Here is a 61,583-nt window from a genome sequence, read left to right on the forward strand (position 1 = left end):
AGAGTTCATAAGATTTCAAAAAAAAAGTCTCTGTTTACAGATCATCATTAAAGGTAATAATGACCAATATGAAATCACCACTTTTCAGACTGTGGATAATCAGCTCTTCCATAGATCAGAAACTGCCAGGAAACATGCCCTTCCTTGTCATTTATTATTTATTCTGAGATCTATGGAGTAAAAGCAAATATAATCTTAATTTATAGAAGTGAATTGCTGGTTTTATTTTCCATCAGAGATTTGAATGTCAAAGAGCCAAATACAAGTTATTACCTCTGTCCTCCCATCATACCAGCCTAAACTGACTACCTAATGCAATTCTTATACTTTCTTCCCACTCCATCTCTACAAATGAGGTAGCTCAGGGTAAAATAAAACCAATCAACCAGAAATAAAGTCACTACACATTACTCAAACTCCTCTTTTAGGACCCAGTTTCCCTGTGATGTCAAGATGTGATGCCATTACTAGGCACCTGGCATCCTCTGACTGTTGCTTATGACACTAAAAATGATAGTTTCACTCTTGTGTTGTTTTTTTTCCTGGTAAGCTCTACTTTTACTTTCCCTAGTTGTTGTATCATATGTTCCTAGCCTGGAAACACTTCAGACTGAAGTACACCTAATACATGTACATAACCCACAGGTTTCCTGTCTTAGGCCCCAAAATACTATGGTAACAAGAACGAATAACTAATAAAGATGGGATAGAACCAGCCACTAAAATCATTTGATTTGAATTCTAATCAAGAAATAATGAGACACAGTAACAGCACAGTTGTTTCCACAGGGGTGTATGCACTTCAGTGAATGGACAACATAAAATATCTATGAGGCTGGTATTTGGCGTGATGTGTGATGAACAACACTAAAGTTCTGGAAGTTACAACCAAGGATCTCTTCCAAACTAAAACTACCTACAGCCCTAGCAAAGAAACATTTGAAAGAGAAGGCACCTAGGAATATGGGATGAACCTAAAACACACATTTGTACTTCACAGCTTAAAAAAGAAAAAAGTCCAAAAAACTTGTACTCAGCAAGAAAATGATGTTCCTGGTCAGAAACTTCTTACTAATGTACAGAATGAGATGAAATGTGTGTCTCTGTATACAACATCACTGAAGTGCTGAAGATTTCCCAGAGCAAAGAAAAGGAGACCCTTGTTAGAAGGAATGCTGTAAGAAATATTTTGGTAGCTGCATCAGACCCACTACTCAATCACCTGTGGAAAGCTACCCTAGAAATCAAGCACATACACCTCAGCACTGAAATGACTATTTTTAAAATGCAGAAACAAAGCTCATGTAGGTCATTTCAGAAGCTGTACTCATCTCTGACAAATGGCAAAGCTGCTTAAGTGCTGCACGGGGCAGAAAACAGAAGCAAATGCACATTCTGACTGCGGCACGTGATATTCCGCTACTGTGTTCAACAGAGGGAGCAGCGGAACAGGCACAAACGTGCTTCCACGCTGCTCTGCAAAACTTTGTGAAAGTAGGGCCGAGGAAGCAATAAACTTAAGTTCCTCCTAAAAGTCTTAAAGCCTTTAGTTAAACAACCTCCCAAAAGGAAAATCCACAAACACAGGGAACACCTGCCCCCTTCCCCCCCTTCCCTCCCCCCAGATATGGAAATAGAAACACATTAAAAAATTGGTTAAAACCCCTTGCTGACCAGCAAGATACAATACCATCGGCTGTATCACCCACTGTACTTTAATCTACCACCGGCCATATCACCCACCATTTTAGTCTTATAATAATAAACTTAACAGAATAAAGTAGGAAGGCATCTTAAAGATACTGTCACTATATAATCAACTGAAGGTTTATGAAGTCTTAAATTTAATCTCTGTGATGGCTTGAGTATATTTTGGTTCTCTCTTGCATACATATTCTGTGCACATTGGTTGTTTGCAAATAAGTAGGTGTTTTAACACATATCTATTCCACCATTATTGTTTAATGTCCAGTTTTAGCCAAGCTATTGTCTTAAATGAGTTATAATTATGGAAGCAAAACAACTGTACTACAGCAACAGGATTAGGACCAAACCTTCATTTACAAATCTTGGTTTCCTTGTTCCATGCTGAAAAAGTGAAGCTGCAAGGAGGATTCTTATCATAAAAGGCATAAGCCTCCTTATTCCCCACAGAGGTGGAAAGACATTTTAAGAATATTTCCAAAATGTATGGAAAAAAGGATTAGAAAGTGATGAGGATCCTTTTCCAAGAACGGTTCCAAAAACACCCAAAGAAGCCAAAACATTAATATTTGCTTAAAACCATTTATAAAAGTAACAGGCTACACTTGAATTCTGAGATACAGTATTAGATTTGGTTCCATATATCCAATAGGACTCCAGCTCCCATATTCATCCCACAGGGATCAATTAAGCTTTAAATAAAAATTAACATTCAAGGTAGAAAGCTGATCCAAGTTAGGAGGTTTCCTATCATTTTCTATTTAATGAAACACTCCAGATAGCAATCACTTGATCACATCAATTACTTGATTAATGCCTCACGTTCAACAGAATGAGGTATCCAGTTTCATGACGATTGAACTTACATCTCTGTGCAGTATTTTCCATACAAAGTCTTAAGATAACAACATGCTAGGAAGAGGAAAGCAGCTACCCCATTTCCTAGGGATACAGAAAAATACTTCATCATAAAAGCATGCTAAACCAGAACAGGTCTTTCCACACTAATGACAAAAAATTCACCTTGAAAATATTCATTTTGTTAGAAAACTAGTACAAAAAGAATATTTTCACTGAGGTTCCCTGCCCCATACTGATATCAACCTACTGCAATAACAATTTGAGGGGAAAAAATACTTATAAAAAGTTACACTTGGACTTCTGAAAAGGAGCTAAAGGAAATAAACCTACTTGATGGCAAAACAGAGCATTGTGCAGTCCATAGGAAGCAATACTATTAGAAAAAGCCCACAGCCATTGTCATCTTGGTTTTGACATAAATGCTTTTTTCTCTCTACTTGTTCCACACAATTCCTGTGAAACCAGTAGAAATGTATCAAAATTTATCTTTTTTAGTACTGGTTGCTATGTCTGTGCTTCTCCCGCAATTTTACAGGAAAAACAGACATATGGATAGCATATTTTTAAGGCTGGCAAACTTTTTCTGTTTCCTAAATCAGCACATCAATGCCACCAGTTAGTGAATATATACGTATTTCCAGACTGGAAAATTTTCCTTTTCTCAGCAACAATTTTGTTTGCTGCTGTTACTATCGGTTATAAAATCTGTCATTGTCTGTCTTTGTGAGCCCTGTAATTACTTTAACATATTTTACTCCATCCTTTCGTCATTGTATCTTAGACTGCTCAGTGATTTCATGCTCTCATGTTATCTTTTCCTCATTTTCTCAGCAAAAAATGTGCACCTTATTCAGCTATTTCAGAATCAATACATTTATTATAATATTTTTATAGCAAGATTTTTACCATCTTTCTCAAGAACATACTACCATAGAGATAGGTCAACCAATTTAATCCTAAGACATTTCTCACTGAAAAATGAGAATACCAGTAACCAGTAGAAGAAACAAGGATTTTTGAGCCTTCTGACTGGCTAATACCTTCTCAGTAATCTAGTGAACTACAGTGAAGCACTCCTTTTGAGATCTGGAGCACCAGCAGATCCTGCAACAGGGAAGGAGGAAAAACAAACCAGGGAAGGAGAGAAATCAAGCCAGGATGGGGCAGATGGATATAGGGAAAGGTCATGATGTAGCTTAAATATGCACATGGTCTCTGGCCCTCATGACACCAACGGCAGCAGCTTTTAAGTATGCTTGAGGTAAAATACCTGACAACTATTTGCCTTGAGGGCCCTCTGCCCATCAGAGAATGCCCCACCATGTGCTGAAGTCGATGGCTTTGGTTTACAGCAGGCTCCTCTTGTCTGTTATCTCAGGTCCAGCATGAGCTCACAACAGGAAAAGTGTATTAGTGATGGGCTGACACTCAAAGAGACTACCTCACTTCACCTCACATGCTAGATTCAAAGAGGAGAACTGTGTCCAAGGAGTGCTTTAGAAAATCCCTGTGGCTCCTACCAAGTTTCTCTGACAGCTTAGTAAAAGGGAGTATCTAGGTAGGAGACCCTGATCTGGATCCTTGACTCCTTCTCATCTGTCCTACCTTGTTTCTTTGCCATTTGCGGTTAGTGACAGATGCCCTCAGAGCAAAATACTTCTAACAGGATAGCTGCCTAGCGCTTTCATCAAGTTAGATAATTCACCAATTATCTAAAAGGCAGAGAGAGGAAAGGGATTTCCTTTCAACTTCTCAACCTTCCTATGCAAAAGAGGTGGCAGAATAATAGGGCTTTAGAGATATCTTGCTTACTGGGAACTGGTTAAAACATTTATAGTTCACTTTGTTAAAGCAACTGGCCAACTTAGCAGGAAGCTTGCCAGGCTGAATGAAAACAGTGCAGCCTGGAAAGGTAATCTCCCATTCCAAACAAACAAACTGACTTTAAATTAAATTTAATTTCTATTTGAACAGAGCTACAGAAGGTGATGTCTTTGCAGAGCAGATGTTGCTTTCTAGGACTTTTTTAATGACATCTTTTAAAGTGGAAAGCGTTACACTTCAGAACAGCTGATCAAATTTTGTTTCAGATTTTTTAAAAGGGTAAGGGAGACTATGCATATTAGATAGTTTTAATCTCCACAGTCCCTGTGACACAGCCTCTGGCTGAGCTTGCCTTGAGTCTGTTTCTACAGTACAATTAAAATTAACCATCTGCTTGTGTTTTTCCTTTTTTTTTTTTCAAAAAAAAATCTGGATCTGGATCACAAACAAACTAGGGTTACAGAAATGGAAAGCAAAAAGAATTAATAATGCTGAAAGTCTACTTTTAACAAAATAAATGCCAGAAATATCAGATTTCTTTTTAAGGTTAGTATCTTACCTACACACCAGAATACCCTGTCTACATAGACGGTCTACCCAGAATAAGCTGCTAGTGTAGCATCATTAATGCTAGCTCTGGAGCACTCAGTGGGATAGGCAGCAAAAAATCTGCCATTAACCATGTTTCATAGATCGTGATGCCCTTTCTACATAATAATGTACTGTATATGCTTGAGAAAGGGGCACGCTTGACCAATGGCAACATGCTGGTTTTAGCCCTCAAACACAGAATTAAATTCAAGTACAGTCCTTCCCCAAACACGCTGGTTTTTAACATTAGGTTACAGACATCTGATTGCTCATGCTCTCTGGGCTGAACAGATGCAAACAAGCATTCAACTGCACTGTCTTCACAACAGGACTTCCCTAATAGGCTGAGCACAGCACTCAAATCAGTCATTTGCACCCAACTGGTCAGTATACTAGCAAAATGAGCACAGATCTGCATAAAAAGAGTGAACAGCCATGCTGTACCTTGCAATAAAGCAGACTACCCTAATATACTAAAGTAAAGGCCACATCCCTTATTTAGAGTGCCAAAGCTGGGAAAAGAGTGAAACTCTCATTCAAGCCAATAAGATATAATTGTACAGGCACAGACACTTGCATTCTTTGTACAGAAAACTGTGAGCTTAGGCACACCTTAATTGTGTGACTTCCTCCTTCAAGACTGGGGCCTGTTCCTGCTCCAGAGTTAGGATTTTTTACAACTTTAAACAAGAATAATGTTTTACATGTCTATAGTGCCTTCCACACAAAGATCTCAAAGGACTTTATACATATCACAAATGTCCTAAACTGCCCCCCTGTGAGGTAGGTATTATCCCTATTATTTACAGATGGGGAAATTCAGGCACAGAGGTTACATTATTTGCCCAAGGTCACACAGTGAGTCAGTGGCAAAATAAAAGAGAATCTAGTTGTTCTGATTCCTATTTGCACAATCCAGCTACCAAATAACAGTTTCCATCTCAAAAATCAGTGTGCATTAGAACAGTCTTGGGTGTCAAGACCCAGGGCCACTCATAAAAAGCATGAGAAAGGAAGAAAAATACGAAAGAAAGAAAGAAAAAAAAAGAGTGAGGGACACATAAGAACTTGCTTTTGCAAGCCAGCACAGCTTTAGAGGAGGAGTGCCTGCCAGTTCCCTTCCCAGAGCTGAGGCAGCTTGACCATGAGCCTAGGATACAGGAAAAGAAGAAGGCTGGTGGATCCAAAGCTCAAAATAAAAAACCTAGTTAAGAGTAAACAGCCATACCATCCCCCTTCATCATTTTGAAAGCATAGGGTCATAGAAAAATAGGGCTGAGAGGGACCTCAAGAGATCATCGAAGTCCATCTACCCTGCCTCTAAGCAGGATCAACGACACCTATTCATTCCTGACAGTCTAATTTGTTCTCAAAGCCCTCTATCAACAGAGACTCCTCACCCTCCCTTGGCAACCTGTTCCACCTTGCATCTGTCATGCAAGCAGACGAGGGCAAGGGAGTATAACGTAGCTACTTCTGCACCTTCAGTGGGGGCACCATGATTCCCAGGCCTACCTAGTGATCTGAATACAATTCAGAGAAGCTAGTCTCCAGATATTTACTTGTTTCCAGCCTGGAAGCCTTGGGAAAACACTGAACACTAGTGTCTGCTGTAGTGTAATACTTGAGTTTTGAAAATACTGATTAATACCAGGATAGTTACCAATATACTGCAAGAGCCAAATCCTACCAGTAATAGAGACTTTGATATGGTAATTTTAGCTTACTGCAGATTCAAACTGCAGTAAGGACAGGGAAGACTACAGAAAAACCCCACAGCAAAAGTCAGCATCTTTGAGTTGCCAAGTTACTTCCAGCTGCGGACAAAAAAATCAGGCAGTCGGAAAACACATCTTCAGCAGAGGCAGCACCATGATATGATCTCTGTAGCATCCCTCCATTTCATCTGTCTTCAAAGTGCATTCTCAGTGCAAGAAGTAGGATTGAATTCAAAGGGGCTTACTGTCCCCAGTGGATTTCGTACTAAGACCAGAACTCTTGCTTGAGTTCATACGCTGCAGCTTTGTGTGTGTTAAGTTCACTTCTGCATAGCGGAATGGTGCTGTCCTGGCTCTGCCCCTCAGCATCTATGTCCAACAGCGTCCGCTCCTCTACAGGAAGACCCACCTGGAAAGGAAGCAGTGCAGGAAGTCCAGGTCTCTCTTCTACAGTGCTGCTGCTACTAGCAAAACAAGAGTCAAGATTGCTTGGAGTGTCAGTACTTGAACTGTTGGCAGAAGATTCACCCTTAGCATTGCTGGGTGACACAAACCACCAAGGGTCAAGCCGCTGCCGGCTGGCTGCAGGACGCGGCCGGGGCAGGAACTCCAACGTCTTGGGTCTTTCCAGTGCAGAGTCCTGCTGTGCATTCCATCGTCTTGGGGTTGGAGGAAAAACAAGGTTGGGGTCTGGCAGGCGAGGAACCTCATTTGGATCTCGGCTTGGACTAGGTGTTTTTAATATACCTATCCGAAACAGAAAATATTAAAGAAGATGGAAATGTGTTAGACATCACTGCTAAAAAGTTTCAACAAATCTTAGCTTATTATACACACACTATGAAAACATTTTCAAAGCAGAAAGTCTCTATTCAGAATCCACAACCCCTGTATCTTTAACTGTAACATTAAACCAATTTGAAGTGAATTACTGTTTGTTTTTTTTTTTTTTGTTTTATTTTGTTTCTTGTGTTCTGAACACATTAAGAAACACCTGTTTCATTTGGCAAGCACAGGCAGAGTATTCTGTGCATTGCCTCATTTGTTTTCTTCATTCTCAGACTAAAGAGTGTGTGGACACTTCTGCAAAGTTTTATTCTTTCTTCTCCAAAACACATCGCTTTTAAGTTTTCATTGATTCTATTTTAATGAATATTCTCAGCTTCATTAACCCAAATTCTACTGCAGATTCATCCAACAGATACAATTACATTCTGTTCTGCCATTGGGAAAAGTCTACTTAAATCAGATTTTAATTTCATATCCTACTCCTTTTTGTTTCTCCTGAGTTACTAGAGTGGGAAAACAGGAAAGCATTTAAGTTAATTTCATATCCTACTCCTTTTTGTTTCTCCTGAGTTACTAGAGTGGGAAAACAGGAAAGCATTTAAGTTATCAGACCACAGGCCCTCTTAAAGACTATAATAGTGGAAACACAGTACACCCAGGAAGATGCCTCTCACTGGCAAAGGACTACTATTAACAGTGGCACAGCCCCAAACTGCTTCAGAGATCCAGACTTAACTGCCTTAAAAATAAGAATTTGCTCTGAAATTGTAACAGCAAAATTGTAACACAAAAAAATGCATAAAGGCAATAGATGCAGAATCCTGAGCAACTGCTAAAAACACACATTTGTACCTTGATAACAACTTTGCCTAAGGAATAATAATATGCTGTGCCTCACAATACAGACATGCTGAAAGAGAGCTCTGTAGTATAGAGATGCTAGGACATACACCATTATTGTATTTTCCTGTTCATTATTTGTGTAAAGATAGTGTCAGTGAGTCCTTGTGGGCTGGGCATCACAACAGATGCTATATACACAATACGTTTACTTCCTAGTAAGTAATTATATTTTGGAAACTTTATTCTGAAAAGGAAAAGGAAGATGCCTGAAAACCTACCTGCTCCCAGTGTTCCAGTTAAACAGCTACTGGAAGGGCACCCACTGGTTGGGCACCCATTGACAATGAGTCCAGTCCCTTTGATGGCCCCATCAGAAGGTGTGCGTCTGTGCCCACCTTGCTGGGTGTGGGAAGAGACTGTCACATGCGTGGGAGTCAAAGATTGGTTGGGGTCTTGTTTGAACCTCTCAATCTGGACATTGACTAGTGGGTTATTAATGGCTGGCAAGGGAGCCTTGACTGTCACAGGGCTGACAGGCATTTCATATACCACAATCTCATCACTGTCTGAGCGCAGTAGGGACCGGGTGGAATTACATTCAGAAATGGAAGACAGGGAAAGAAGGGTCAGGGATGTGGATGGCTCGCCTAGAAACAACATTGGCTCCTCTTTCTTGAAGATCTTCCTAGAGGGTGGGCTAGTGCTCCTACGTGGACGTCCAGCTCGTTGGAAAATGCTGTCACGCTTCTTCTTCTCTTCCTTGGGTGGTTCTGGCTCCTCCTCAATCAGTAGTTGACACTTCCCTGCTTCTAACAGGTCAAAGCCCAGTCCTGCAGCAGCCAGCACTGCCCCACAGCCAAGCAAAGCGATCTCACACCTTTTATGATGGGAGCCACTACGTTTGAGGCTGTTTGTGGGTGTCAGCTGTGGGGTGCTAGTTGCAGAGTTCACAGGGGTGGACTCCTCATTGGCATCACTAGAAGGACCATCCCAGTCTTCATTCTTCTGAAATGGGATGCAGAGGTATGACTGGTTGGGGCCAGGTGAAGGGTGCACTTTGCCCTCTCCATTAAAACATTCACTGTCTTCATCATCTAGAAAGCAAATGAAAGCACACTTTGCAACGATGCAACATTTTCACTGATAAATTTCATGGTATCTTAAAAATATACGAAAATTAGATTTCTCTTCAGAAGATGCAACCATTGTCATCTCAAGCACCATTTACTAATTGCCAAATACTAACAGGCTATTCTCTCCAAAGCATTCTCTCCAAAACAGGTAGGCTAAGACAAGTAACGACAAACACTGTCTAAGTGGAAGACTTACTAATGACAGATTGATATATTTGGGATCAATTAACATAGATCATTTCAGAAATCTACCTTTGTTACTTCCAGAGTATATTTATATATTTGGGAATGAGAAGCAAAAAGGCAGGAAAATGAGAAGGACTTCTCCATGTATGAGACTGTGTAAGCAGTCCCTATGTTGAACATTTAATTGAGAGGTAGCATGGAGCTAGAGGGAAATTAAGAGAAGCTTGTTAGCTTGACAGATAATGGCAGCAAGAGAGATGAACACACTGAAAAATCCAAAAGTAGACATGAGAAAGTAGCTACTTTGCAAAGAATAAAAGAAGGATGAGATGCAACCAAAATAAAACCATTGCTGTAAGGTACCAGGTAAAGGTCAGGAAACAAGAAGTTCATTTAAACGTGAATGGAAGTGAGGATGAGGATATGAAGTCCAGGGAATTTCTTTACCCATCTCCGCTAAGCTGGTAAATCCTGGAAAAGCAGGCACAGTTCTCTGGATCTTTCCTAGGTTTGGAGCACTGGATGACCACTGTTTGTATCCTTCTACCAGAGCTTTCAGACTGAAATAGAAAGATAGGAGAAAACGTATAGTGCGCACAACAAACTTAATTCCTGCCACCTATATTCTCTATTGCTCTGTTTAGGGCATTCATGTATCTACTTTAACTTTATATTAAAGCTTTAATGCCCTGCTGTGGCAAGACATTTTACAGTATCTTTACAGTATCTTAAAATACAGCCCCCTCTTTTTTTTTTTCTTTTTTTTTTAAACAACATGCAGTCAAAGGATCTCAGTTCATCATTATGATGAATGCAAAATGGAACAAAGGACCATTTTAGTAGATTATTTAGACGCTGTAGAAATTAGATGAAACATTTTTTTTTTTAAATCAAGGCAGACTTATCATGGCAGGTAAAAAATAAATATTCAGCAGGAGGAGGGAAAGAAAAATCTCCAAAAAAAATCTCCAAAAATATTTCCATGTGAAATACAAATGAACAATGAAAGTCAAAGATCACTCACCAGGAATAAGATATGCTAGACATTACAAGAAACAGAGTCATGCCTCTACATTACAAGCCTCAATATCTTTCCCTCTGAAGAAAACACTCCACAAAGAAGAGATAATTAAAAGAGATAATTAAATAAACTATGGGAAAATAGCTAATTTAACACTACATATTACATCACTGTTGCTTTTACAGACCAAAAAAAAAACCCTACTTTGAAGTCAACTGAGTTCAAAGGCATTTCACCTGGCACCTGAGCTCATTAGCAGTCTCCACTCATAGGAATTCATTACCAACATCCCATTTACTTCCTGCACTACTTCTGCGACATGAGAAACAGCAGCAGTAAGTGGCACATCTTTCTGACAATTTTTCTTCAACTATCAATATTGCTGGAACAGGAAAAATTGTGGTGGCTTCTCCAAACTCCGATATGAAACACACCACACTTGCTGAAAAGGCAGTATGCACTTAAGACGGTCAGAAATTGAATGAAAGGAGCAACATCATCTGATGTATAACATGTATTTTCTCATATCCTTCTCTCTCTGTACGGGAAGGACTCTAATGAATTCTCATGATTCTCACTTTTTACCAGAATCACTCTGCATTTCTATGATGGCTTCCATCCCAAGATTTCAAGGTTTTATTATGTTAGTCTTCCTCGCTTTGGTATGCAGTTTACCTCTATTCTCTAGCTAACCAGCAAGCCCAGCTTGTCACCAAAGAACTGTATTACTGTGGCAAGATCAAAAAGTTTAAACTTGGTTCAGCAGATGTTCAGCTGTTTGATGACTATTTTTTAGACATTACCTTTCAGATGCTCTTACTATTCCCAACATTCAGGAATAGTTTCAGATTACACTAAAAGCATCCTGTACAGTTCTCATCTGTCTTGAAAGTTCAGCATTTTCTCCTCATTAACCGTTCTGGCACGTGCAGCATACTGCTGTGAACTTGAATCCTGCCAGCACAACGCTGAATCCTACTTGTCAACACAGCCAGCCATGCGACTTCACAACAGAAATGCAATTGAGCGTAAGTCTCTGTCCTGATCCTTTCACTCCACAGGACACTCAGCTATGTGATGACACCTGGCAGACTACACATCTTGTATCTGACTTATCCAAACGTAAAGCTTGCGTAGTTAGGACAAATACCATAAAAAGAGGGCAGAACATTAAGGATAAGCTGGTGAGTGAAAATGAACCCTGTTAGCAGTTTGATCATCTCTAAAAGTAAACGTCAAAGCTGTGACAGCGTAGGTAAGACATTACTGAAGAAGCGAGTATTTTCCTGGAGGCAGGAATGTGCTCTGTTGTCTGCATGCACAGATGGCAAACAGCAGAGTTGTGAGTGACAGGCAGCAGTCATCTTCAGTTTAGCCTTCACTTTACAGTCATAGCATCTGCAGTGTCTTGGGAACTGTCCTTTATTGCAGAGCAGGACACATCACCTTTGTCTACTTCCCTATGACTTCTCATAGTATTCCCTTGTTAAAAAGGGAAAGAAAGATGACCATGAAGGTCTCCTGTCACTGACAAAGCATAACTCACTCTGAATAGAAAGACAGAAAGTTACTGGAATAATTCGAAGGCTTTCTAAATCTGTCTTAGGGTGATTTTCTTTTTTTTTTTTCTTTTTTTCTTTTCTTTTCTTTTTTTTTTTTCTTTCTCTTTTTTTTTTTTTTTTTTTTTTGCCTGTCCCTTCTCTCTCTTTTTCTCTTCTCTTCCCCTTCTACCCAGTTACAAGCAACACTGCCAGGGAACTCCAAAGACCCGTGCCAAGGATAGCTGCACATCCTCTTCGCAGACAGTAGGGTGCGTCTGGAAACAATTCAACACATGCACTCCCAGAGCACATCGCTGCTATGGCTGTATCACCTGTTAACCCTTCAGCGAAATGCTACGAAAGCAGAGGCAGCAAAACTATTTTAGTCACCAACAGGACCACTCAAGCACCTATGGATTTCTTACCTGTAATCTATTCATATTAAGTAGTGGAAAGGGTATTGCGTCATTTGTTGCACTACACTTGACTGTCACCTCACACCTCACAGAATTTGAAGAGATAATAGTTAAAGGACTGTGGCTACCACAAATCTGGTGTCACCTTCAGCAAAATCAGTAACACGACTAAAGTGAAAACTTAAGTAGAAAAAAAAAATCACTTGTGCCACTCATAGCAACAGGCTGAGGCTAATCAATGCAGAACTCAAATTAAAGCACAATAAAGACAAAAGACAAATTTAAGACAATAAACATTTCATCATATAACCTTAAACACGTAACATATACTGTAACTAAACTGTCATAGCACTAGTCCAACCTAAAGCTTCTGCAGTCTCAGCAGTTCATCGTATCGGCCTTCTGCTGCTGTGCATATTATCTATGTTCAAAGATAGACACAGAACGCTGAATAATCATTCCGTCATTTTTCATGACTGGCTTTACTTAACTTTAATTATAAGTCAGTTTACTCAAGGAAGAGAATTTCACCGTAATCCCCATAATGTAATCCTTGCACAAATTCAGGATTATCTCCTGTGAAGAACACATGGAAAGTGATGAAAAAGATAAAAGATTTAAGTTGCCTTGGCCACAGAGTTGTGTAAACAGCTAGAACAGCAGGAAAGCTGCTACCAGAACTATGTAATGGAGATAGGATATTTTAAGCTAAGTGTAGCTCTTCACTTAACTCCAATTTTAATCCCCCTGCTCCTACCAAATTAGAATAATAATAACAGCAGGCACTAACATTTGAGTCCTTAATGTTTACTGCAACACAAATCTCCTCCTTTTAAACAGCCTGCAATCTAGGATGATCTCAATGAGAAGTGGTTCATTATACATTAACTACACTGCCATCATGTTTCCGATGCTCTGCAAAAAGCCATGGTCTTATTGAGTCTCCCTGGAGAAAGCTATGAACACTAGAGAGCCCCTCAGTTTTGGAGAGAACGGGGTAATGTTAATAACAACCATGGTTAGCAAGCCAGCAATTCCTAGCAAGCAACTCCTTTCCAGTTGCCTGTGCCCAAAAGCAATTCAGTGCTTCAAATTGTTTGGTAAGAAATGAAAAACTGAACAGGTTTATTCCCAGAATTCTAAAAACACTTAAGAAGTAGAAATATTTTTATACCAACTTCAATGATTTCCTGCCCTTTTTTTATAATCTTTGATTCTAAAATGTTATGATTTCGTTTTAATTCTGAAGAATGAGTTAAAGTATAGAACAGATAAATGCTACGTAGGCAGCAGCCAGAGAAACTTCCTCCACATTGCCCTGCATCAAGAGCACTTTTAAGGCAAAATATAGTCCTTAGACTACTGAGATCTAAGTCCTCTTGCAGAGGACTTCAACAGTAGTGCATTATGTAAACATCTATTTCCCTTGAGTTTCACATCTGAGCTCATAATATTAAAGATAAATTATAACCAATTATCTTATTCTCCTGTTAAAATATGGCAAATGCCAAGCTATTAATGTAGCAGTGAAAAAGCTTCAAATTTCAGTAAAATTTGAAGGCATTCAAATTTCTCAAGTTCTCTTAGAACATCACTCAAATGTTCCTATGTTTTAAGTACCATTTCACTCAAGGTACAAGTATCCTTTTTAAAAGGCCAAAGAGAGGATATTTGCCTGACTCTACTGCATGCTTTTTAATAACAGCATGCAGGAGAAGAAAAAGCATAGCCAAGAAGTAGAGAAAAAACATGTTCAGATACGAGATGAAACTGTAGAAAGCTGAGCCTGAAAGTGAAGAAAAATTACCGGAGAAATAGCTTAGTACAGCTAAGGAGAAAGAGTCTACTTAAGTCTCTTAAAGTCTTAACTACTTTAAGAGTCTATTGCTTAAAAATAGACATAACATAATAGCAGACATAGTGAAAACAGAATGACTGTGCAGGGATCTTGCAAGGGATTGAATACAATCCGTTTTTGTATTCTGTTTTGAAACTCTAACATCTCTGGTACAGTAAATAAATTATGTCAGCAAAGAAGTGCTTGCAAGAGATCACACAAACATCTTGTGAACCAACGCTGATAACCAGTTTAAGAACCTGGAAACCAGTCTGATCCCAGGCCCTCTCTTCTTACCCATCTTCTCCTGCACCTAGCTCCTTGTGACAGAGAGAACTTGGTCCCCAAGTGCGTCCTTTCTTCTTCTGGCCTCTTTTCTCTTCTTCCTCTCCTTCCTCCTTTGGAAGGACCGAGTTTCGTCCCCATGTTTTACTGCTTTCAGCAGGAGTCACTTTAAAAGTGGGAAAAGCAGAGGAAAATTGGGGAAAACAGATGAACAGATTAAAGAACTGGTCCCACAGAAAAGTAAATAATAAAACACAGGCCAGAAGAGGAATGGTAATAAAAATTCTTTTCTGATAACCCTCACCAATCAACATTGATCCAACGACTAGGTCCCATCAAAACGAGTAAAGTCAGGCTTCACAGCTTTATTTCATCACTGGTTTCTCTAAGTCTCATGTTATCCAATACAAGCACTAAACATCAGTTAGCATTCTATTTATGCTTCTCATACATGCTGGTCTCCATATTCTGCATCATTAAGGGAACTTCATTCTTATATGTCAAGTGCCTTTTTTTTTCCTTCTATCAGTACCTTAATTCATTTCAACAATGTTTCAGAGATCTATTTTGTAAATTTAGGTTTTAAAAATTAGTCTGTGCACTCTAGAAATAAATTTTCTACATAATCAAGCAGAAATATTTCAAAAACCTGGTAAGTAAAGCTCAAATTCCAATGAAGAAGATACTTAGCTCCTCCCTCCCTCTATCTTTCTCCCTCTAAATGCATACATGAAGGGCACAATGGAAATATTAGGAACATTCTTACAGTCCCATACTAAATAGGGATCTTGGCATCTTACCACACCGACAGACCGTACATTTCCCATATTCAATATTACATTGAGTTCCTTACACTGTATAGCCCTGAGTCTGGGAATAATGGTAGGACTTGCAGGAGGACTGGAGCAGCTACTGATCAAACTTTTCCTTTTATCCATCGTTGGAGAAGCCTGCACAGTAAACTTATGCTGGAAATCTGTTTACCAGAAGACAAAATTTCAAACCAAAACAAGAAAAATACAGTTAAAATTTATTCTTTTAATGGAAGAAAAAAAAATCCTTTATGGTAACTTGTGAAGAGTGTAATTTATAGGATCTATGTAGAAATTAAGTTTGGCAGCTAACCATTATCTCCCCTTTGTATACGCAATTACTTCAGGCCAAAGATTTGAACTTACACTCATTAAGAAGTATGGGCATATATGCCCATGTGTTGACTCACACTTATGCCAAATATATCCCTGTATTATTTTCCCTTTCATTTGTATCTCTCCAAGTTTCTTGAGCTAAGCAAAAATACCAGCAAAAGGTGAAAGAAAAAGAAAAGCATAGCTTATTTATCATCATTGCTCTTCTGAACACCCACTCCCCCCTAGAAGACAAGGAACACAGCATAAGTCATCATCCTTAAGATGGCAGTGAACCTTGGGTGATTTACAAAACTCATTCTCTTTTGTTCTTTTATGTAGTTGAGTCTCCATACAAAACCCTTAGCAGAAATGCCAAGGACACACTATTTTTGAAAACTACCATCTTCATTCTTGAGAGTGATTTTCCTAACACTTGACCAATATTTATTATTTCTTCCAAAAAGGTGATGGTAGATGTCACTTGTGTGATAATTTGGGTTTACCTATCAACTAGCAGCATAATGCTGCAATCCCACAGTTGTCAACATGTTTTCAATAATCTTTTAACCAGATTTCTCCACCAAAAAATCCAGTAGATTGTGGTTTCTTTTGCAGCATTACGCAAGATATTCCCACAGCAGGAATCCCCATAAATTTGGGGTACTTAGTTTATTGAACTGACTATCTGGATTATTACTGCGCTAAACCACAACACTAATATCTTTACCGTGAACTACCTATTAATTTATTAACCTCAAATTCATTTCTGGCCTTCATACTTTGGGGAACATCAGACTCAAGAGCATCAAATTTAGTTTCCTGATGGTCAAAGAGCTATGTTTTTCCTAAGCATATCCAGCATTTTCTAACACTTACATATCAGCGCAAATAAACCACCAAAGCTAGAGTTCACCTGTTTCTGCCATTTCATCTGACACTGCCTAAGATGTTACCAACCTGAGGGGAGGCTAATATGATTGCCATCTTTCAACTTGAGCCGGTTCTTCTTGAATTTCCCCATGCGTTTCTTCACCCGAGGCTTCTCCTGGCATAGCTGGTGGATGATGATGTTGAGTTCCCTTTCCAGGATGTCAATCTCACGTTCTGCCAGCTCCTGTTCCCGCCGTCGTAGCAATTCTTCATGATTTTTCTGTTCGACGGCTGCACGAGTCAGTTCTTCTTCCCATGTGCGTAGCTCCTGCAGGCAGATCAGAAAGAAGAAGGAAGAAATTCACAGGTCACAAGGTAGGTTTAAAACTAGTTTTTCCCATTCTGAAGGTTCAGTAGCAATGATTTGGGCTCACAGTGTTACTAGCGCCCTTGCGCCACTGTTCAAAGACTCATTTGAAAGCCAAAGATGTAAAACAGTTCTGAAGGATTTCTGTGCTTGCCATTCAAAGCCGTCTTCAAATCAGCTGCTTTTGTAAAGCCCACAAGAAAAGAGCCTGATTGAGTCCATCAATTATCAGATCTGTAGCTAAACAGAGAAATTCAGTTTCTAGAGGGGTTAATAAGGTACCTTTCAAAAGGCTAAAATCTTATTTAAATGACTGAAATTCTAACTTTGATAGTCAGTGTTGCTTTGAACTAACCAGTGAATATTCTTACCATTAGGAATTAAAATTTGGATACTAAATTAGAATGTTTGTTTAAAGAAAAAAAGTACTGAACTCTAAATTCAGTGCCATCAGAAAATATGTTGGATATTTGTATACTCAGACATCAGTATTTTCCAAATGTAGGCGATGTTATTAACATAGGCATAGGCAGAGAACAAGTCTCCACAATTCATATTTTGTGAAAAGCATTATCACTAACCCAATAATGAATATCAAATTCCAAGCGAGTTAAATCTAGAAGAGTTGCACTTGTTTTCAAGAGCACAAAAACCCAGCTCTAACATAAAATAAACCAATAAAACATCATCAGAAGGTCATTTCCATTAGGTTGCTCCTTAAAAATAAAGCAGCATAAGGCAAAATTTTCAACTTTTCCTTTGTTGACAAAATGAATAATCTGGAATTAACTGTCCCCGGGAACTCCAAATCCTTTGCTCTTCTCACTGCACTCCTCTCCTTCCTCTACAAGGGCTAGAATTCAGCATTCAGAATAATTTTCTACAGTTGGCCAATTCTATTGCAAAAGGTAAAAGTTGAAGAGTTCATGTTGTATTACTTGTAGTTTGGAAATATCTTATCTGATAGATTTATTATTTTTGTAATATATCATATCATTGCTACCTATGTTATTACTCAAGAGTTTTGAAAAGTTTAACTCCTGAGGTGAACAGGATATCAAATTCTCTTTCCTGATTGCTACAGAGGAATACAGGTACCTGGAACCAAACAGCAGTCCAGCTGTTTCAGCTTCTGTTTGTCTGTTGAACAAGCACTCAACTACATGTTTCAAGTTGCACCAGTACAACATACAGCATAGCAGGAAAATGCCTACTACTTTCCAAAAGCTGTAATACATAGAAATGTTTTAAGGCTTGTTGTGGGACTTCTCTCCTCTCTTCTCCAATTCTCCTTTTTTTCTCCTCTCTGCCACCTATATCCAGCTTTTGAGTCCAAATCAAGTTGGCCACTTGTTAAGTATATATTTTTAGGGAAAAACATTCTTACTTCAATGATGCCAGTGCAGTATTTTATACCAATGACTGTGAAGAGATTCTCTCAAAGAACCTTCACAGAGACATAGCAAGCTGTGCTTTCTGACAGTGCATTTGAATTAAACTTCATCCTTTTCATTTAGCTTCTACTTGTTGGGGTTGATAGCCATGTTTCCTTTCACTCCTGTTAGCGTCTTCATTGCCTGCTATTTCCCAAGGTCGATTTTAATTATAACTGTTGTTGTACCCATTGACTTTGTAGCTCTCTATCCTCCTTGGCTGCGTCCAAAACTTGGGAAATACAAACCTGACAGAACCAAGTCTGCAATATTTGCTGAAGCATACAGGCTAAAATTACCCTTCTTATTATTATTGTTAACAAATTAGCATTGGGTATCTCAGTTAAGATAGCTAGTATTGAAATAGTTACCAGATACATTAAACAATGAAGACAAACCATCATAGTCGTTCGCACAATGTATACTGAAAACTCACTACAGTGTCAGAAAGAACAGCAGCTAGGAAGTAGAAACCTATTTTGCTCATGGTTCAGCCCTTGCGTGCACTATCACTTCTCATCGGTTCTAGGACTTACTACAAACTCCAATAACGCACAGAAAAAAAAAAAAAAAAATCAACTCTGGGACACACTAAAAGATTATCCCTTTTTAGATTACAAAATGGGAGAATCATAAAAGAATAAACATGGAATATTTTTCTCTACTTACCTTCTCTTTGGCTCTGAGTTGATCAAACATCTCTTGAATCTCTTGTTTCCAGTCTTCCTGCAGGGAGTGGAAGGAATCTTTGGGCATTTCAAAGAAACCAGATTCTTCTATGGCGGTGAGATGGTCTAGGATACTAGCAAACGATGGCCGAGAGTGTGGATCTGGATTCCAGCAATCTAGAACAGAACAAAGACTGTTAAGAATCTCTATTAGTAAGGAGGTTTCAGGCTATGTAGTACTCTACCGATCCCCTGTGGCTAAGAATGGCGTGCACCCTGCCTTCCCCATTTCTCACTTTTATTGGCCATTGTCCAGTTTTAGGACGAGTATGGAATCACTGCTTTCATGTGTATACAACAGCCAGTGTGACTGAAGATCTCAAACTACCTGGTCTCTAGGTTCCACTGCAATAACACGTCAAATGAAGTAGAGGCTTACCGATTTTACAGAAAGATACTCATTCATGAATCCTTTAAAAATCAAATAATTTTCTTTAAAATTTTGGTTTAAATTGTGAGTTCTCATAAAGTGGACACTACTTTTGGTGGATGTCCCATATGCTGACTCATAAAGAAAACAGATGCTACATAAAACTCTTTTGTACCCAGTTCTTTTATTGTACTTAATTGCAGAGTTAACTTGAATGACTATCACAGCCTTAGAGCAAAAGGGTATCTATTAGTGTTCCTAATGCTAAACCCTATAAATTAAGCTATTATTAATCTCTCCCACTGAGCTGAAAATCTTTCCTGCAAAAGCATAACTTGAGTGAAAAAGGAAATGGAAGTCAATAATGACAGCAAATAGTGTACTTGGGGTTTTCTTGAACTTTTTTTAAAAAATTAGTTTACTTGAGTGAAATTTGATTGAGTTTGATCAGGCTTTTCTTTTGTAAGAGAAAAATTGATAAACAAGCCTTTCCTTTTATAATCTAATGCAAAGATGTAACCAGTTAGAGAGTTCTAGTTACAGATTTTAAGGTACTGATCTTACTAAAACAAGCAGCTCAACTTGCAATAATGCAAAAGGCATTCCTGAACTGATGGGAAATGAATATTGAAGGCAGACATGGAAATAGAAAATGGCATGGAGTAACATCTCAAGCTTTGAAATCATCAAGATCCTGTTTTTAAAAAGCCACTAAGTTAAAATGTTTAACTTAGCAACGCTTTTCAAGAGAAATTCTTACTCATTCAATCCTCCCCCCTACCTTCACCCATATGTCTACTTCTGCAGAAGACATCAGTTTCTAGTTCTATATTATCTCGTACTGGCATTTACACAAGTTCTTGCTCAACATGTATCCTTACTCCTTTTAGTACTGCAGGACTTGTGCATGCCAAAACTTGACAAGAATCAAACAGAAAAAAACTAACATTCAAGTATATTCCTAACAGCTAGGAAATAGAGCTTTTGTGCATGAGTTAAACTAACATGTAGATCTCTCTCCATACGCACGGAACAGTCATCCCTTTATATGGCCACTGGTTTCAACATACATGTTGCCACAGGAAGAGGCAAGGAAACAGTTATAAAAAAATGTTATAAAAACTTCTCAGTCTTTATATTTAGAAAACAGGAAGCAATCTTAAAAGAATGTTTTTGCAGGACATGACCAAAAAAATTTTTTAATAATGTTAAAGCAGAGTGTCACAGGTCCAACTAGATGCTGAATGCATCCACTCATTCTTCACTTTTGTGGATTGAAATATTCATTCCAAGAAGCAGCTGCAACTAAAAAAGAAAAAAAAAAAAAAAAAAAAAGACAAAGACAAAATCTGTATGACTGCTGAGGCTTGGTTTTGTTTTGGAGAACTTCAGTGTTGCAACTGTGTATCAAGATACCCATATTTAAGCATCTGATCAGGTTCCAGGAGGCATAAACTAGAACCCATTTGTGTTTATGCCTTTCAAATTGCTTCTCTTATTGCGGTAGAAAACCGAGGATGTCAAAGAGTGCTCTGAAGCTCCCCTGCTGCTGACCAATTAGCAGCAATGGGTGATACAGCTGGACTGTCAGTGGCATAATCCCTGCCCCTCTACCCCAGGTTTTAAGCATGGCAAAGCAAACATGACCCAAAGTAAAACAAAATGCTGGAGCCAGCCAAATACATGAATGAGTGAACAGGATAACTATGCAGGTGGCCCGTGGCTTTTATTTTCCCAGGCCTAGATCTGCCATTATTTGCACTAATGAGGACAGTTGTAACATACAAATCTTTTCTGTGACGAGGGAAAGTTCAGCTTTGTTGTCTCTGTGCAGACCACCGGGGCAGTAATTCAGAAGTAAAAGCAGCAGTAAGGGGAAGAGTTCACGGGGAAAGGAAACGGCCTCTCTGAAAAACAGATTCGGTGAAGGGGCAGGGAGTAATTATTTGCCTGTTCTCCTCTGCTCCCTGCCCCTGCTGAAGCCAAGCATTTCAAAGCCACACAGACTTACCCTACGATGCTGGGTTCAAACTGAGGCCACATGCCTCTACCTGACTTTCCCAATAGAGGGCATTATTTTTAACCCCATCAACAGGCATATCATATTAAAAAAAAAAAAGAAAATCCAGAGCCCCCCCCCCTTTTTAAGGGGGTCCTGTCAAATTAAAATACCCTGGCACAGAGCTGTCAGTCCCACACACTCTTTCGATGCAGTTTTTTACTTTACATTGCTTCCCAGTTACTGTACCTGCAACTCTGCTGCTGTTTACTATCCTGTAGGTTGTTTCTTTTTTTTAGCAAAACAGCACGCGGAATTATAGGTTTCAGTTAAGATCAAAAACCTACAATAAAAGACTAGGGAATTGCAAAAACATTATAAAACAGAGAAACCTATCTGGCACATTTTCTTGCATAAAGAAAATCCTGTCTTGGGGCTAAAAGCACCACTGGGAGCGACAGACTGTCCGTTCTGTGTTGAGTCTCACTACTTCATCACTGAGGCTGTAAATATATGTTTGACTTCTCTTTACTTAAATACATTTTCTGCCAGATGACGATAATGTTTAGTATGTAAAAACACTTGGAAAACCTCAGGAAAAGAAGCAGTAAAAAAGTATTCCTTCCTCCCAGTGGAACATCTAAAAGGGGGACTGACGTGCAAATAGTTGCGATAGCCAGCAGTCCAGCTCAATTAAGTGCATCCCAAAAGCTACCACACTGGATCCTTTTAGAAACTACAGCAGTTTTGCTGACGGCCTCTGGTATTTCATTCATAAACAGCCCACTTTGGGCAGGAACTATCGCCACACACAAAGCAGAAAAAACATACCATGCTGACTGAACATTTGGGTCATTTTCAGATGTCAAAGCCACATCTAAACCCTCTCTCTGAAACGTCAGCTGGATGAAGTCTCAGTCCAAAACGACCGGACAATGGTTAGAAGGTGCTCAAGCTACAAGTTTCAAAACAAGTGAAGACTTCAAGCTATATTAAAATAGTGAAGTGAAATCTTGCTGCCAGTGTATCTTCACTACTGGAATATAAACAGCCTAAGGATGACAGCAGTAGCTCCCATTTTCACCATAAAGCCTGCTGACAAAAACAAGCAAACAAGAAAAGGGAAGGGAATTTCTTTTACAATCAGTCTATTACAAGACTAATGTGTCACAGCACAACGCCATGGAGAGGTCCCAAAATAACTTGCACCACTTAAAAAAAAAAAAAAATCTGAGAAATCTGTACTCTTACATATCAAAACCAACACCAGCAGGCAATGCTCCATAGCACTCGAGAAAAAGCACAGACGGTATTCGCGCTACAGCTGGCTTACCTTCCATGAGTTTGGCAAAAGGCTCTGGACATGTAGAAGGGATTGGAAGGGCAAGTTTATTCATGGCAACACCATATGCTACTGCAAGGCCATCAATTCCTCGGAATGGTACTTCTCCTGTTAGCAGTTCCCAAAGCAACACGCCATAGCTATCAGGAAGGAAATGGAAAAGAGTAAGTGCTTGACTTTAACACATTCTTTGTTAAGTAACCAAAAAGCCAAAAAACCTATCAGGGCAAGTCCAGTATACTCAGAAAAAAATCCTGTTTTCAGGACAAGCTCATCATGGCTGCCAAGCTGGAAAAAATGCCTTATTTTACCTGTGTTTTACAATAATTTAAGATCTAAAGTAGTTCTAGTGCTTAGTTTGAATTTTTTTGGAAAGGTGCTGATATGCAGGTTGACTTCTCCAAGATTTACAAAAATATTTTTGTAAAGTTTTTATAAAATGGATTTTTCAAGTAAACCTGTTCTAATGCATGTTCTCAATGAACCCAACAGCTAACCTGTTTGCACTATTTATGGTTAATATTTGACTATATCACAGGGAAGGAACTCCATTAGCTTCTTATCAGAGTAAAACTAAGAATTGCTTAAATGGAGCTGCAGATCAGCAAAGGCCACTTGAAGGGTACAACATGTACAACAGATGCGCAACAAGCTAGGTGTCAGCTTCTCTTTTTTAAATGCTAGCACATCATCATCAAATAATTCCAGTGAAATAGCATCAGTACTCAAACCTCCCAGTCCTCCATTCCTGATTTTGAATTTGAACGTATCAGGTGACTATCAAGCAATATAAACAGGATTTTTGCACATTCAGCTGTAAATAGTGAGTGCTTAGGGGAGAGGTTGCTTTATTTTTATAAGAATGATTATATGACAGATTCTTCCTCTTGAATCTTGTAGTAAACAAAAAGGATTCATTATTAGCATTCCCCCCAAATCAGTTATTCTTAAGCCTACATTGCAGAGAAAATATTTATGCTTCTGAAAATTCCGACTTTGTTTATGCTTAAAAACAAAGTAATAAGACTTCTGCCTTATTTCCTGTCCAAAAAATTCCAGATAAATATTCATCCCAGCTGAACATCTTGGCCTCAAAACAATAAAATGAATTAATACATAGAAATGCATTGTAATTTTTTTCATGACTACTACAAAACTGATTTAATTCTATGCCTAAAGGAGTCATCAGTCCTGTCTTCTTCATTTCTTTATGCAACTTCTACAAGACTGTAAAGGTTTTTTTCATAGAATACAGTAACTCCATTTTCCTGAATTTAAGATGTGATCCAGTAAACCAGCTAAATGAAAATGGACATTGCCAATCAGGTAGATATATATTAATTGTTAAAAGTAAAATTACTCAACATATTTAATTTTAATGAAAAAAACTGCAAGAGTTTCAGTTTATCAAACCACTTTTCAAAAAACAGAACACTCAGTAAAGTCATCTGTGTGGACCTGCACAACTTTCACTTTCTTTCCTCTTTCTTCATATAGTCTTAGTATCTTGCTGTGCAAAATATCAATCAATATATACATTCCAATGCATTCATAGCATCTAGATCTTCAAACATACACATTCTCCAAAAATACAAATTTTAAGAGATCTTGTTACTAATCTGAGTTGGCAAAAATCAAGAAAGTGATTAAGTATTTAAAATGACTTCTATAAGGACACGCGAGCACCGTCTCCCTCAAATCATAGAATGGTAAGGTTGGAAGGGACCTCTGGAGATCATCTAGTCCAACCCTCAGTGCAGCCTGTACGGGGATGGAACCTGTGGCCTTGGCATAAGCAGCACCACGCTCTAACCAATAACAGCACAATTCTCATGGTTTGTAGTCATTTGTCACTCTCATCTTTCAGTTCCCAGCTTGTGATGATATTTGTTTTGGCAATTTGCTCTCAAAAATGTGAAGAACCTTTTGTGGGTTTTGATTTTTAAAAATAAGTGAAATATACTGTTTAGAATTATGTTGTTCTCAAGATGTTCTATAAAATCTAAACCATCAAATTAAAGAAATAGCTCCAGAACCTTTTATATACATATATATAGATACACACTACATATATATATATATACACACACACACATATAAATAAATGTATGCAGTTTTTTAGTAGTACACAGATTTTTGTATGTGTAACACAGACAAATAAAGTAGTAGATAGCAGACTGAAACCTCCAAGGTACTACAGTCAACTGGCTTTCAAAGATTTGCATTGATTACCAGAAAGAACTGGTTTTTATGACATGATCAGAGGAAAAGATAGCCCCAGAAAAGCAATTTCTAATTGTAATAGTAACAGAGCTTATCAGATGCTGATATAGTAACTTCAGCCCTAGAAGCAGGGCTGATAGAAGTGGGATATTCTGTTCCCCAGCAACACCACCATCAGCACCATTCCCCATGTTCTGCTTCAGGATTATAACGCAATGCCAAACTTAACTTTGTACACAGACAAGCAGACATACGAGTGTTAGGGAATGTTAAATTTCTTAAACCAGTCAGTCATGTTCTGGTTCAGAACAATAGTTTGTGTTTTGTCATGTAACCATGGCAACCAGCCACACGCATACTGATGTACCATTCATAATCTAAACATTTAGACATCTATTCAGAACCAACTCAAAAGTAGCTTGTGTAATAAACACTTAATTCACCACTGAAACACAGAGTACGTCAGGATGCTCATTTAATAGGCGTAAGGTAATAAAAAGGTAAATATTGATATCCTGGCAGAGATCAATACATTACTGTCAATTATTATAACATCATCCAGTTTCACGAGCCAGGGGCATTACAGGTTAAAGAGCACATCCCGGCAAGCTTCAAATTCTAATAAAATAGCCTGCTTCTCCTGTTTCATTGCGAAAACAATCCCAGCACCCGCAGATCACAATATATGTCTAGCTCTTCTTCCTTTGCCCTGAACCTGTAGCAAAATTAACATTCACTATTTCTATTCAGTCAGACCAAGGTCCTTTCAAGCCTTCTATTTTGCCTTTGGCAGTGAGCAGCAGTATGAACATGACTGACAGAGCCCCAGAATATTCTCTCTGCTTCAAGGAATCCTGAGTGAGAGATGACTTCTTCATATTTAGTAGCCTGAGAATTTTTTCTTCCACTGATCCATCTTACTCTCTTTGGAACCCATTTGCCCTCTGCTACATTCTGTGGTAGCAAGTTCCACAATTTAATTATGCATTGAGGAAGAAAATACTTCCAATTATTTGTTTTGAACTTGCCACATGATAACTTCATTTGTTCCCCTCTATTTCTTGTAATAGAAAAAAGAGCGAACATATGTTCCCTATTAGCTTCCTCCATGCCATCCACTATTTTACAGGCTCCACGACATCCTGCCTAAGTCATCTTCTTTCAAGCCCCAAAAGTCCTAATCTAGTTAAGTCCTAATCTAGTTACTCTTTTCTTGAACAGAAGCCATTTCACACCTTTGACCTTGACATCTTTTGTACCCTTTTCATTCCATTTTAGCATTTTTGAATTGGAAGGACTAAAACCACAAAGTTTAGGCTGCAGAAAGAGGCAAGGTATTTCCTGCTTTGCTTCTTTATTTCTTTCCTATTAATTCCCAATTTCACACTTGCCTTTCTGACTCCTTGCAGAGTGAGCTGTTACCCACATTTTTTTTCCTGAATCATAATGGTAAAACTTAGAGCCTGTCATTGTACATGTGAAATTCTTTCTCCCATGTGCACTACTTTGCATTACCATTACATTTCAACTACTTTATCATTCAGAGTAAAACTTTTCCTCAGGTCACTGTAGTATTTTTTTTCCTATTCTGATTAACTCTATCATCAGCAAATTGTTGTTATTTAACCACTTATCCCTTTTCCAAATTACTTACGAATATGTTGGACACAATTCCCCACCAAGAAAATCAACTTATTTCTTCAGTAGATTGAGGACTGACCAATGATGGGAAACCATAGACCTTCCCTCTCTCCCCACATCAACTTCCTTTCTTAAGAGCTTTTGGCTTTGTTGAAAGTTTCTAGAAAACCAAATATGTTATCAGTAATATTACCACTTGTCCACATACTCAGTGGGACTCCTTCAAAAAGTCTCACAGGTTCACAAGGCATGATTTCCTTCTACAGAAGCTGACTATCCCCACATATGTTCATAGGTCCACCAATTCCACTCTTTACTGCTGTTTCTACCACTTTGTACAAAAGGGAATCAGGCTTACTACTACCCCAGGATGCTCTTTTAAAAACTAGCATCATGCTTGTCACCTTCCATTTCTCTGGATTAAGCTTTAAGCAACAGATTACATACCACAGCTACGAACTCAGCTATTTCTCTTTTGCCTTCCTTTAGTTATTCTTGAGTGTTACCATAAATCCCAATGATCTGTTAATGTTCATTTTATCAGCCGGTTTTAACACCTCTTCTAACAGTACTTCAGTCAGAGACATCCTCCAACTTGTTCCCCTTCTTTTTTCAAAAAAAAAAAAAAAAAAAAAAAAAAACTTTTCAACCTAAGAGCCCCTCTGCTTTCCATTCCAGTAGACACATTACAAATAATTCACAAAGGTTTTTCTGCTATAGCCTTATCTTCTTTGCACTCTTACATCTTGATCACTTCTTGGCCTTAGAATCTTCAGCAGGTTTTTCACCTGTGCTGAATTTGAAAACAATTTGTTTTTGCGTTTTTTGTAAGATGTTCCTCACATGAAGCTTGCCAACACTTAAGTCTAGGTCTTTCTTTCCTCATTCGAAAACAATTTCAACACTTTGAAGGATGTCTTCATTTCTATTAGTCTCCTCTACTGTTTTTTTTTCTTTCTTCTAAAGTCTTTCCTATGAATTTGCTCTGAGCTTTAGTGTGTTGTCTTTAAATGATATCAGTGCTGTCTGTCGTTGTGTTGTGTATCCCTTTATTTTGTTTTCAACAAAGTTCTTCAAAAGACTACATGTGTTTAATGATCTTTTATTGATCTTGCAAAGATATTGAATCCAATTATACTTTGACCACTGTTATACAGCAGTATGTTGAAAATATCCTATGCATGGCTGAAGACCAAATGAAAAACTGCTTCTCCTCGTAAAAGCTCCCTGAATAGTTGTTCCATGAAATGGTCATTTCTGAAGTTAAAAGATTAATCTCATCTTCATGTCTTAAAGTAACATTTGCCCTGTCTATTTGGGGAATAATCAAAATTTTTATCATCACATCCTGCGCTCTTTAAATTTCTCTTCCCCTGCCCCAACAAGTCCTTAATATTTCACTGTAACTGCTGCCATCCTAGTTGGACAACCAGTCTTAAAACTACATTTTTCTTATTTAGATGTGGATTTTCACTCACTAGATCTTCCCTGCTGACACAGATAGTTTAAACATGAAGTATCATTTCTTGACCTATGCAACCTTTCATTTTTCCTATATAATTCATACTTTTGATATTATAATGGCCTATTGATTATTTCTTTCCCCAAAAAAATCTAAATTTCTTACTACATCAATTTCTACTCATTTCTTAAAAAAAAAAAAAAAAAAAAAAAGAGCAGGATTTTAAGGATTTTCCATTTTCTTTTTGGCCTCCTAGGATCCATACATAAGACATACACACAGAAAATGAATATTGGATCAAATATGTATTTGTCCTGTTTAAATTTGATTGTTCCTATTCCCCTTCTGTTTAGATGCAAGTTTTGATATCAAAAGATAGGACACATTGCCAAAGAGATGTTATGATTTTACAATTAGTTCAGCATAAAGCATGTATTAGTTACTTCTCTTAATGAAATGGTTAAAAAAGCCCTGTTGATATGCTCAGAACATTTCTTCGAGATAATTTTCAAAAGAAAACGGGCAGATCTGTGTTTCTTCTAACATGACAGGAAAAGTACATACTGTAGGAAAGATCACTGTGTTTCTGATACCAAACCTAATGCCACCTCTTCCTCACATACTGACAGTCCAAGGCTGAGAATACTGCATCCACAAAACTAGTGAGGAAAGCACTGCTTTGCAGCATTAAACAACCATCCAAAGCGAATAAAGAGCAGGAGAGGTGCTGAGAAGAGTGTTTTCTGTTAATTCTCAGGCAGGGCACTGGGAACTACAAAACAAAAAGCCAGAAGTAGAAGAGATTTATACAAAAAAATGAACATGAAGAAAGAGTCAAGGGGCTCTCCTCATTCTCAACAGTCAGGAAAAAAGAATGGTGAAGCTCATTTGTTTTTCCAGCAAATGGTACTAATTTTTGGACTTCAAATACAGTAGGAATCATGTGATACAGACCATGTGTCCAAGTCAACTGACACTTCTATGCATAACTAACCACCTCCCAGTGATCCAGTAATCCTTTAAGCCATTTAACATCAGGTTCAATCCTACTCACTGGATTTTCAGGGAGAGGAAAGCTGGAGGTCTGCAGGATTTCACATGTGATTTTGCCACCTTCCCTGTAATGCTGTGAACTTACAAAGAAAGAAAGAAAAAGAACAAACTCATTTCCCTTCTCACTGTTATTGTTCAATGGCATTTGTATCTTGGCTTCCTCTTAACCATCTCCTGAGGTTTATGACTTTGCATAAGAAAGGAACCATCTGTCTAAGAAGGGGATTCCAGCAACAATAGAAACCAGATCATTTTTGCCAAGAAAGATTGAACTTCATTATATTTTTAGTGGCGATTAGCATTTTGCCTTTTGCATGTTATTGGACTGGCAGCTACAGAAACTAACATCTCCTGCTTATGCTTCTCCCATATCAGCTTCTGCCAAAATTGCTAGTCAACACTTATTTGCCAGAAACTGAAGCCTCACCAGTGTTTCCTCTGTGTCTGTAGTCACAAATAGCTACATAGGCCTGCAAGTGGTCAGTTGTGGATGAAAGTGTTTGCCAACACTTGATTCAAATGAAATATTCTAATAAAAGTTTCTAATATAGGTTTTTACACCGACTACAAAAAGCCTGAAATATCTTCATCTGCTAATCAGATATTTTAAGTATTTCTGATATTTTGTTCCTAAAGGAAAATTTATATTTCACTAGTCTCAGTAGATGAGTCTTACGAGCATCTAAACTGAGGAAATCAGATCAAGGTTGTATGGTGGCCTTGGATTCTAGAAGCACACCAATCATAACAATAACATGAAAAAGATTTTCTTTTAAGCAGCACAAGAGAAAAATGTAGTGGGAAGCAAAAAAGAAACATTTAAGCAATTAAAATGACAAGGGAATTTGGATTACCTCCTACTAATGTTAGCTTGCTGTGCAATATTGGATACCCGCCACATCTATGCTTCAATTTCACTCCTGTAAATCTAAAAGAAGTTGGTAACTCTCTTCTCAAATACGTTATTACAGTAATAGAACCAGTCTGACTTTTTCAAATGAAAAGGTATCTTCTTTTTCTGTGCAATATATACAGCTGAAGCTCTGTGCATACCTAAAATGTCCAGATGCACTATAACACAATTGATAACAATAAATTTACTCTAGCAGGAAGTACTAAGTTCTGTTATTATCAGCAAGTTTTGCACTGGTCAAGGCCCTGGCGATAGACAGGAGTGGCAGGAGCATTCCTCAGTCTAGTAAGTTATTTGCCAACCCTCCAGTAGAATGGGGTAAAAAACAAAACATTCAAAAATGGAGCTTGATACATTTTTGAAAGGAATTACATGAACTGGTTATTTACGCTGAGATAAAAGACTGACTCAGGAAATAACAATACTGGCAAGCATCTTTTCCAGCAGGTGTTTATCTGTGCAGCAAAAACGCAAGTTGAATAAGATGTTAAAGGGCTGGGCAACACTTCAGTCAGGACCTCTTGCAGTATTATTCTAACATGCCTTTCAGAAAAGATATTAGAATAAAAAGGTCTGTGAATGTTAGGGACAGACACAGCCAATTCTGCTGATGTTGCACAGACTAACTGGAAAGTTGTTTATCAGGCAAAAAAATCTCCTAACTCTAGCAAATAACCAGGAGGTTAAAGTGGACAAGAGGAGGGGTATATCTAATAGGATAAAAAGAAGTTCATCCTGTTAAGAGCTTCAATTTCATTCTCAGATGGGGACAGGATTTCTTAGTTGTCCACAACTGCTTTTGTAAAAGCCAGTGCTTTCAAACATGGACTCACTAGTAGGGACTGCACCAGCAAGCATTTTCCTCTGCATGCATGCATCAGACAACGTTCTGCTTAGCTTATTTTAGGTATGATCAAGGTTTTGGCCACCCCAGAAAAGGCTTATATAGAGACAATATAACGTAGCTCTTCTAACGGTGATGACAACCCTTCTGTTTAAGGAAGAATGTTTAGAGAAATTCAACCTGTTCCCAGGGGAAAGTGGTAACTATAAATAAAAGAGGAAAGTGATTCCATAATCTTAAAACAGAATTATAATGGTCTGAAAAACTACCAGGGATTTTGAAATGATTTACAATCTTTAAGTCAATGAGCATACTGATGTTTTTGCACAGTTATAAACGTTCTTGAGCTACCTTCATGAAATTCATCAACCAATTTACTAGGTCATCTCTCTTTTAAAATAAGGCCAAATCATACTGGTACAGAATATCTACTGACCTGTTTGGCATGCCTGAGTTACAATTACGGAGGAACTGTTACCCTCTGCCACAGTCATGAGGTTCAAGTTTAGCATGCTGTGTTCAAAACAGTACTGTCAACACTGGAAAATATGCATGACTGAGGTTTTCATTTTTGCCAGATTTCACTCAGGAAAAAAAAGCCTACCTCTCACACAATTCCTCTCTCAGATTAGCTACACAGGTTTACCTTATTTATAGTGTCCGAATTTTATCCATGCTGACTACCATCACATGCAAAATACAAGCTTATAGACTTACCACGAAGTACTATATTATCTACTCAACAAAAACAGATAAGGAAAATAAGAACCCTCCCACTAGATCTCTGCCATAATAGTCAAATAATTCTTCCAGCTGGGATATTTCTTTACCCTGACAAGCATTCACAGCACGCATGCTCCGTGTGGGTGCACTACTTATCAGCTACAGAATCTTACCATCCTAAAGACCCAATCACCTAGACATTTCAGTACCACTCTCCCCACAAGAAAATTGAAATTCTGTTTACTTGTCTGTTCCAGATGTTCAGTACTAATTCTACGTTACATACCAGAGAACTCATTTTCCTAGAGCTATCTACCAGATTCTGGATTTACCAATTCACTTACAAGAGTCACATTCAGAGTCATTTTCTGTAAGTCTATGGGTCACTCTTTACATCCATTACCACCAAAATAGCTTCTATTCTCAGAAATCCTAGTGCCTGAATGGAAATGACAATATATACATGCAAATAATTACTTACAGATTACCTACTCGGATACAGAAGAGATTTCCTATTTTATGCCAAAGATTGGAAGGGTAGAAGTAATTCACAAACTTAGAACAAAAGTGAAAAGCACTGCATTCATGCTGAAACTTGCAGAGAGAACTTGATTAGGTACAGAGTATATAACAGACACAGATTACACCAGAACATAAAATGATCCTACTACTCTTCGAAAAATAGTAAAAAAGTAGCAACTGTAAGTGCTTCTCAGCTTGTTTTTATGGCCTTTGATTGCATCAGCCAATATCAAATAGTACAAAACATTTGTTTTAGATAATATAGATGGATAGGTATTATGAATCCTAGGATAATCTGAATATGACTTTATGGAACAATAAAAATTTAGAGGCATGCATGAGCTGACCCACCACTTCCTACAAAGCAAAGGTTTACAATTAGTCTCAAAGAAGGCTGAGAATCTGGCAGATATAGGGCCAGCAGATAAAGCTTCCTTAAGACAAGAATTTTCATACTTGGTTCATCATTACTTGTTTTTAAGCATAAAATAGCTTTCCTGGCATGTATAGTTACCCTTTAGTATCCAATCACTTAATGCCAAATCAATACCTCCACACATCGCTGCCTTTGGAGAACATGGAGGAGCGGATGACCTCAGGAGCCATCCAGGCATATGTCCCAGCTGCGCTCATTTTGGTAGTTTTATGCCATTCCCTGGCCAAGCCGAAATCCGTGATCTTCAATATCTTGTTGCTCAGATCTCCATTTTCCACCTTTTCGAGTATCAGTACTGGAGAAAAGGGAGGGGGGGAATAAAAGGTATGCAAAGTAAGGCTAGAATTTAGGCAAAACAGACCCTCCTGGTAAGAGAAGCAATTTCCCAAATTTCAAGATTCTCCCTGATTTTTGGTTGTTCAAACACACCACACTTATTTCAAGCTGTCCTGTTGTCTGATAAGTGAACAGCTGTCTAGCATATAACTAATTTTAACCAAAATATCAAGCCCCAGAGAACAAATAGATTATAACTATTTAATGTACCTCCTAATGTCATTCTATATAATAATTCTTTACTAAGAGAAATGAACCACTGTAACTTCTAGAAAAACAGATAAAGCAAGACATTTGTAAATTAATTTTCTCAACAAGCCACTTATAGTAGCTTTGTCTTGAACTGCTTACAGGACTTTAAAAAAAATAGATATGCTCATAGACTGGATGTACTCCTCACTTAAATACATTAGGAGTGGAAGCTCTACAAACAGATTTTTAAGTCTTGACTTTTTAAAAGATGATTGATGATCAGTAATAGCACACCCAGTCCAAGACTTTGGAAATACTACCATGTTATTGACTCTCTCTCCCATCATAAAAAAAAAAAAAAAAAAGTGTTTTTTAAAGTTAAGCTGCCAAGTTTCTACTGTGTTGCAGTGGCAAAAAAGTCTATGTAATAACTTCAAACAGCTTGAGACGGAACTCAAGAATCGTTTGGTGTAAGGCACACATTTCCCTTCACCCAGGAAGTCACACCACAGTGAAACAAATGTAAAGCAGATGTCAGAAGTAGCCATTCTGCTTTAGCAGCATTAATCCTTTTATCTTAATGTAGAACAGCCATACAAGTTGTAGAGTAATATAAGATCAAGCCACAAAGTATAATAGGCTACTAAACTTCTATAACTAAAGAAGCCATAAGCCTGTGAAACTATTTTCAGCCACTTTGTAAAGGGTTGCAAAGAAAAAAAAATTTGCATCATCATCACTCCAATGACTCGATATCAAACGACATCAAGCTACTTATACATCATCATTATGCAGCTACTCTGTTTATAATGTTTTTACAGACTCAGGTTCTTAGAAAGCAATGAAATAATTATATACAATAATGGTACCTATAAAATGCAAAAGGACTGTAATAAGTATTGTACATACACCCGTTATTTCCAGGATCATCTTCAGCGGATAGTCCATGAAAAGAAGTGTCAGTTGAGAACTAATGTGGCTGTTTTGCAAAAAATTCTTACATTCAATAGAAAATTTGCTATGCATTCTAAACACATACCTCCCCTTTGATAACCAAAACAGGAAGTCCCATGAAATAAAAACCATGAATGGTGATTTGAAGCTTTTTGCATAATATGTAATACAAGTCTAAATGCTTACGTATTCTATTTACTGTATCAAGCTTAAACTGTCTTTAGACGAGCAACCTCGTCTACAAGACTTCATAAATCATAAGATATTATTTTATTAAAGGTTTTCTGTGAGCCAACTCAAGTTATGAGTAAACTAGACTTATGGTTAAAGTCTGAGTTCTTGCTTCTGTTGCAAAATTTCTTTCTAATGTTACTGAATGTTTCATTTTCCTGAACATTACGACAAAGAAGGAACTTGAGGCCTAGCTTCCTGCTCCACAGAAAAACACAAACACTACTTCAAAAAGATTTTACTGAAAACAGAAGTTGGCTGGTATTGAGATGCTGAATTGATCCCTCTCTGTGAAGCTTTCTGATAGCAGTGAAGTGAAAGTGAGGTAGAACTAAAATTCTTGTCTCTTGGGAAAGAGCATATGCGTTTCTAGACCCACACTTCAGGACAGAACAGAACCACCCCAAGAAATAAAGGCATCTCTCTTCTTCCTAATCTAGTTTTTCTTTTTCCTTCTTTTTAGCAGCTGAAGAATTATTAACTGAAAAAGAAAGTATTTCATTGATTGCAAGGGGGTGAAAAGCATCCTAGGATATAGAGGCTCTAAGTTATTTGTTCTAGCATCTACCCACTTTACCTACAGAACTGACAGAAAAAAATATTATTTAATGATAAATTTAAATGCAGTGACATATAAATACATAGAGACACAGTGAAATGGCAAAGGTAAAGTAAAACTTTGAAACAGAAGAGCAAGGATACTTTGGTTTTCTTTTGTTCCCCTGCAGAAGCACAACAATTGACAAGCAAATTTGTTCTTCACAAGGCAAATCATATCCTGTCTGAATCATCTCAATAGCAGGACAGGGAGCCAGATATTACAGTTGGATTGCATATACCTTCCTGGCAAGATATTATTTAAATCTCATTACCTTTATTTGTGTTAAAATCTAACAAAATAATTAGTACTTACACAGATCTTTTGTATCCCTTTTTTTCAGATGTAGGCTAAGTGAGAAAAATTACCATGACAAAAGACAACAGAGAAGTATAACAAAAGAGCTGGATTTATTGCAAGTCCTTGATTTCTGAATTACATCAGAGGCTTCCCCTTTTATTTTCTTGTTATAACTGCTTGGAATAATAATCCTGCAACTCAAGATCGTAAAAAAATAATTTTCAGAATCATATCTCTTTCCAGCATCCATTTCAGTTCTCCTTATCACAGTCAATAGTAGAAGACCGACTTTTTTCAACTAGGAACCTGTCAGAATTTCCAGTTGAAAGCCTCTTGACTCTCCCTGTGTTCATTCTTGTTTGAACGAAGAATCCCTAAAATCGCTGAAGTTCCAACTTTTCGGTTACCCCCTTAAAAGCTGCTTATGGTGAGGCCTAAAAGCACCCAATCCAGGTTGCTAAAATGCTGCAAATGCACTTTATCTGTCATGCTGATCAATATGGTCTCACCTTCTTGTGAGCTTTATCTAAAACCAAGTATCGCCTATCATGTTTACTGCTTTGAGTGTAAGTTCTTTCTGGACTCTGGAGTTTGTAACAATATATAACACAAATTAGCAACATACATACACTAACAGCAGCTAGAGTTAACACTTGTTTCCATCTTCTAATGGATCCGATCACTCAAGACAGAACTAACAATGGCCAGATGATAAACAAGCTATTTTAAAAATACCAGTCTAATAAAAAAAAAATCAGACATCAGAACAAAGCGCCCACACCAAAAATCCAAAAATCCAGCTAATCTACACATAAATTAATCCTTCGCATTCTGGTCTGCTGATTTAAAAGATCTGCATGAGATAAAGAGGTTAAAAAAAGGTGGAAAAAATAACTAATTTTTTTCCCATTCCCATCCTTAAAGAGAGAAGTTATTTGGCAGCAAAAATCCTGGGCTTAGTTTTCAGGCAGCTGGAGAAGAATGAGGGCTGAATCAGCAGGAACATGCAGATCGTGCATCAGCTGCTGCGCAGTCAATCGCTATTTCCCTCTTCCAGCAGAGCCCATACAAAAAGCCTCTTCCTATGTGCACACGCAGAGCCAGTCAAGTTGTACATGAAGATATGTTAAATGCTACCGCTTGTAATAACACAAAACAATTTTTTCCTGTTTCCACAAAGAGGCTGAAAGCTGATCTTAAGTAACCTGGGTGTAGGGGAACCAACTGGAGGCACGTAAAAGTGGCTGGTGAAGCAAACTGAGTATACAAGCACATACAGACAGCTTTAAGGATCCAATTGCTACAGCAAAACAGCATTAGGAAGCTCAGCTAATGAGCAACAAATCAATACTATGATCTTTGCTCACTGCAAGTGAAAAAGCAAAACATATTGGCTTAAATTAGTATTAAGAGTTGTTAGCAAGATAAGGTAAGGGGTATTATGAACATGAGTGCTGACAGGACTAATAACCCAAAAGGTCTAAGGGCTCACGTATTTTTTTTTTTTAATATATATATATAGTCCTGAAAAACATGGAACTTGTCCCTTCAGCAAGTAAAGATTTGCCAATCTGAAATAACAGCTCAGATGAATTCTGTATAGCAAGACAGCTCTTTCACACTTGGAATATGAAGGAATGTAATCCCATCTGCCTTGGTATCTTCTAGTGAGATAAACGTGCCCTGAATCAGGCAGTCATCTGGATATAGGGAAACATCATTTAGATGTAAAACTTCCACTGCTAGGAATTTAGTAAGAACTTCATACCATGAGGTGTCTCATCAACAAAACCATTTACTGGTAAGAACTGGGCCCCGTTGTCTTTATGTATCTGCTTTCAGGATCCAGGCAGGATCCAAGTCACAGAAGACAAAGCTCACTTGAGACACATTAACTCTGACCTTAGAGGGATTTAAAGGTACAAAACACAGGGCCTCTTGTTATCTACATTACGATGAAGACCAGTCTTTTGTTGAAATGAAGATGTCTTGCAAACTTCCCCTCTATTTAAGAATGTCTTCTGTGCCTGTCATAAGTCATCAAGGATATTTTTACGTCATCTCATGTGAAAAAGCTTCCTGAAGTACAAAGAAAGAAGCAGGCAATGTACAAACAAAGGGCTGGATTAGGTAACCATAGACAATGACCCAACATTTACCAGTTTGAAGACAAGTCAGACTGACTGGTAGAATACTATATGGCAGAATCCAAGGACCATTTGGTAGACTGAGTCTGGTGCAATCCTTAGTTATCCTGTCAGACATGACAGCAAGTCAAAGAACTGAATATTGCCAGAGATGGGAAAACCTACCACTGCCACATCTCTGGTACTTTTTGGCGCAGGGTATCAGCTGTATGCTCCTTATGTTCCTTATCCTTTTCTGCTCAGGATAAAACAATTTACTACAACTAAAAAGAAAAACAGCATTTTGTGGCTTGCATTTCCAGTCCTCTCACTGAGTAGTTCGGAGCTATAGGCCAAAACCAATAAACCACTCTCCGAAGGCTGAAGATGCCCTGTGCTTGGGACTGTGATACTCCAATGGACAATTACCATCACGACCTAACTGCACTAACTGCAGCATTCAGGACATTTATTGTAGCCTGTAAGAGGATCCCACCTACTAGCCAGCCTTTCTTAATTGCACCCTTTAATTCATCTTTGTTACCACGAGGGAACTTGGCAACCAAGTTCCACATTATCAGAAAATCATCCTTGAGCAACACATCCTGGCATTTACTTCTTTGGAACCACAATAATGCTGAAGAATATGATTTCCACAAGAACAAGTCCAGGTGCCTAAGATATTGAGTTAGTTATTTTCACAACTGAAGGAAAAACTAAGAAGTCAGTGTTGAAGTAGATTGATAAAGCTTGTGAAGAGCACCTTCAGTACATTCTGCCGATCTCTGAATGGCAGTCATTAATCAGAGTTTTCACCAGGTCTAATACTCTTCCGTTACTAGGCAATACTACATGCTGAAACAGAAATATCATTAGAGGTTCTCCTGATGCGACTAGAGTTTATCATTCCTGTCTCAGAAATCTGCACAAAAAAACGATGGGAAGTTAATTCATACAGTGCTGGTGCCAAGTAAAGATGCTTTCTTAGTGAGGAGGGGAGAAAGTGCTGCTGATATGCTCTAGATCCTCTTGATTTATCCTTGTTTGTGACCTGAGCTAGCAGCTTTTCTAGCAGTTATTTCTGAATGATATAAATCCACTTCTTGAGGTCAAGTGAAGCTACCTTCTCCAACTTAAGGATCATTCCATACGTGCATTCACGGCTAGTAGGCTTCCGACAGAATGAAATGTCAGCCTTACTGAAAGTTAAGTAAGATAAGTCCTGTGAAGTATATAGATCCCAGTGATGATAACATATCCCCAAGGGGATGATTTGCAGTTTCATAAGACAAAATTGTGCATTAGTGACATCAAGAAAAATGAGATTTTTTTCCCCTCTATAATCAGTGCCAATTTGTTGTTTTTCTTGTTTAAATCAAGATTTGCACAGAAAATGGATTCACAGAAATTTACTGACAACAGCTTCTGACACTGGTGAGTCAGCTCTTCCTCCTGCCCCACCCTAGTCCACAAATGATTCTATCATTAGGTTGTAGTAAGGCGACATAACCTGCCTTAGTATTTAAAGCAGCACAAAAAAGCAACTTAAGATTTCTAAGATAATGTATAATCTTCAGCTCTCACAAAGATGCTAGTACTGGATCTTCCAGTTCTGCCTTGTTGTCACAAGTTATCACAGACAGGCCTGCTCCATGGGGCACTGGACAACACAGGATTATTTACCAGAAGGCCAGTAGAGTTAAGACTGTCGTTGGTCTAATGAGACCTTTATTTAAGGACAGTTCCAAAATAGGAGTTTCACCTTAGAACACTGAATTTTCACTAGCATGTTTAGGATTGAGACTAAATATATCTAGGATTAGTCTGTGTCCATGTAGAAGGGGAAATCACTACTGTGAAAACACTGAAACCTGTATCTTTAGAATTTATTGCTGCAGACATCCTGCGCTAGTACCTGAAATATTGGTCAGTTCTAAGCAGGTAAAAGAGAGGATCGAATGTGTTCTGAAGGAATGCAAACTGGAGTTACAGACTAAATGCTAGCTAGGTTTCAACTTTGCCATAAACTCTAAAATGAAATTAAAGAAGGGCTGCCCTGGAGGCAAGTGACAAACAGTTCTATAAAGATAAAATTCCCTCCTGCATTCATGAAACAGATGCAGACCTACCAAAGCCTCACATGTTCAAAAGGCAGACCTCTTCATCTTTCCCCCTTGTCCATCCTTTCAAATGATTACAGTGGAAATTAGCTGGGATGAAACAGAATTCACAGAAACTTAGACGGCAAGTCTTCCTAGCTCCCAAGCATAGTCAGAGGAAAAACAAAGCCTCTCCAGAAAGGGATTCAGAGCTTAAGTCAAACTTAGATGATCTGAATGCCTCTCTACAGAAACATCTCTTGACTAGAAGGCAGATCTATATTAAGTGCCCAAACGTAGACCACATGAATCTCTCTCAAGGTCTGGTATAAACAAGCAATTTCAACTTAAAAAGCTCCCCTACACTGCAAAACCTGGAACACTAGATGTGAAATAGCCATCTGGTAAAACTTTATTTACTCATTTTTGCAAGATTATTTCAGTGCTCTGAAATTTTTAAACTGAAGTTTTCAGAAATATAGTTTTCCACCATCAAGACAGTTAACCTAAGTCACATGAATACTGTTCCTAGGCTCAAAACATCAGCTAGAGGTTATAATTTATTGCATCTTGCACCACTCAGCTTAGTGACCATTGAATCAGTTGACTAGTTGACAGCAAGTATCTTTCTCAAATGCATGAGGCCTCCATGCAGGGAGAGCCTAGTTTTCAGATATTAAACAGTTGCATTTTCATTGTTCATAGATATATCACAAAGATGTGAGATCAGATACACAAGGCACTATGAAGTAAAGAGAGGGGCATGAAGTCCTTAAGAAGCCACAAAAAAATAGTCAGCATTCGCTCCTGCTTCTTAGCCATTGTAGTAAGTTTCATGTTGCTAAGCAAACTTTGATTTAGGAATATTCTCAAGTTATTTTAATGTTCCAACGCAAATAATTGCGGTATTGATGCATTTTTCATTCTGTTTAATCCAACTCATTCCTATTGCAACATTTTTTGTTCTGTCAGATTAGTCACAGAACAGTAATTTGTCTGAGTCCCCTCCTTTTTGCCAAAATGTCCCCATTTGCATCTCTTCTTTTCATTTTCTTCATAGTTCTCAGACCCATCTACCCTTTCTCCAAACACGCTCCCACCTCTAGTACACATAAATGTATAACAACTATATTCTCCACTGAATCTTTCAATCTGATCATTAACATGAACATGATGAAACTTTACTTAGGTTCTAAGTTTGTCACTTAATAAAACCTCAGTAAGACACCTGCCATTTTTCATCTAGCACTACACTACTGTCTCCAGTACGTATGAAAAAATAGTTCAGCCAGGTAGATTACAGTCACAGCAGGAAATCTTTCACAAGGGAAATTAAGAAACTTCTTCCCCCCCCAACAGAATTAGCAGCTACTCTTTTGGTCCTCCGTCTTTCTCCTATCACACCAGCAGAGCCAAAAGGCCACATTACATTATCTTCTGCTATCTCACAAACACAAACTCTCCCTGAAAGGCTGTAACACTGTCAGGAATTTTTTGCTGCTTTGTTTCCATAGGAGTATTTTGTTTTTCAGCCACGTGCTTTCGGACAGCTTGGTCAGACAGAGTTGCATTCTTACTCTCCAGCGGGCCAGTCAACAGGGGGAAGGAGCAAGTGGTGAAAAATAAATTTTAATCTATGCTGATTCAATTGCTAGTAATGAAGAACTAGTAGAAAATAGCTCCACACCCCATCTTACCCCATCAAGACTAAGTGACAAGGCAGCAAAATATGGTCCTGTAATCTTTCTTTGATTTATCAACCTAGAGAAAAAAATAGGTTTGTCTACATACATACATTTGTGCTGAATGGGATATTCCTTTGCTTTGTGCTAAAAGTTGACTCTTATGCAAAAGCAGAAGAACACTGGAGTGGAGGGAATCATTACAGAGTTATCACTCAGAGTAGAAATATCACATTATTATATCTGAGGATAGAAAAAAGGGGCTCCTGTCCACTACACACAGCAGTATGCACAGCCTAGCATACCAAATCACCATATCACCTTCAGCTTCTTCTAATCTGCTGCTTGTATTCTTGAGTTATTTAGCACATAGCGCACAATAAAAAACATTCTGACTTGATAGGCAAAAGTTGACAAAGGCAGAACAGTAAGGAAAGCAAGCTAATGTCACAGCACCACCACAAGAGTTAACAACCCAAATCCCCCAATCTCGTTTCATGTCAATAGTGTCAATAGCTGTATGAGCAACCTCCCGCTCTCTCCCCCAAACCAGAATGCTTTTTAAAAAAAGGGAGAGAAACCACAAAAAAACCCCTGTGACAGTCTCTTGTATCATCCACTCACAGTTCTCTCCAAGTCATTTGCCTGGGCATGATGCTACTCCCTAAGTCTGGCACATAAGAACAGAAATCTATTAGCTAATGAACCTCAATCCTGCTGTGAACAGCTCACAGTCACTAAGTGTGGGAGCAGGATGGGGAGGGAATGGATCAGTTTACTCCACGAGGATTGAGATCATACAGGAAGAAGTATGGAAGGCAGCAGGCTGGAAGACCAGGATCCCTACTGTGGGAAACAAAAGAAGTTGGTTCGGTTGTCTGCAGTACAGTGGGATGTATCACTGACTTCATAGATGACTGATAGCTTCACATTTAACTTTCATATAACTCTTCCTCAGCTGAGACCATATAGAATTTTAGTGACTAGATACCTGCCCTTCTTTTCTTTATTTAGTTACTACAGTTTAGGTAGACAACAAAACAGCAGGGCTAGTAAGCCGTGATAAAGTAACATCCTTCAGTCATATTTCTATGAGGTTATAGCTGTATTTTGAAGCTTTCCTCTTAATCAGCGTTTGAGACACCTACCACTAACTGTGTTTCTAAAATGTGCTTGGGTGGATTGTGATGCTTTGAAAGAGGCTGAGAGATCATGCAGAAGAAAGCAACAGAAACTTGTTTGCCAGAAGCTTAAGAAAAATGATTAAAAAGATACCTCAAACGAAATTATAATAAAGTTTGAATATACTCAATACCTATAATAAAATAATTACTAGAATTAAAACAAACAAACAAAAAAAAAAAACCAAAAAAAACCCCACTCTCTCCGATGTCAGGCAGGTTGTGGTGACAAACTCACCCTCCCATCATCAATATGTGAAATTAGTGTCATTTTCTTTCTCTGAAGGCACAGATCACAGTACATAGAGATGAGAGGTGTCAGGGTGCAGCAAGAGGGGTGCTACTCCACAAGCTAAGGTGAGGTGGGAGCCAAGGCCACAGTGCCCTCATCCACCAGTGTGTACTTCCACAGCATTTGAACAAGGTGGCCAGAGTCTGGTGGTGAGAACAAGGTCCACTGACAGTCCCAGATAAGGCAAGCAATGGACCAGATCCAGAGTCCAGCCTGGGAGTCCAGTCAAGAGCAGCAGGAGCTGGGGCCCAGAGACAGGGCCAGAAACAGGTATACTTACGACATAGGTCAGGAAAGGACTAGTACCCAAGCCCGAGTTTAAATGGAGCTCCTGGACCCATGGGCAGAGGAGGTGTGCAGAACCCCCAAATGAGGCCAGTCAGGGACACTAAAGCACCCTGACCATGAACTACCAAAACTAACACCCTGCAAACAACATTGCTGTGCCAGCAAAACCAGCAAAAACATCACTTAGAGAATTGGTATTACAGTGCCAGAGGTTAACACCTGTACACACACTGCATCTCCTCTAGAGGCTCTGCTGACCTAAACATAGCATGTTGATGATGTAGAGCTGACAAGGCCTGAAAAACCTGTTTGTTTATACTTGTAAGTGCCAGTGCACTTCAGTAGCTCTGTTTCAGTCTTTGGTGCTGTTACCACTCAAACAGGTTGAATGTTTTGTCACCCATAGAAACTATACTCAGGCACGAAGAAAACAGTTGTGTCAAAACATGGACAAAACTCCAGCAAAAAGATGTGCCTGCAGGCATGTCCTGCTTACACCCACTTTCAAGAGCCCTATTCGTTATTTTGTGTGGTACTGTCTCATTATAGCCACCATCACCTGCCTGCATGGTCCAAGAGCTAGGTGGCAGCAATAGTGATGGGTGGGTGAAAGTGACACAAAGAAGGACTGTAAATCCCTCTTTGTCATCTTTGCTATTTTACTTGTTGCAAAAATGTTTAATTTTAAGTCATTAAGCAGCTATCTGACCACTTGTACAGGCTTAGTTAAGTTTCTTCCCCAGTCTCCCAAATTCTTACATGGACTCATATGAGATTTTTCCCTGTAGTTGCACTGCTTAGCCAATCTATTTTTATTTTGTTTAGACTGAGAACAAACGAGAAGACCACTGGTTTAAGAACGCAAAGAATAAAAAATGGCAGAGAAACTCAAAAATATGGACCGACACTTCTGTTCTTAACTTGATGGAATTGTATTTTTTTTTCTTTCTTGAAATAGCATCATGCATTTTTGCAGCAGTAATGTGCTGAAAATATCTTGGGTAGGTCATTTCAGAGGAACTCAATCACCTATGGATACAACAGCCTAGCAACAGATTTGTCTTCCCATAGGCCTTTGCTCAGTTATGCACATCTTCACTGTTATTGTATGATCACTACTTTCAACAACCATAAGGTCAACAGACAGCTACAAAGAGGGGAGCTAATGTTGATTGTGTAGCAGTTGGACTGTGAAAGATCACTGCTATAGCTAAACATTCAGAGTGGGTATGACCACTGGGCATGTTTTATTTCTTCCTCCATCCTGGAAGCAAAACAGCTTATGTGGCTTTACTTACCAAAGAGCAAAACAACAAAAGCTTTATCAGATGGTAGACAAGCATCAGCCCATCCACTTCCTCCTTTTAGATTATTCCAGTACAGTAAGGAGATGTATCAGTTATTGAGTCCATCAAAGAACAGGTACAAGAGCTTTATAGAAATGAAAAAACAAAGTAAAGCCTTTACAGAAAGCAGTGCTTTCCTCATTTGAGATTAAGTGAACAATATGACCAGGGCTTCAATTCTACTGCAATGGGGACAGGGGCTAAGCTTGCCAGTTTGCCTGTGCGTGCGTGTTTTTTTTTTGGGGGGGAGAGAGGAGAGGAGGGAAGAGGCTGCAGAGAAAGGTGGGAGTTAATGAGTAGTTTCTATTGGCAGTAGTACACTTGCATACAGTCTTAGGGACGGAACTACATTTTGTGAAATTTATATCAGAAAATAACTCCAAAAATAAAATCTTGTGTTACACCGGTTTGCCAAAAATCAAATCGCAACTTTAGCTCTACCTTCCAGCAGCCAGCCTGCACAGTATTGCCTCAAAAGTATCCAGATCATGAACAATCTGCTCTCGATCCTGCATTCAAAGTTCTTAAAGTGATTAACAGATCTGCCCATGGACTGAGTCTAGGCTTTCCACTGGATATTGTGCATGCAGCCTTTACCTACCTACCGTTGGGTACTCTGCTGATCTTTTCGGCATGACTGCATCTTTATTCTACTATTTGTTTGCGGTGCAGAAGGCTAAGGGTTGCAAAAGAACCTGTAGTGCATAGAACTGATAAGACTCTCTCAAAAATTCCACATCTTAAAGGAAAAATAAAGAATACAAATATTGTCTCTAGTAACAAGTATATATTTCCCTCTCTTATTCCTAACCGTGCAGCAAAATCCCTAATATTAAAAAAAATACATCTTGGAAGCAAAAGCATTTTAATTATTGGGTATGTGAGGATTCAACAAAGCCACAAAGCTGGCTGACTGTCCTCTTCTATCAACCTGGAGAATGTGATGGATGTGACAGCACAGCAGTTCTTGGATTTGAAGCTGGGCAGTACAGTAACTATACAGAGATAATGCATAACGGGGGAAGGGAAAGCAAAGGCTTCCAGAGCCATGATATATTTAGAATCGATCCTTTCACCTAGCCAAGCTGAAAAGTCTTATCGCTTTAGTGATCTGGTACAAAACACTTTGAATGCTCTTGGAGAACATTCAAGTCAGTTTCCTGGAAAAAATGGAGCTGTTCAGCTCTGGTTTCAGATCAAATCCTAGCAGACTGCCTACACGAGGACAACCTGCTTGCTCAGGCATGGATTCTTTCACTCTTCACAATCAGTCAAATGCTCTAACAACAAAAAAAAAATCTGTACACAACTCAGTGCTTTGCCAAATCATATCAGTTTGAAGATTTGTAAAAAATCAAGTATAAAAACAGTATTAGGCAAAAACAAAAGATGGAACGGGGAAAGCAGAATCACATGAATGTCATTTATATTAACTGCTGCTCAAGAGACCTTCTAAAAACTGATTTAACAACAATGTTGGTTCAGTGGGCTCCATTTCCAGACACAAAGCCAAAGCAAAACAATTCCATGCTACTTTTTTTCATCCTGAGTTTCAATTAAGACATCTCTGTGAAGTAGTTAATAACATCAATAAATCCAAACTCAAGATAAATAACACAAGTTTTTTATCCTTTGGTTAACTTGTTGGTTTATAACCAATAAGTAGTACTAGGCATATCAAGTTCCGTTAATAATCAAAACCAAGGAAGTTTTCTTATTTGCAGGATCCTTTCACAATGCAGAATCACAGGCCACTAAAAGCTGATCTCCCTACTGTCTTTTCATAATCACATGCTCACAGTGTAGAAACAACAGGAAATCCTGTAATATAAGGAAGGTGGGGCAGACGGATGACAAGGCCTCATTCGCATACATCCCACTGCACTTACAGAGATCACCTTTACAACAGTTAACCACTTCCGCATAGTCTCCTAGAAATACTGCAGGAATCCCCAGCTTAAGTACAAAAAGTGTTGTGGTAAGCAAGATCTTAATGGCAGGAGTATTTGCCTCCAAAATGGAGCTATGAGTGCATACTGGCTCCATCCTGCCAACTGACGTAATGTTTGCTACACATTTGAACAACAAGCCTAGAAGTCAGCAAGGCTGAAGCCACCTTCATGTTTTAACGAAGGTCTGAGCTTACACACACAGCAAATATGGTAATGTTTCTCAACAACCAAACCAAACTCCAGACGCCTATCCGATGAAGCATCAGAGCAAGATGTTGCACAATGAACTAGGAGCCCAGCTTGCAGTGCTGCAAACCACCCAGGGCTGAAGTAGTAAATTGTTCAAAGCACATACAGGATTTCAAAGATTATCTGAAATCCACATACGCGTTAGCTAAAGATTTTTTTGATTTTGTTTTTAACAGAAACTGCTGTTGTAAAAATGCCTAAGTAATACAACAAAACTTAGAATGGATGGGCAAGGGTTGTTTGTAGCAATTGCGTAAAGAGCTTATGGGAAGGCCATCTATCCCTTGCTACTAGTTTTTGGAAGAGCACAGAACAATCTTGCACTGTGTTACCATTATCACCATAATGACTATTCTAAAGGCTATGATCAGAAAGACTTACTATTATGGGAGTCCTCTTCTCCCTGACCTTAAAAGACACACTGACGAAACCAAAAAACGTAATTATAATCCTGATACATGGTGATAGGTTCTCTTCTTAGCACGTAAGTCTTCCATTACTTCTTTTCTGTTTTTGCCTCCTATCTGGAAAAAGCTCAGGTCAACAAGGCAGGGTGAATACTTTTCCATTAGCACTCCGGCTATTAAGAAGCTGTTGTCAAGTATCTAAGGCTACTTTGGCAAGCTTTTTGGAAAACTAAGTCATATCAGTCTAACTGAAATGATCCTAGAATCGGAAAGCAAATACGGTACAAAAAGCAGCTGCCTACATCAGGTGCTATTGTTTGTGATCCTCCTAACAACTTAAGGCTTTCCTCATCTTGTCACAACAGAACATGCAGCATCTTTAGAATGAGATTACTTAAAATTAAGGAATCATCTTGGGTGATGAAACATCTCTTCAAAGAGCAAGATTGCACTTTTGATACTTCAAGAGTTTGTCTGCTTGCTTTAGATATGTTGAAATTCTAAAAGGAATTGTTTGATGAGAAAGCAAAAATGAAGCTGCTGGCAGAAGTCTCTCAAAATTCAGATTAAGTTTATTGATGTGGGAGCAGCACAAAAAAAACGCAGTTGAAACAGTTATTCTAGCTTCCTGAAAATGCCACAACAAGGCTGTTCTCACTACCGAGTTACTGCATGAAAATTTCAGAAAAAAACATGGGTTTGAGAGCTCTGGCACAGATGGTCAGATAGTGAAGTCATCAGTGTAGCACATAAATGACTGCATTCATTTCCCACACAATGATGGTCAAGCCTGTTGGTATCTGTTCTACTCCATACGTGCAATTTGGAGAAAGTGCTCGCTGCCACAACACTATTTTTACTTCAGAGGAGAAAAAATTCTGCAGAAAAATATATACAGTTGGCATAAAAATATGAAAAGGATACTAGCTGGACTAAAAAAAAAAAAAGTAATATACACAAATTTACTACTTCAAAATGAAGGGAACTGTTTTCACTCTTGCCTGGAAAAAATAAGGGATTCCATTCATGACATTGTCTTGCTGCTTTGGAGGTGGGGAGGACAAAGGAGTTGAAGTATTTTTGTGAATATCAAAGTTATTTTAAAATAAGCCTTTTCATTTTTGGCTTGTAATGCACAGTGAACCCATTAATTAATATTCAACTAAAAGAACTTCAAAATGAAAATAAACCTCCTGCAAGTCTCAGAAATCTACTATCACTTACTCAGAATAAGAAGACTGCAATATGAAAGCATCTGTCAAATCTCTCAGACAGGAAAGTAGTTGTACTAATTTAGACAAGCTAAGAACAAATACAGTCAAAGTAAACTCTCCCTACTATCGTGAATTCCCAATATTTCAACAGCTTAAAAGTTAGCATCACTGTCAAGTGTAACTCCTCAGAGCTATTTACCTTTTCTGAGCTAATAACATGAAATTACTATTATTATTCATTCTGTTCAACGAAAAGCCGTATCATCACTGGTATGAATTTCTTCCTCATATCACTGCATAAAAAGGTATGGTTCTTTGTTTTTTGTCAATCAACATGAGCAACTAGGATATACACAAAAATGCTAATGCTTTGTGGAGATAACAGAAAAACGAATAGACAAAACAGAACCAGGATTCGTGTACCATTAGCAGTATGGCGTAACAAACCCATAAGAAACCAGATTATATGGGTTTCCTATACCCATACCAGATAATTGCTTAAGGACAGAACCTGAAAAAAAAAATCAATCAGTTTTAATCACCTTGGGGAAATTTTCAGGCTATCTGAAAAGCTGGATTTCTACTGTACATACTTTTTTCTAAATCTTTTAAAAAAAAAGACTGATTAGCTGTCTATTCTGTAGCTTCAAACATCTGCATAATATCAACCTTCCAGCTTTTGTTCAGAAAAGTCACATTCTCATCACCGTCCTCCTACAGGCAAGGAGCATCCAACTATGGCCATAGCAAATAATTCACAGTGGAAATAATTTAGATGCATCAAAATAGTTTCACTCTACTTTATATGAGGTATTACTCACTTGTTTAATTGCACTGACAGAGGTAATCTGCTGCGATTGAAGAAGAAACACTGAAGAGTTAGTCAGCAAATTACATTAATGTACTAGAAGTGGCAATTGGAGTGCAGATTTCCAAACTGCTCTGCCAAGGTACTCTAACCAGACCCTGAAAGAACTCTCTGTTCTGTGACACTGCCAGAGACAGCAAGTAGTTTATATAAAGTACTTACACTTCTCTGATGAGACCAGCAGGAAGATGGTCAATTATGGATGAATTAGTACCTGAATATTGGAACAGGGAATGCGATCACTACTGCATATTATCAAGACTCATAGGTAACATTCAAGTTCTGTTGTCCTTGGGTGGATTTGAACTAGTTACATGGAACCCTGGCTTCTAAATTCTGCCTGTACTTAAAAGAATATATGTATAGGTACATACATATATAATAAATAAAATGCATCAAGGAATATTGGAAGTTCTAAGAACAACTGTCCAAAAACCATATAAACACAGTTACTTAGTGCCTTCATGAAAGGAAAAAAGCTTACCAACAGCATTAAAAAATAAGAGTAGCAAAGTTAGGTCTTTAGAAGTTAGAGCTTTGAATTTCAGGATACTACAGACTTAGCTTTGTGCTCCAGAAGGTAGGAGAGCTGAACATTTTCAAAGAACTAAAAGGGAAGAACTACTGACCTGATCGTACTGGAAATGCTGGGTTTTATTTTGAGCTCTGTCCTTATCTCATTCTTTGACACTGGCCATGTCACTTTGCTGCTCATCTTCTGTGCCACTTTGTGGAAAATAGTGACTTTTAGAAAGCACTTTGCTAACTGGCATGAACACCTTCCGCAAAACCTTTTAATATAGTGCAAAGAATAACAATATTTTGCTGACCAATCAAAAAAGGGCAAAGATTCCTTTGCTAGTTCTCTGCGGCATTAGCTACTTGGCATTATTCCTACAACAATCCTGGCATATCTAATGTTGACAAAAAATGGAGAAACAAACAGAAGTAGCTGCATTACTTACAATATTCCACTAAAACTAAGATGAAAACCTCCTCAGCATGACATACCAAGAACCCTCCTGAGGCCAGAAATCAGACACAAGTCACAGTTCAGAGAGAGAGAGAGAGAGAGAGAGAGAGAGAGAGAGAGAGAGAGAAACTCCAAGGACTGTTCTCAACTACGTAGTGATGTTGACCTAGCAGACATTCCTAGTTGCTTCTTTCTGTAGCTCAGCATTTAGGTTATTCAACAGCTTCCATGTTGGGAGAAGTCTATAAGTGATTATATAACACACACTCAGGGAGGCATTAACACACAGCTGAAGAGGCCAAGGATGGCAATATCAGCAGATAAAGAAAAAAAAAAAAAAAAAACAAAAGAAGCCAGAGATTATTCTGTCAATATGATTAATTCCTTAAATAGCATAAAATCTGCGTCTCTTGAATCAAATGCAATACATAACAGAGTAAAATTGCTTCTCAAGAGAATGAGGATAACTTGTTAGGCCTCAAATACTAACGTACTACATGATTGATTTATGAGCTGATAATTCCAGATGGACTTGCACGTCCCATTGAAGGATCCACTGTAACACCCACCTACCAGACTTAAATTCACTGCCAACTGAGTTAAAAGCTAGCAAAAGAATTTCAGGGCCTTAAAAAAAAAACATAGGCTCATCAAGATCACAGATGTGCAATTTACTGCATGAAGATCTGTATATGCTCATTCTCTGGTAATATCCACAAAGCAATGAAAATAAGCAGCTCAAAGAACCTCAAAGGTCTACAATTAAAATCTGCCCCAAATTAACGTGGTACTTAAAACTTACAAGGCATCTTCTATACTATTAATGCATATTAATACTATACTATTAGCATTAGATTTAAGAAAGCTAAGTGAAAGAAAACAAGAGAAAAATATGAAGGAAAATTAAGGAGCAGAAGAAAGATGCCCACCTTTTTTGTTAAATGAAGGAAAACAGACAATCGCTTTGGAGGGTGCTTCTTACCGGGAAAATCTTAAGGAATAGACATTTCCTGAAATCTTCAAATAATCCACCAAAGTTCAGTTTCTGTACAAAATGAAGTTTTCTTCCCAAAGCAAGCAAAGACTTGTGTTCTTTAATATGCCATCCAAAATTTGCAGAACTATTCTGAGATGTTTTTTCTGGCACCTTTTAGCTGAGTCTACAGACTAAGCTGCAATAGTGTAGATTAAAAAGGGGTTTTCAAATCCTTACATAAGTATCGTTGGGTAAGTTCTCAGACTCGCACAAAGGTGCCCACTTGACTTACATTCTCAACAGCAAAATAATGCCAAGACATTCTGAGAATATTCAGTATAAAGTAGTGTCCTCATACATACAGTTATTTGCCTAAGAATAGGAGGACATCTCAAAACAAGGCATTCTGTGATTTTCTACTATTATTCTAGTAGTGGAAAACTTGATTTTCAATATAAGGTAATCTTATTCTTTCTTATTCCCTCATGTTGTTCCTTAACTCCCAAACTGACTCTTCCTTAAGCCTTGTTCCTGCATGTCAAATACATAGCACAGGTCTCAGCTACCAGCTGGTTCCTGAAGATGAGACGTACGAGAATCACTGCCTATTATTAAATCTAGGTAGTATCAATCAGTAGATCAACACAGCTGACAGTCCCATGACTGCACTACAGTACTTGCAGACGTTGAATAAATGAGAGAAGCATATCTGCAATAATCTTGTCCCAGTTCTTGCAAGCAAAGCTGTTGCCTCTCAAGAGACACATCACTGTTCATCAGTTGGTGGGTGACAACTTATGCCAAGAACATGCTACATGCTTGTAATTCTACAGCCAAAAATAAGCTAATACCAACAAGCTGTCAACTATCCGATGTAATGGAGAAGCCTAGGTATATCAAAAAATCCACAGAAAATACCAGCCATGTATGAATCAGGATGCAATAACATACTTAGTCCACTCACTTTTGCAAAATTTACAAAAAGCATTTTACAGAAAACAGGGTCCAAGACATGCATTAGATACTGTGAAAGGGGGACATGAGCACCACAGGGTATTCAAGAAAGACGCAACTTGGGCAGCTCGAAGCTGTTATTCTAGAGATAACCATGAGTTAAGTCTATCTACATATATAGGCAATATATATTTTTAGGGTAATTTTCCACCTCCAATCCCCTCCAAAAAAAGCCCCACCTTTGCCATAATCCGATAGTCATGATATTTGTTTTATAAATACATCCAGAAGAGAACATTTTCAAGTCTTTTTCAGAAATTTCTCATTCATCACATAGCATAGAATGAAGAATTGTACGTTAACAAACTAAAGAAGTAAACAGCAGCTACACTATGTCAAGTCCGCACCTGAAGCTATTAATTTATCTTATTTCAAAGCAGTCTTACAAAACAGAACGCTTCACTTAAAATGATCTAAAGTCCTTCTCTCTAATATTAGCCCCTACATTTACCTCATTTCCCAACTGTGTTTCTGCTTTCTGTAGACTTTGCTGGGCTGGAAGAAAAGTTTCCTATGTATGATATTTCTGTACTAGACCTGATGGTATCTTTCGTCCAGACCACCACACAAATCTGTGTCTCCACTCCAAACGTACGACAACTTAGAATCCTTCTATCTTAACCTTTCAGAGGCATTCCCACTCATTCTTGTTCCTCATTTCCTATGGCTTTCTTCCAAAATGAAGAATATTCTAGGAATATATTTAGCAAAACCCTCAGTTTCTCATTGACAATTTACAGTATAAGCTATGTACCACTGATTTATGGTGACAGGAGACATTAACTCTTGCTGCTAACAGTATAGATGTTTTCTAGCATCAATAATGCGGTTTGGTCAGTGACATTTTGCATCGTTATCCACCTAGGTTGGCTCAAACTCTAGTTGATATGTTTCCCCTTTTTAAAACTAGCAAGTTTCTAGCCTCTGAATGAAACAACAAAATACAAGGCATTAATTTATTTTTATATTAGAAATAGCTTATATTCTAAACCTCAAAAATGTTCAGTTAGCATCAAGAAATGAAGTCTTAGCAGCCTGTTTATGAAATCAGTAGGTAAATGCTTTCTTAAACAAGGGGAAAAATGCCCAATACTTAAGAGTGATTTATTTTTTTATGCAGAGATGAAGTTAAAATCATTAATCAATTTACTTGTCACCATTTATCAATATGCCCAAAAATATACTACCATCTGTAAGGAAAGGGGAAAGGTTAGGTATTAGAAAACTTTCAAAGTCATTTCCTGTTTAAACAACAAAAAACCAAAACCTGAATAGCATAAGAATAGTAGTACAGAAACTCCATTGAAAACTCCCACAATTTCTATCTTCAAACTCATTAACAAGAGTCCATAATACACTGCTTCCTTCCCACAGCAATATCAACTATGCAAATTCACTGCCACAAAATTTGAGCTAAAAATACGTAGGAAGGTTCTACAAGGATAGGAAATGCATAGAAATACCAAGCACTGTAACAGTTAATTCTGGCTTTAAAGGATCTATTTAAGATACAGTAACTCATACCTGTCTGACCTCTTTGCTAGATGTTAACTACTCCCAAAGCAAAAGAGAATGTGTCTGCATCTCAGCCACCCAATTCATAGCACTTCTTACTAACTCAAATAGTAAATATAAGAGAGCTTGCACAAACACACCTACACATCTAACTGAACCACTGAAGCTAACGTACAAGCACATGTTTGCTCTTGCCATCTAGGCAGAGATAAGCAGAAAGGCCAAACAGTTGCATGTATACATCAGGGAGAAAGATGATGATCTTAAAACCCGTGCACCAGTTTACTCCACACCCATAAATACTGGTTCTAAGTATGCCTTTAAATGCAAGGCAGTTTTAGTCTGGGAAAATACATATACTACAAAAAAACACTACAACTGCAGAGGACATTAACATTACAAAAATATTCAGCACTATATCCAGAATCCTAAGTACCACAGCTTTAGTCTCCATGCTCTAACGGGCCAGCTGCATCCCACATAAAGCACCCACAAACACCAACTCAAGATCCGGGTGTTCAGAGAACGCTGCTGGGGCACTTTACTGGCACTTGAGTTGTTTTTGTCAACACCAGCTCTATGAGGGTTAGGGAGAAGATGCAGTTTGGCAGAGATAGGGTAGCTTTTCCCATAAGCAAAATGGGCCTACATTTCTACAGCAGAATTTAGCAAGTAAAGTTTAAGCTTAGGACCATTTATCTTTCCAAATGAGCATTTCTCTTTGAGCATTTCTCTCTCCAAGTAGGGAAAGGAGGATCTGCATTTCAAATTCAGCAAGACTTTCCAGCAAATAGGAGGCTGCTGAGATACCAGTAAAACTCAGATACTGTACATATATTAACTACCACAGAGGCATGGTCCAACTATAGTTGCTTTGGCATCCAACCATTTTAGTTACTTTTATATCCTGTAGTCTGTAGCACCATATTGTAGAGAACTAAACCCCTATGGGAATGGATTAGAGGATACAGTGGTTCACAAAAGCAGATTTCTAAATTAACATTATTCCCCTATTTCCTTTGTACTCCTTCTTTCTGAAATCCTACCCCAGTACCCTGGCTGTTCACTGTATAACACTTACTGTTGCTGGACTTGAGGTCACGGTGAATTATAGGAACAATTGCTTCCTCATGCAGGTAGTTCATTCCCCTTGCAATCTGTACCGCCCAGTTCACTAGTATGTCAGGAGGTATCCTTTTACCAGACAACACTCTATTCAGTGATCCTCCACGAGCAAACTCCATGATCAAGCAGAGATTAGGTTCCTTCAAACACACACCCCTGAGGGCGATGATGTTGGGATGCTTTAACATGGCAAAGAGCTTAGCCTCTTGGCGGACATTCTCAATGGTCTGGCTGATGTCCTCATCAGGGTCATAGCGAGCTGCCTTGACAGCAACCTCATCTCCTATCCATATAGCTCGATACACTTTTCCGAAGCCCCCTATGCCAATGATTTCCTCCAGAACAAGCTCGGAGAAGTCGATCTCCAGGACTAGGGAAAGAGGAAAAAAAAAACAACAAAAAAAGATTTTAACAACTATGCAGTCAGTATATAAACTGAAAAAGTCCACATTGCCCGACTTCACCCTTGCAAAATAAGTCAACCCTTAGGAGAAGAAATAATTTTCACTCTGAAACAATTCAAATGAAAGCAGCAGTCCTTTCCAACAATCATTATCAAACACAGTGTGATAAAATAGAACTTGCACTATTATAAGAAAACACTGTATGACATAGGCCAAATTCACCACCATTCACATTGAATAAGAGTGGCGAATGATATACTTAATAAAATAGCCTCATGTTAACATGCTGAAACTCTGTTAATGATACACCTTAATTCCCTACCATCAATGACAGGTCAGAAAAAAAAAATACTAATGGGATACAGTTTAGTTAAAAGCTAACAAAAGTTCCATCTTCTTGGAACGTCTCTGCTTACTTAGCTGTCGCTAACAAAAATTTCAAATCAAGCTTATTTTCCCCCACCTCTACAAGCTTTGCAGACTTGTTCCCCACAAGAGATCTCTCACCCATTTCTGATGAGAACGTGACAAACAGACAGATCAGACTACACACTGAGTATGCAGAGCCCGCAACAGCAAAAATGCTTTTTGATTATTACACAGTAGAGTTTTATTACAAAAAACAACTTGGAAAAATAGAATTATTTTGTATTCCCATGCACTCACAGCTATCTTTCATAGTTTACAGCCTGGCACAGCAGTCTAGTGGCTACATGGAGTTACATCATAAAAATCTGCAGATTTAGATGCCTTAATTTCAGTGTCTAAATTAGCATATAAATTAGCATCTGAAGCATAAGAAGTGAAAAAATAATCCTCTACAACCATACACTAGACAGTTTATGAAGAACCCATCAACAAAAGAATCCATTCAACACAGGCTAATGCAGAAGGGGAAACTCCCCCATTTAATCATGAATACATGTTGATATAACTGAATTTACAGTAGTGGTAGGCCAGTGGTGATATGTTGTTGATGCTATTCTCTCTGATATTTTGGTGGTTACCAATTACTGTTATATATATATATATATATATATTTTATTTTAAAGAAAAAAAATATTGGTATATAAGGATTTGAGTGGAAAGCCACTGGTACTTTTAATACTTTCCTGCAATTAATATTGCAAATCTGACATGCTTCCCTTGCTTTGGCAAATAGAGGAAATTAAGTCTATAAAGGACTTGCTCAAATCCAGGTATTAATTCAGAGCATTCAGAACTACACTACCCTGGTCTTGTAGTTACAGGGTTTATACAAAGACCTCTTTTCAGGCATTAAAAGAAATTACATGGACATTGAAAGAAAGAGAACAGACTAGACTCAGTTCAACCAAAATATTTTAGTTGTTTCAATCAAAAGCCTTTCCTAAGTATAATCCTACAGTACTGAATATTGTCACAAAACTTTAGAGTTGATGTAAACCCTCTGCTGCCCACAACTGCACACTTTTTCCTTTATTGAGCTCTGTCTTCCACTAACTTGATTTTAAAAGATCTGGCTTACTGTTGGTCACAAGTAAGTTTGTCAAAACTACAAGTAATTGAACACATACAGGTATGATATTGTCAGCCTTTCCATGCAATACAGCCAATACCTCAGGCTCCTTCGCTAGGGCTGTGAGGACATATGTGTTGTTTTTCGTGGTGTTCCATCATCCCTCATGAACAAAAGCATGATATCAAGCAAGGTAGCAAAACAGACCACGAAAGTTTTCCAAAAGGAAGAAAGGTCCTTTCCCGTCCAGAAGGCCAAAAAAAATTATTACTATAAATACACCTTTTCATTAGGACTGAAATTCAAGGATAGACACATACTTTGCTTTAAACTACATAACGGTTTCACTCCTGCAATAATAGCCTTGATGTTCAAATGGTGATGAGCTACCAATGACCAGAAAAAGAGTAGAGGGAAAGGAGCAGATGCTGACCAGAAACAATGAAGTTTTAAAACGGGACTATAGTAACAACGACAGCTACTGATATGAGACTGCTGTGTTGCTGTGAATTCACAGAAGGAGATGCTCTGCTACTTCTCTTTCATAGAGAGATCTAAATAGATGAAATGCCTGCTCCCGCCCCCTTGGGTCCGGGGAACTTCAGCACCGACAGAATCATCCCTTACCCTGTCCCTAGGCACAGGGCCAATTGAAAGCTTGAAAACCAACGAGCATAAGCCACAAGGCAAGTCTGCCAGGCGATGCCCCAAACCCCCGACGCTCGCCCGGGAAGGGCTCACGGGCGCGGGGGGCCGCGGAGAGCGGAGCGCGGCCCGGCGGTGCTGAAGGGACAGCTCCCGGCTGCGCCCCGCCCCGCGCCGCGCCGCGCCGCGCCGCGCCGCGCCGGACCGCGCCGCCCCTCCTCCGCTGCCGCGCCGCACGCAGAGGGGAAGCGCGCAAGGAAGGGGAAGGCAGGCAGGCTGCGGGCAGGAAAAGAAGGAGCGGGCAGGAAAGGCGGCCAAACGCACGGAAAGCGAAACTCGCTCCGTTCCCGTGCGCGGGCTTCTGCCTGCTGCAGAAAAGACGGTCCCGCTGGGTGCGCAAAGGCGCTAGGATAACCCTGGAGCGTAACACGTTACAAGATTTACGCTTCCAGATGAAATGTAACATGTTATATCGCAAGCTATTTTGCAGAGAAGCTTTTCTTTAATTTATGAGTAAGGTCTCAGCTTCACCTCGAATAGGTACGTTTCTTTAAGGCAAAACGGCCACCCACCCACCACAAGGGCAGTTTTCTCAGAAGAAAACAAGCTCACCTTTTTTAAAGTTTTTAGAAAGGGAACTTTGTGTTTAATCAGTTCCTTCCTTTTCATAACTTAGTTACAGAGCCTATGAGGCTGCAGATACAAGCAGTGCACAGCTACATCAGTGCATGGAAGACTTTGTTTTTCTTCACCTTTCTAAACGCATTAACCAATTTGTTAAACTCAAGTTTAATTTGGCAGACTTGCTGTACTGAACTGTAAAGGCAATGGGAATGTTTAGCAGATATTTTTAATTACCTTAAAATTTAAGAACTGACATGCTACCATCCCTTTGGGACTGGTAAGGAATTACAGAGCTTATAAACCATGAACCAGTGGCCATGTTGACAATAGCAAAATAGTTATTATTTAATCAGTATCCATTATGCCATATGATTATACTATTTAATTCAGCCCTTAGTGGGTAAAGGCCCATAGCACAGGTGAGGGTCCTTCAATTTGGCCCAGCACTGACAGTCTTAACAGGCTATGCAATAAGGGTACAGCTCTCATCTCTACCCCGTGCACGCACTGAGATAGGATTGAAGCATATTACTTTGATGACTGAAAGACAGCATGTAGTTACTAACTATATTACTACAGCTGTGAGTGGAAGCAGAGTCTCAGACATACACTCCAACACCTTTGTCAAACAATCTCTAGAACAATAACCTCAGACTACTCACAGTAAAGTTTATTATTCTTGTATTCCAATAAGCAAGTTAACTGTAGACTGTTATTCTGAACAGCTATCAAACTAACATCACCTGCTCTAAAAGGGATTATCATTACTTGCAAAGAGCAATTTGTCACATTAAACTTGAATATCCAATTCAAGAGCAACCAACCTTGCTATATAACTTAGGCTATAAAACCTCTCCAAACTGCATTGTTCCTTTTTTTTTTTTTCTTCTTTTTTTTTTTTTTTTTTTTTTTTTTTAATGTCATTCAGCATATTAAAAAAACTTCAGAGGAGAACAAGCTCTATCCCATCATGAACATATGGTTGATGACTTCAGGGAACAGAAGCTATGTAGTCCTGCTATGGCAGTGGAAGGGTAACACAAGGACAACGAGGAAGGTGCAACTCCATAACTGTTCCCGGACTATCAAACTGCAAAAAGTGTAGTAACATAGAAGAAGCCATAATTAAAAAGAGTGCCCTTGCACAATCAAAAACAGAAGGGGAGTTGGGGCTTCAGGAGTTTCTGCAGATATGATCCTCTAGGGCAAGGAAAGCTCACATTTTAACTGCCTCAGAGGCAAAAATCAACTAAGCATTTTCAGCATTTCCTGCACATGTGAGAAAAAAAACAAAACAAAACAAAACAAAAAAACAAACAAACAAAAAAAAGCTATACTGCTGCAGGAAAGAAGTAGTGCTAGTGCCCAAGCTAGCCCTTTTGCAGTCCCAAGGGCAATACTATGAACTAGTGTTTTACCTAAATGCTTTCAAGCAGACATAGAATAAGGGGCAGAGAGAAGCTATTAGTTTGTATTCCTTGGAGATATTATGTCCTAGATAGGACAGAACATCTTTTCACTCCTTTCTCTTTCTAGAAAAGCCTACTGTTTTGAAGATTTATTTTCACCTCTCCCCTCCCCCCCCAAAAAAATCTTCATATTAGCAGGAAAAAGTCAGAGGCAAGAATTGAGAAACATGATCTAGAAATAGCTATCTGAGACTGTTCCTCTTTCTACAGCTGTAAATGTCAGCTAAAAAAAATTGAAGGCACTGAAATGCCTTTACTCTCTGGCTTCAGCAAAGGCCTCAAAGCTGCACTAAGTTCACAGAAAAACTCCTCCACGCTTTTAATATCACACCTTACTCAAGCAACACGCAGGTAGGCCCGACCACTGAACTCGGGCGACTTATTCACAAGTATTTCAGAGCAGAATTTGCAAGAGGACAGAGTGCTAAGCAGGAGCCCGGTAACGCAGGTGAAGCGAATTCGTGAGTTAAATAATACGCTCCCTCTCCACGAGGAGAAAGGAGCGCGCTGCAGGAGGGCTGGCAGCGCCCCCGGCTCGCGGGGGGCCGCTGCTCCCCAGCCAGCCCCCTCCGCCGGGAGCTCCCGCGGGGCCCGGGAGAGCCGCCGCCGCCGCCCCGGAGGCCTCCACGCACCAGCCCCCAGAAACGCGGGGCTTCGCCCAAGGGCACCGACGCGGCGCCGCGGGGCTGGGCCTCCCCGCAGGGAAGCGCCGGCCGCAGGGCGGCTGCGGGCGGGGGGAACCGCGCCGCCGGGCCGAGCCGAGCCGGGCCGAGCCGTGCCCCCCCCCGGGCCGAGCCGAGCCGAGCCCACCCCCCTCCCCCCCCCCCGGGCCCGCCTTACGCTGTATGGCGGGGGGCGGCGGGTAGCGGGCCCGCAGCTCGGGGCCGCCCCCCTGCACGCCGCTGCTCACGTAGTTGCTGGGGAAGATGCCGACGCGCTGGTCGATCTTGCCCGTCCACCAGCCCTCATCGCCGGACACGTGCGCGTCCCGGGACAGCACCTGCACCACGTCCCCCGGCCGCAGGCTCAGCTCGTCCTCGCCGCACGCCTCGTACTCGAAGACGGCGGTCCAGAGCGGGCCGCCCGGCGGCTCGCCGCCGCCCGCGCCCTCCTGGCTGAGCGCTGTGAGGGGCTCCATGGCGAGGCCGCTCCATAGGGGGGGGCGCCCGCTGGAGCCGGGCGCTGCGGGGAGCGGCGGGGCCGGGGCCGCGGCCGCCGCCTATTGTTCATGCGGCCCGGCGCCTGCCGGCAGCGCCGCCGGGCGGCGGGGCCCGCGCGGGGCCGCCTCAGCCCAGCGCGGGGCCCGGCGCGGGCAGGCAGCGCGCACCGCCGAGCCGCGGGCCCGGCGCGGCCCGCCTCCGCCCGCCGCCGCGCATCCCGCGGCCACCTGACCCTCTGGCAGCTTCGGCGGCGGCCGGGGGGGAGGGGAAGGAGCGGCCCCGCCCCCTCGCTGCTATTGGCTCTCGCCGCCGCCCTTCAACGCCTCCCTTACCTGATTGAAGGCCGCCGGGCGCTTGGCCACGCCCCCTCCCCGCCCACCCGCTCTGCCTGGACGCTCGCACTCACCGGTGTCCCCCCAGTTGGCCCCCGCCCCGTCAGCTTTGGCTTCTCATTGGCCTAGCGGCGCTTGTCAGTTAGGCGCTCCCAGTTCCGCCTTCGCCGCCTCTTATTGGCTGGGAGCAGGGGGGCAGGACACTGGCCCGGAGCGAGGGTGGGGGTTCTTCCTTCCCATTGGGGGAGCGGGGAGAGCTTCGTCTGCCGTCAGCCGGGGGGCGGGATCAACCGAGGCGCTGCTAGCCAATGGCAGCCGGGGACCGCCGGCGGGCGCACCTGTGGGGAGAGCGAGGCGGGCCGGGCCGCGGCCGCGGGGCCTGAACCGGGCCGGGCCGGGCCGGGCCGGGCCGGACCAGACCGGGGAGCAAGTGCTAGTCCCGCCTCAAAACCGGAGCTGAAATGCCCCCGGGCGCTCCCGCGGCGCGGCCGCGCAGTGGCGCTGGCGGGGCCGCCTGGAGCGGAGGCCTAATCCGGGTCGGCGTTTCGCGCTGCTCCGGTCGTGCTCGCTGCATTTCTCTGCGGGCGCTGCCTAGCCGTTACTGGCAAGGTGAACGTGGACGCAGCCCGAGGGGAAGCACTTACGGAACGTTAAACCGCGGCGTGTGTTCGTCAGCCTGTAGCTGCCGGGCCTCGCAGCGAGGATTCCTCCTTGCCGCCGCCGTTTTT

General features: G+C 39.6%; 1 protein-coding gene across 1 annotated transcript; it reads right to left on the reverse strand.

The window, feature by feature from the left end:
* Positions 1-4,828: 4,828 nt before the first annotated feature.
* Positions 4,829-60,501, reverse strand: MAP3K9 (mitogen-activated protein kinase kinase kinase 9). The gene is made up of 11 exons (XM_062577430.1): positions 60,204-60,501; positions 54,680-55,093; positions 32,920-33,100; positions 22,980-23,128; positions 19,219-19,394; positions 16,837-17,077; positions 15,603-15,725; positions 14,762-14,915; positions 10,097-10,209; positions 8,609-9,424; positions 4,829-7,445 (listed from the first exon to the last, which is right to left on the reverse strand). The coding sequence occupies exons 1-11, from the start codon at positions 60,499-60,501 to the stop codon at positions 6,964-6,966; spliced, it is 3,147 nt and encodes a 1,048-aa protein (XP_062433414.1). The 3' UTR covers positions 4,829-6,963.
* Between the last annotated feature and the right edge of the window lie 1,082 nt (positions 60,502-61,583).

Source organism: Rhea pennata, chromosome 5, assembly GCF_028389875.1.
Source record: "Rhea pennata isolate bPtePen1 chromosome 5, bPtePen1.pri, whole genome shotgun sequence".
NCBI lineage: Eukaryota > Metazoa > Chordata > Aves > Rheiformes > Rheidae > Rhea > Rhea pennata.

What these genes read in the sequence shown, in the direction of transcription:
- MAP3K9 (XM_062577430.1), bottom strand. Translation starts at nt 60,501, where the DNA reads ATGGAGCCCCTCACAGCGCTCAGCCAGGAGGGCGCGGGCGGCGGCGAG. An exon ending in GCCGCCCCCCGCCATACAGC is followed by an intron (nt 55,094 to 60,203) that starts GTAAGGCGGGCC and finishes CTCTTTCCCTAG; the next exon opens with TCCTGGAGATCGACTTCTCC. An exon ending in AACTGGAACACTGGGAGCAG is followed by an intron (nt 7,446 to 8,608) that starts GTAGGTTTTCAG and finishes TGTTTCGGATAG; the next exon opens with GTATATTAAAAACACCTAGT.